This window comes from Heteronotia binoei, chromosome 2 (genome assembly GCF_032191835.1).
Source record: "Heteronotia binoei isolate CCM8104 ecotype False Entrance Well chromosome 2, APGP_CSIRO_Hbin_v1, whole genome shotgun sequence".
Lineage (NCBI taxonomy): Eukaryota > Metazoa > Chordata > Lepidosauria > Squamata > Gekkonidae > Heteronotia > Heteronotia binoei.
Window position 1 is genome coordinate 30,712,224 of NC_083224.1, and position 71,859 is coordinate 30,784,082.

The 71,859-nt window shown below is 45.3% G+C and overlaps 1 protein-coding gene across 1 annotated transcript; it reads left to right on the forward strand.

Moving 5' to 3' along the window:
* Positions 1-19,632: 19,632 nt before the first annotated feature.
* Positions 19,633-58,435, forward strand: CTCFL (CCCTC-binding factor like). Its single transcript, XM_060233231.1, has 8 exons — positions 19,633-19,796; positions 21,411-21,544; positions 23,540-23,660; positions 27,680-27,829; positions 51,352-51,512; positions 54,935-55,117; positions 56,449-56,566; positions 58,229-58,435. Exons 2-8 carry the CDS (start codon positions 21,443-21,445, stop codon positions 58,363-58,365), a joined length of 972 nt encoding a protein of 323 aa, XP_060089214.1. The 5' UTR covers positions 19,633-19,796; positions 21,411-21,442; the 3' UTR covers positions 58,366-58,435.
* The last annotated feature ends 13,424 nt before the right edge of the window (positions 58,436-71,859 follow it).

Consider the following 71,859-nt stretch of genomic DNA (forward strand, 5'->3'; position numbering starts at 1 on the left):
CCCTATAATGTTAAACCACCTCCATCTAGTTGTGTTTTAACATGAAATTGACATGCTTTTGCGTTTAAGAAGAGATTGGTTTTATACCCCACTCTTCAGTACCCAAAGGAGTCTTGGAGCAGCTTACAATCCCCTTCCCTTCCTCTCCCCACAACAGATACACTGTGAAGTAGGTGGGGCAGAGAGAACTTCGACTGACCCAAGGTCACCCAGCTGGCTTCATACGGAGAAGTGGGGAATCAAACCCAGCTCTCCAGATCAGAGTTTGCCGCTCTTTACCACTACACTACAGCTGGCTCTAATCCTCTGGACTTCAGGACCCATACAACTGTGTAACTAATCCGGTAGCAAGAGTCCCTTGCAGGAATCCCCTGCTGGAAAAGAGACAAGGACATATTTAGAATCCAGTGGCACTTTTCAGACTTGACCAACAAAGTTGTATTCAAGGTATGAGCTTTCGTGTGTACAAAAGCACATATCTTGAATAAAACTTTGTTGGTCTTTGGGTGCCAGTGGACTCTAACTTTCTTCTGTTGCTACAGACCAACAAGGCTGCCCACCTGGATCTAAGAACATATTGTACTGATTTTTAGACAGCGGCATGGACTGGCTGGAGGGCTATTTCCTTTCCACGTGGAAGGTTTTTTTGACTGTTCTGTTTCGCACCACCACTCACAGATGCATTAACAACATCTGTGTTAATCTTCCTGCTTTCTGGGAATTCTATTAGCTCCCTGATGCACCGAAGGACACAGAATGATTCTTGAGTTTCTCTCCCTGATTAAAGTTTAAACCCTTTCATAAAAGGCAAAGAGAAGTGGCTATCCTTGACATCGTCTTCTTTGCTGCTCGTTCCCAATTATGTTTATTTTTTCTGCACCGTGTTCGGCAGTCAAGCTGTTCCCGTTTCAGGTGCAGCATCCTCTAACATTTTGCATATGAAAGCGAAGATGTGTATTTGTCATGCTTTTTCCTTGCCTGAAAAGTCACTAAGAGTACCCCCAGTTTTTACTGTATGTTGCCCAGATCTGTTCTCTGCAGGTTGCACCTTGCATTCCTTCACCTTACAATACTTATTGTGTTCTGATTTAAGAATATTATTTCCTTTTACATTCTTTTTATCCCACACTTCCTTAAATATTTTAATCTTTATTTATTTACTTGATTTATGGTTTGCCTTTCTTGCTAAGGCTCAAGGCAGATTGCAAAATTAGCACTAAAAACAGAATCAGAGGTACCATAAAGAATGCCACAACTACGCTATAAAAATCAGAAGATGAATGCAAGTAAAAAGAAGATAACACATAACAGTAAACTTCAATCCTGTTCTCTTTATCAAAGCGCTTTCCTGAACACTTCAAAAAGGGGAGGGCTCTGTTCCTTATACTACCCCATTCTATCCTGCATATGCAGACGATAGAGAAAGTAATTGGCCCAAGGTCAGACAGCAAGCTTCATGGCAGGTGGGGATTTGAACCCAGACCCTAATCCAACATTCTAACCACTACACAACATGGAGTATCAAGTAGGGTTGCCAATTCTGCATCAACAAATCCTAGATTTGGGGGGCGGTGCCCAGGGAGTGTGGAATGTTAGGGGATGTCACATCACATCCTCTGTGATGCTCCAGGAATTTCTCCGAACACTATGGTACAAATCACAGAGTTTGGAGAAATCCCTAGAGTGTCACCATGAATGCTATTTCCTTCCCTTTTTTCACAGGCAGGGGATGAATGGCAGGACCAATGGCATGTCTACTCTCAAAGCAGAGGGGCAGATTATCAGGAGATCTCAAATGATCCTTGCCAGCTACAACATGTAGGAACAGAATGCTGTCCACAACATGGCACTCTTGTTTTTCATGCTTTTATGAGCAAGCATATGAGAGAAAAGATGCATTCAGAGCCATTAAGATATTTAGCAGCTAAAGACCTGGGGGTTACTGGGTGGCCAAAGTCTCAAGAAAGGGAATTTTCATCCCAAAATTCTCTCCCAAAGACAAAAATACAAGAGACTACAGGAGCAGTGATTTACCAGGGACAAACAAGTGGAAGATTATCAGAATCGTCCTTGGTAAATTGGGACCAATGCAGTATATGAGACGTTAGCTCAGTTGGAGCAAAGTTGAGAGAAAAATATGCCTTTTATCTGAGCCTTTGATGCTTTCCATTATTTATTCATTCCTTTTATTTAAACATTTATAACCTGCTTTTCCAAAGCTTGATGTGCAGACAAAATTATTGTGGGGCTTTTTTTAAAGAAAAGAAAAATAAACTATAAAAGGAACCTCCCTTGGTAAGGTCACGGGTAAATAAACATAATCAGCAAATATATTAAAAACTGAACAACCATTATGCAACAAGAGTTTACGAGGACAGAATGAAAGAGGTGGGGATATAAGCACAGGGAGAAGAAGGGGGGGAAAGTAAATACATATAAATTTTACATTTTTGCAAAGAATCTCAAGAAGACGACAGAGAAGGAAGAGCCATCTGAGCTACCCATGTTGTAGTATTAAACAAAGGCTCAGTGGCTCGAGGTTGACTCAGACTTCCATCCTTCTGAGGTCGATAAAATGAGTACCCAGCTTGCTGGGGGGAAAGTGTAGATGACTGGGGAAGGCAATGGCAAACCACCCCGTAAAAAGTCTGCCATGAAAACGTTGTGAAAGCAATGTCACCCCAGAGTCAGAAACGACTGGTGCTTGCACAGGGGACCTTTCCTTTCCTTTTCCAGTCTAGACATAACACAAAACAATTACGTACTATTATCTAGAATGCTAATACTAATATCTGTCTAAAAGACAGGGTCACGTATGCATGCATATCAATTTATTTATTTACTTATTTTATATCCTGCCTTTCTCCCCCATGGAGACCCCAAACAAACCTGTATGATTCTCCTCTCCTCCATTTTATCCTCCCAACAACCCTGTGAGGTAGGTTAGGTTGCGAGAGTGCGACTGGCCCAGCAAACTCCCATGGCACAAGTCAAGATTTAAACATGGGTCCCCCAAATACTAGTCCAGCACTCTTAACCACTACACCACATTGCTTCTCCATTCTTGACTACTGGGATATTTGACAAGTGATGGTTGAATGAGCAAACTGATTGCATTGATTGTGTCTGAGAGCTAGTTTGGTGCTGTGGTTAAGTGCACAGACTCTTATCCAGGAGAACCGAGTTTGAGTCCCCACTCCTCCACATACATCTGCTGATGTGACTTTGGGTCAGCCACAAATTCTCTCAAGGCTGCTCTGCTCAAGAGCTCTCTCAGCCCCATCTACCTCACAGGATGTCTGTTGTGGGGAGGGGAAGGGAAAGGAGATTGCAAGACGCTCTGAGATTCCTTTGGTTAGTGAAGGGTGGGATATAAATCCAACCTCCTCTTCTCTTCTTCTAATTGGATATGAAAGAGCTCTCTGTGTTGGTAGATCTGTGGAGACTCATTCACGTTGTATTCACGTATTGAAGCACACACATACCGTAAGTTAACCAGCCCTAGAATTGTAACTCAGTGTGAAAGTTAATACCTTATAAACGGAGGAACCGAAACATCCTGGTTGCGATTGTGAAAGTTCCTGACGCTCCTCTAGAAGTGGGTGACACTGGCTCGGTTTAAATATAATGTAAACCTGTGAGGGAAGATATAATCCCTGTTTCCTCATGTTCGATAGTCCTGATTGGAACTGGGATCATGTATGACTGGTAGGGTTCCCACCCTTCAGGTGGTGGTTGGAGAAGTTCCAGAATCACAACCGATCTCCCGGCTACAGAGATTAATCCCCCCATGAATATGGCTGCTTTGGAGGGTGGACACTATGGCTAAGGTCCCTCCCTTTCCCAAGCCCCATCTTCCCCAGGCTCCACCCCCCCCCCCCCCTTAAACATCCAGGGATTTCCCAACCTGGAGTTGGCAACTCTAATTCTCAGTAAGTTGTGAACATCAGAATTCACCTTTCCACCTAACCTGGGATAGTTGTGTCTTCAGAGTATTTGGACTCACTGGGGGAAAAAAGACACTGCGTCCTGTCTTTCCCCCACCCCATCCCAAGTAAGCTTTTATTTCTTCCTTTTAAAAAACCAGCAAAACACATTTTCCTGTCATTCTGTAGTTTGTTAGGCAAGCAGCTCAAGCAAAGTCAGAAGGACAAAGGACGGCATGTTGAAAGCATTAAAACGCCACCAGGCCCGCTTCAAGAGAAGGGCAGAACCAATTCCAAACGGAAGCTCTTAAAAAATGCAGGGCAAAGGTTTGTTTTTTGTTTTTTTTTTAATTGTGACACATCAGCAATTGCTGGGGTCTGAAATGTTGACTAATGGAGGACGACTTTGCATTTTCACAAATGATAGGAAAAGGGGATAGATAGCTTATACTTACAACAGAAAGTGGTGGGGGGGGATGGACTCCAAGTCAGGGAATCAGTTGTACCCTGGGAGCCAAACAAAACACAGGATTCAAACTCTAGATATTCATTTGGAGCCTAATAAGGAGCCATGGGGTATGGTTCCCAACCTCCAGGTGTAGCCTGGCAACCTCCCAGAATTACAACTGATCTCCAGTCTACAGCCATCTGTTCTCAGGAAACAGAAGCATTGGAGAGTGGACTTTTGGATCTCAGTGCCTATAATCTTATCAGTGGCCACCAACAAGAATGTTCTGTGGTCCCTGCAGGCCTCTTCAATAACAAATCAGGGCTGATTACAATTTCCCCCCCCCAGCACACACAGTTCTCACCACATTCACAAATTACCCTGTGAGGTTGTGGAAAGGCATGCTGGTCTACAGCAAAATCCAACATAAATACCTTTTATAAAGGCCAACTAAAAATGAGCAGACTTGGTGGTTTCTCAGAATTCATCAGTCAGGATACTTAAGGGGGGGCGGGTGGGGAAGAGATATTTCAACTTCCTATCTCCATGCCGCTTATGTTTCAACACATAACATTGTGCTGCTGAATACTGAGCCCAATAAAGAGCTGTGACTTGGGCTGCCAACCTCCAGGTGGGACCCAGAGGTGTCGCACTTCTACAACTGATTTTGAGTTCAGAAACCAATTCTGCTGGAGAAAATGGCTGCTTCAGAGGGTGGGGCTTGTGACATTATACCCTGCTGAGGTCCCTCTTCTCCCCCAACCCCACCGCCTCCGAGCTCCACCCCCCAAGTCTCCCCGTATTTCCCAACGCAGAGCTGGGAACTCTAAACTAACCTGAAAATCTGCTACACTGTTTTTGTGTTATTTTGGGATCGTAATGAAAGACATTCATTACACAGCTCTGGGGTTTTGGCCCATCAGGTTTGACTGGACAGGGTGGTTGGCCCAAGATCACAAGTCCTCTTCAAAATAAAATGAAGGACACGCACCCACAACACACTTCAAACTCACAAATATGCAGCTTTTGCAGAAAAGCTGGGGCGCCAAGTCCTCTGTGTAGTTACACAGATCAGACCACAGCAAAGGGCTACAATCCCGATACTTGATAAGAGCAGGAGTCATTTTGTAGAAAAAGAGGTGCCGGAGCTCATTGGCACAACTCATTTGCATATACCACACCCGCACCCCCCTGACATCACCAGAAGGTATACTAAATTATATCAGCTCAGCGTCTACCTTAAGACACTTCTTGAATTATAATTGTCATAATATAAAACCTTACTCCCATCATACTTTTCAAGTTACTTTCTCCTATGTGGCTACAGCGGCATGAGGAAGATTTCCATGTCTGCTTTATGTTTTGGTTATTTTCCCATTTTTTTGTGAGGAAAAATATTAGAAAGTTTGTCAAATTCTAGAGTTCAGCAAAATTCTCACAGGGGGTTTGAACAATAGAGCTCAGGAGCAAGTATTGGGGGAGGGGAGAGAGAGAGAGAGAGAGAAAGAGCACAATAAAATGTAGAGGTTCTGGAGCTCTGCTGTGAGCTCCTGCCCAAAATGAGGCCTGGAACCCAGAGGAAATGCAAAAGGACTCCTAGTCCTTGACCCTCAGCCAGTCACACTCTCTCAGACTAACCTACCTGACAGGGTTGTTGGGAGGACAAACTAGAGAATGGCCTAAGCCACTTTGGGGGCCCCTTGGGGAGAAAGGCGGGGTAGAAATGGAGCAAATAAATTAAGATAAAAATAAATTAAGATAAAATAGTAGTGGGCAAAGGAGCAAGTTGGCACTCTGGAAAATCACACCCTCCTCTTCTTTGGCCTTTTGGCACCCCAACTGTGCTAGACGTTGGAAGCCGTCCCGCTAAATTCAGTGTGACTTACTCCCGAGCAAGTCAGCGTAACCTTGCAGCCGTCACTTTCTAACAGCTTTGACTGCCAAGCCTAGGAATGCACTGCAAGCCTCGCCCTATTTACTCGGGATAGATCCAAGCGGGCAGCCGTGTTGGTCTGAAGCAGATGAACAAAGCAGGAGTCAAGTGGCACCTTTAAAGACCAACCAATTTTTATTTAGAACGTAAGCTTTCGTGTGCTCTTAAGCACACTTCATCAGACGAGGAATCCAGCACAGTGAGCAAAGTCGAGAGTAGGCCCCAAGGGGGTTCAGCGGGAGGACTGCGCCTCGACCACCCAGCCTCTATAGTTCTCCCGCTCCCAGGAAAGTCTCAACCGCGCCAAGCGGCGCTTAGTGTCGAGGAAGCGCGCCAAGGGAGATTGCTTGCTTGCGCGCTCGCGATCGCAACGCTTGCAAAGGGAGAGCCGCTTTCGGCCGCGAGCGCTGAGCGAGAGTCGATCCCGCCCTGCCGGCCGAAGGGGAGAAATTCAAGCGCTGCTCGGGGGTGAGCCGGAGCCCCCTGCAGGCCCCAGTGCGACACCGGGAAGAAGGGAAAGAGAGGGAGTGGGGGTGGGCTAGGGATCAATACAATGGGGAGCTTGAGATTTAGCTACACATGCCCGCTGGGCCTTAAGTCCCATTTTATCCAATGCGCCTTACTCCAAGGGGAAATGTGGTTTTTGCGTGTGAGTGTGTGTTTTTTGTTGTTGTTTTAGGATTGTAGGCTTCTAGAAGAAATCTTGGAATGAGGAACGGCATGGGGAATGGGGGTTTAGAAAGATGTAGGGCCTCAGCCTCCAATTCCCGCCAAACACCAATGCATCGATCAGGGAGTAAATCCTTTTTAATACAGTGAGGCGATGATCACACACACCAAATAATGCACTTTCAATCCAATTTCAGTGCACTTTCTAACTGGATTTTGCCAGTTAACGCGGTAAAATCCAGTTGGAAAATGCATTGAAAGTGGATTGAAAATGCATTATCTGGTGTGTGTGATCGCAAACTGGGTTATATTTCCGAGTAAACGTGTAGGGAGCAGGCTCTGTGGGTGCTGCAATCCATATTGGCCAGGTAGATAGATTCAGGTGGGTAGCCATGTTGGGCTGAAGCAAAAGAACAAAGATGTAAGTCCAGTGACACCTCTGAGACCAGCAAAGTTTAATTCTTTGTATAAACTTTCGGGTTGCATGCACACTTCTTCAGGTGACGAGCACAGTGCGACTTCTGTGTAGACATGGCAAGGATTATGCTGACACAGTGCAACCCTAAGCACGTCTGCTCTCAGACTCAAATGCCACTACGTTCAATGGGATTTACTTCCCAATTTGTGTGTTTAGGATTGCAGCCTTTTGGTGCTTTCCTGGGATAAAGCTCCCTTGTGCTTGGTGTGAGAGTTGCTCAGGATCAGCAGTGCTGTCACCATATGGTTTTTTTTACATAGAGTGCATAATGGCACAGAAAGCAGAAGCCCTGTTTAACATGCTGCAGAATGCAAGTTTTATTCCAGCACAAATTTGTATGGTGTGCAGGCTGCTTTTTGCGACGCATTGCTTGCAGGGCAAAGAGCTTGCATTGCATCTGAACTGAGCCAAATTTATGCTAGAAATCAAATTTTGTGCAACTTCAGTATGCCAGAATACACTTATCCCATTTGTTTCTGCTGCTGCAAAGCTAGCCCTCTGGAATCATTCGCAGGGTGTGTGTGCATTACCAAGGCTTTGATGCAGATTATTAGTAAGCATCAGAGCTGTGATATTGGGAAGTTGGGAACATTCTGGGGAAATAAAGCAAGAGTCAAATGGCACCGCAACTTGACTCTTGCTTTGTTCTACTGCTTCAGACCAACATGGCTGCCCACCTGGATCTATCTATTCTGGGGAGATGTGAGAAAGAAGAAGTAAGGAGATGTACATAGGATATCGGGCTTTTCAAAACTTGCTATTGTAATAGGAGATCTGGCACATATTCCTCTTTCCAAACTGAGGTACGGATTCGTGCCTCTAGCAGATGAGTGGAGGACTGCTCCTTCTCTTGTGAATAGTAAGGTTGTCAGCCTCCAAGTGGAGCTTGGAGATCTCTTGTTATTACAATTAATCTCTAGATCAGGGGTGTCAAACATGTGGCCTGGGGGTTGAATCAGGCCCTCGGAGGGCTTCTATCAGGCCCCCGAGCAGCTGGCTCTTGTCTGCTTCCTTCTCCCTCTCTCGCTTCCTTCTGCATCACAGCTGCTTTGCAAGGCTTGCTCAATCGCACAGGAGCTACAGAGCAAAACCTCTATTTTCTCCATTGGTTGAGGCTCCTCCCCCTCCTGGTTCCTTGTGGAGGGAGGGAAAGAGCCAGAGCTTCCTTCGCCCATTTCCCTGGATCCCATGGGAGAAATACAAAGAAAACACCTTTTAAGACCAACAGGTGCTAATGTTTTAAGCATGTTTTATTTTAAGGTCATTGTTGTTGGGTTTAAAAAAAAAAAAATCTTTAGTCGTGTTTGTCTTTGTCCTTTAAAAAGTTTATATCTCTGCTACATAATCTTAAACAGGTACACACATGGCCCGGCCCGACACAGCTCAGCCCAGCCCGACAAGGTCTCATTTAGGTCAAATCCAGCCCTCGTAATGAATGAGTTCGACACCCCTGCTCTAGATGACAAAGATCTATTTCCCTGGAGAAAATGACTGCTTTGCAGGGTGGACAGAGAGTGGTTAAAACATGAAATTCACTGCCAGAGGATGTAGTGATGACTACAGGAATAGACAGCTTTAAAGGGGATCAGGGGGATTCATGGAGGATAAGTCTGTCAGTGGCTACTACTAGCCATGGTGGCTGAGGGGAACCTCCACATTCAGAGGTACTGAATCCCAGAGCCAAGATCAGGGGAAGGCCTCAGCCAACCAGAGGAACTGGTTAGCTACTGTGTGAGACAGGACGCTGGATTTAGATGAACCACTGAACCACTGGTCTGATCCAACAATTTTTCTCTAGACAAGTTTGGCCAGGGTTCCTGGAGGGTTTGGGGTTTTTTTTGCCATCTTCTAGGCTTGGAGCAGGTGTCACTGGTGTGTGGGGGGAGAGGTATTTGTGAATTTCCTGCACTGTGCAAAGGGCTGGACAAGATGACCCTGGAGGTCCCTTCCAACTCTATGATTCTATGAAATATCCAAACTGGATTAGACCAGGATGGGGGTTGGGCTAGAAACTGGGTTTATGTGAAGGGCTGTTTCAGGGGACGGGTGGAAAATGCCAAACTGGAAAGACATCCCTGATCCGTGGCCAAAGGAGCCACAATCTCCATTGCCGTAGTCCCTATTACCACAGTTACTGTTTCTTCTGCCAGGCCTTCTTGCCCCCAATTGGGGGGAGGGGGTAGATTTGGCTTCCATTGCTTTGCAGCCCAGTCTTATGTGTATGCAGGGCTTTTTTTGTAGCAATAACTCATTTGCATATTAGGCCACACCCCTGATATAGTCAGTCCTCCTGAATCTTACAGTAGGCATTGTACAAAGAGCCCCGTAAGCTCTTAGAGGATTGGCTACATCGGAGGAGTGTGGCCTAATATGCAAAGGAGTTCCTGCTACAAAAAAAGTCCTGTGTGTATGATTCCCCTAATCTTGATGCTTTGTTTCCTAGTGTCTCTGTGCTTTGAATGAGACCATCCCAGTCATGGATCCCCAAGAAGTGGGACTGGGTGAGCAATTCACCCTTATCAAAGGTGCTGAAAATGCCTGGAACAAAGCAGGAGAAGATTTTATATCTCAGCAGAATGTGGGCAGTAGTAATGATAGCGACCAGGCCAAGGTTTTGTTTGGCCGAATGCCGGAAAGAGGAGAAGATGATATCCAACCTCCTCAGTGTTCGGAGGAAGGAGAAAAACGCCTTATCTTGCTGAAGACGGTGCAGTTGAAGATGGAAGACTATTTCCAGCGAGATGGTCCTCCCAGTCTACCGGAAGGGCTGCAAGGCCTGCTCTCCCAAGGGGTGAGCCTCTGGCAGCCGGTGGAGACAATGCCGCAGAGCGTAAGCATCCAAGGGAACCCTGAGGAAGGCTTAACAGTAAATTTTCTGGATAGCGTTTATACAATCCATGAAATGGAGGTGATGCCTGTGAACGGCCTGAAAGAAGCATCAGCGTTTAATGAAGATAAAAGGTCTCCCGAAAAGACCCCGGATGTCCTCTGGATTAAGGTAGTCCTAGTCGAGCCTCTTGATTGAGGGAGCTGTGTAATTGACAAGGTGGCTCTGCTTGAAGATTCATTAAGGCAGCAGTCTGAGTGCTTGGATATAAATCGGTTTAGACCTTTGGAAGTGCGTGGGATTACCTCGGCTTCCTTTGGCTTAACTGCACGGGCGGATCAATCTGTCCTTGGGTAGCGGCGGAATATGATAATGTGATTGTCCTTGCTGTGCTGAAAGATCGTTAGGCGCAAAGAATTTGCATAAATAATCTTCATCAGAGATATATCTGGATGAGAATCATGTAGGAGGCTTCTTAATATGAATGCCTTTGAAAATTTCCCCCTTTTCTGATATTGCTTAACATAAAAGATTACTCCAGTAAATCCAAGGACTTTATATTTGCAGCGATGTAGCAGGTGTTAAATATTCCTGCAGGCCACCATCAGAAAAACAAATATTTCATTCTGTGATTCCTTTTGCTAACACTTAGGGTTGAGGGATTATTGCAGATAGTTTGGTTTCCCAATTTATTTTGGGTGGGGAGAAGCTGATATCTCGGCTTGTGAAGGGTTCAAATGGTTTACATTCAGACTTTATTAGGGATCTTCTTGAAAGACAGGTGGCCTCCCTGATTAAAGCAAAAGTCACTTATGTGTGGAAAAAGGACTTGGCAAGTGAAGCAACTATATGGCAAGTGCAGAAAAAGAATTCGGGGGAAGGGAGGAAGAAAAAGCCTTATCCAAAACCCACTATGCCTTATTTTGTACTGAGCCCTATGGTTCCAAGCTCATAGACTTTTAAAAAACACGATATTTCATTTCTAAAGGACATCCGTGCAGTTCAAAAAATCAGGACTTCTGACACATTCTGAGGATTTTCACCACACACACACTTTTTAGGTTTCCACCTTGATCTGGGTAGTTCAGGCTAGCCTGATGTTCGATCTCAGAAGCTAAGCAGGGGTCTGCCCTAGTTAGTATTTGGATGGGAGACCAGCAAGGAATACCAGGGTGGTGACACAGGCAGGCAATGGGAAACTACCTATGAATGGCTCTTGCCTTGAAAACCCTAATGGGTCACCATTTCAGCAGTCGAATCAGCTGCCTGGGGAGGTGGTGATCTCCCTAACACTAGCAGTCTTTCGCACTTATCTTAGGCCAGAGGTGACAAAGTCATTTGGAATGAGGGCTGGATCTGACACAAATATCACTTCGTCAGGCCAGGCCATTGTGCCATAAAATACCAGAGATACTAGAGGAGCCCCGTGGCACAAAGTGGTAAAGCTGTAGTACTGCAGTCCAAGCTCTCTGATCACGACCTGAGTTCAATCCCGGCAGAAGCTAGGTTCAGGTAGCTGGCTCAAGGTTGACTCATCCTTCCGAGGTCGGTAAAACGAGTATCCAGTTAGCTGGTGGGAAAATGTAGATGACTGGGGAAGGCAATGGCAAACTGCCCCATAAAAAGTCTGCCGTGAAAACATACTGATGCGATGTCACCCCAGAGTCGGAAACGACTGGGCTTGCACAGGGGACTACCTTTACCTTTTTACCAGAGATACTTTACCACTTACCGTGACCATACCCCTCCTTAGCAGAACTCAGTGGCCAAACCAACCCTCCTCACCGCTTATGATCGCCATCTCATAGTTGGGCAGTCCCTGGAGTTTTGAGGAAGATCCTGGAGAGAACCTGCATTTGGGGAAGGGAGGGACCCCAGCAGGGGGTATTACACCCTAATATAAGCCTTCCATTCCTCATTTGGACTGGTTCCATCCCTCATTTGGACTGGTTGCTTGTGGACCAGATAAGAGCTCTGATCAGGCCATTCCAGTTCCTGGGCCGTATGTTTGACATGTCTGCCTAAGTTGATCCTGCACAGAGCAGAGTGTTGGACTAGATGGTCTGTATGGAGATGGTTTTCCATTGCCTGCCTCTGTGTCTTGACTCTGGTATTCCTTGGTGGTCTCCCACCCAAATACTAGCCAGGGGTGACCCTGCTTAGCTTCTGAGATTTGGCAAGATCAGGCTAGCCTGGGCCATCCAAGTCCACCAGATAAGGGCAAAAAAAAAAATTCTTTGGTTTGGCATAACTATTAGTGGCCTACCTTTTATTATTAGTTTTGTTGTTGTGTGTTTATGCATGTATGTTTTTATTGAATTAATGTATATGTTACGTGCTGTTTTAATGCTCAAACGTTTGCTTTCTTACTTGGATCAGCAATAACGTAACATTTTCATGTTTACCACCTTAGGGACCCTATTTGAGTTGAAAGGCAGCATAAAAATATTTAAAATAAATAAAAGTATATCAGTATATTTGTGTCGGGAGGGGTGTTTATCTGCAAGACATCCTTTCAAGTTACTTTCCTTTTAAAAAACAGATTGACAGAAGTAAAGATATCATCTCGGATGAAAGCAAGGAGCAACAGCTGCCCACAGCTGAAGAAGAAATAATTAACGACCCCCTTGCAGTTCAAGCGGCGAAATTTCTGGGTGCCCGAATTAAAGCTGGCTCTTTATTGTTGCCCACATCAGAAAATAAAGATCAAGGCGGCAGTGCTGCATCGCAACAGCCAGGTTCAACAGGCACCAGCGTCCCTTCGAAAGCCCGAGGAAGCAGGATCCAAAGGAGAGAAGGTACCAAGTCACTTGTTTTCATTGTACTTTTATGTCCACATACCAGTTATGGTAACAAAGGTCTTGAAGTTCTTGGAGGATAGCTGGCATCTCGCTGGCTGCTGTTGTGCTCATCTTGCGATCTTCTGGGAACATCATCAGCTTGGTGTTTATTCATTTGTGCAAGGCCAGATTATTTATTTAATTATTTCAATTTATAGGAGGCTCAGGGCGGCTTACATATTTGTGTATAGACATGAAACATAGAAATGCAATTAAGGCATAAAAACCATAAAACCATAAAAATATTAAGAGCATTTCAGGTGCTATTGATCTTTAGATGGTCATCAGTTTAATGAAAAGGATGGCTGCCTATTCTGTTTTATATTAAGTTTAACTATTCTGCTGTTCCAGCTGGATGTTCTGTATAAAAACAGATCTTAGGTTCATGCTAGTCCAGATGTTTCAAAGTCTGTTGTGACCTGTAATCTAATTAACATGCCTGGTGGAAGAGCACCGTCTTGCAGGCCCTGCGGAACTGTGCGAGCTCTCGCAGGGCCCTAACCCCCTCAGGGAGCTTGTTCCACCAGCTCGGAGCCACAACAGAGAAGGCCCTGGCTCTGGTCGTCATGAGCCTGGCCTCTTTGAGGTCAGGGATTGAGAGCAGGTTTTCTGACACTGACCAAAGTGCTCTCCAGGGAACATGTGGGGAAAGGTGGTCCCAAAGGTATACAGGTCCCTGGCCACATAGAGCTTTAAATTAGTCCAGTTTGGTGATGAGGAGCCAGTTTGGTGTAGTGGTTAAGTGTGCGGACTTTTATCTGGGAGAACTGGGTTTGATTCCCCGCTCCTCCACTTGCACCTGCTAGCATGGCCTTGGGTCAGCCATAGCTCTGACAGAGGTTGTCCTTGAAAGGGCAGCTGCTGTGAGAGCCCTCTCAGCCCCACCCACCTCACAGGGTGTCTGTTGTGGGGGAGGAAGGGAAAGGAGATTGTAGGCCGCTCTCTGTCCTTGAAAGGGCAGCTGCTGTGAGAGCCCTCTCAGCCCCACCCACCTCACAGGTTGTCTGTTGTGGGGGAGGAAGGAAAAGAAGGTTGTAGGCCGCTCTCTGTCCTTGAAAGGGCAGCTGCTGTGGGAGCCCTCTCCAGCTCCACCCACCTCACAGGGTGTCTGTTGTGGGGGAGGAAGGGAAAGGAGATTGTAGGCCGCTCTCTGTCCTTGAAAGGGCAGCTGCTGTGAGAGCCCTCTCAGTCCCATGCACCTCACAGGGTGTCTGTAGTGGGGGAGGAAGGTAAAGGAGATTGTGAGCCGCTCTGAGACTCTTCGGAGTGGAGGGTGGGATATAAATCCAATATCTTCTTCTTCTTCAGTAATACCTGAAAGACCAACAAGATATTCAAGTTATAAGCTTTCAAGAGTGAAAACTTCCTTCATCAGATACCTTTGACTCTCACTGTCTGAATGTACAACTGGATTCGTATCTAGCTGTTTTTCTGCAGACCAACATGGATACCCTTTGAAATTATCACTTTTGCATAGCGATGCTAGCCTGATCTTGGAAGCTAAGCACGGTGGCAGGCACTGGTTCATAATTGGATGGGAGACCAGCAGGGAATTCCAAGGTCGCTATGCATAGTAAGGCAATAGCAAAACACCTCTAAATGCCTCTCGCCTTGAAAGCCCTTTGGGATAGCCGTAAGTGAGCTGCAACTTGATGGCACCTTACACATACACAAACTCTCTCACACACACATCTATAGCCTAAATACCCTGAGTTATTAGAGCTTTGGCGCTAAGCAGGTTTGGCCATGGTCAGTACTTGGATGGGAAAGCACAAAGGAAGACTAAGGTTGCTATGCAGAGGAGGGCAATGGTAAACCACCTCTTAAGATCTCTTTCATTGAACACCCTGCAGTTGGTGTTGTGACCCATCTGTTGCGATTTGACTGCACATTATTCATACATTTATACAAAATGTGTGTGTCTGATCATTTGTTCAACCATGATCTGTGTCTATTTTAGCTTCTGTAAGGTAAACCCAAAATGGCAGTGTACTGTGTGATTTGTAGTTTGCATGTGGTAATGTTTTGAGGAGAATCTAGAGAAACTTTGGCCTCCATCTTGGTTTATGAGCAATTGGTATTGCTGGCCTTTCAAGAAACCACCACGCCTGATATACTGTTCACCACTGAGTTGTAAATTTTCCACAAGCTTTTGTGCTCCATTCCATTAATATTTAGTCCAGTTGTTATTGTATCACGATTATTAGTGAATGTTCTTGAAGACCAATTGTATCTCTTGAGGAAGGGGGAGTCATCTGAAATGGTAAAGAACAGGGGTCCCCAAACCCCAGGCCGTGGACCAGTACCAGTCTGTGGCCTGTTAGCAACCAGGCCGTGAATTGTATAATTATTTCATTATATATTACAATGAAGTAACAATAATAAGAAAAAGAAGACAACATTGATATCCTGCCCTCCACTCCAAATCTCAGAGTGGATCACAATTTCCTTTGTCTTCCTCCCCCACAACAGACACCCCGTGAGGTGGGTGGGGCTGAGAGAGCTCTCCCCAGAAGCTGCCCTTTCAAAGACAACTCTGCGAGAGCTATGGCTGACCCAAGGCCATTCCAGTAGCTGCAAGTGGAGAAGTGGGAAATCAAACCCTGTTCTCACAGATAAGAGTCTGCATATTAACCACCGCACCAAAATAAAGTGCATAATTGTATCATCCTGAAACCATCCCCCCCCCTCAGTTCGTGGGAAAATGAGGATGAGAAGACTGTTCATTGTTGCTCCCTCATTTGAGATAAGAGGTGCATTCACAGTACACTAAATAATGTGTTTTACATCCGGATTTTTGCTATTCTTACACAGTAAAACCCGAATGTAAAATATATTATTTAGTGTAGTGTGAGGTAGGTGGAGCTGAGAGAGCTGTGACTGATCCAAGGTTACCCCAGCTGGCTGCATGCAGAGGAATGGGGAATCAAACCTGGTTCTCCAGATTAGAGTCTCGCTCTCAACTGCCACACCAAACTGGCTCTTGAGAAAAAGGAGGTTATAAATGTCTAAGTAAATAAATCAATGTACCGTTCGTTTTCCTATTACGGTATTAAGGCAACATCAAGCTAATGGCAGAAGAAAGGTTTGTTGGTGTTCATCCTTTCTGGATTTTATTTGTGTTTACGGCAATTAGAGGAAATGTCGAGCCAAAGCGAGTGAAGGGTTTCTGTGTGTGGGGTATGAATCACTGATGAATAAAATAATACGATGAATTTGCTTGGCTCATCCAGGCTGATGAATATGACAGGAAATATTTTGTAGACTGAGTCGTGAAAGACCATCACAAAAGAGTCAGCTACACCTGGGAAGCATAAATTGCAACTTTGCGGGAGGGGAGACATTTAGAGCTCATTTCTCATTTTGTGTCTCACACCTCCCTCATCATTCAGTGTCACAAAATGCCTTTTCCGTTGTGCGAATTTGCAGGTGTTCTGTAATCAGAACGGAAGGGGGAGGGACTGCTTGTGAACAAAGGAATTGAGTGACATTTGAATCCTGTGTGTGTGTGTTGGATGGGTCAGGTTTGCCAGATCCAGACTTGGAAATTCGTGAAGATTTGGGGATGGAGCCTGGGGAGGACAGAGACTCCAGTCCACACTCCAAAACATCCCTTTTCTCCACCGATCTCTGCAGTCTGTACAGTCTGATCTCTACAGCCTGGAGATGAGCTGTAGTTCCAAGGAATCCCCAGGTGTTATCTGGAGGCTGGCATCCCCTAAATTCAAATTAGGAGTCAAATTGGGTTATTGTGTGCAATGTTCAGTCACCTGTATCAATGTTTTGCAAGCGTTTCCTGCTTCTCCGAGAACACGTTGAGGAATTTTGCAGATGATTGTGTTCGTATTGCTGAACTCAGATGGCAAACTTAAATGCCAGTTAGAATTGTGCCCAGTTCATGGGCATGCCTCAGTCCCTCACATGGGAAGGGCAGAAAGAGGGGCCATGGAGCATGTCATAAGCGTGTACCATCATTTTGCTGGCTCCTTAGATGTTAATTAATCACAAATATCTCATCGCACATACACTCCGGTTTTGTAATAGTCACACATTGCGTGAAGTTTGTGGTGTTTTTCATTGATTTATAATTGGGAAATATAAATGGAAACTACCCGCCAACATCCCTTTCCCTTGAAGTATACCAGCTTGCTCGCAAAAAGTTTATCTCCCTCAGTAAACACAACTTTGCATCTCTAGCTAAATTGAAACCCTCATTTCAATTGTACAACAACCACATGTCACTTAAAACATTTCCTCCAAACAATTGAATCCCACATAGAATACAAAAACTCAACACCAGATGCTGACTTGGGTTACTGTCTACACCAGAAACGACTGATCGGTATTCTGCAGGCTAGATTAGATCCACAAGACAATCTTTGTCTCTGCGTGTGCGCACCTGGAAATCATGGTGACCTCTGGTGACTGACTCCTACTGGGGGCATGGAGGATATTCAGGGAGGTGGCTGAGTAAAGCCTGCCCCACCACCCAACTGCTGGTATTCCAGGAAGGTCTCCCATTCAGGTACTTGTCAGAGCTGACCCTGCTTAGCTCCCCAGATCTGATGAGATCAGGTTTGCCTGGGCTATCCAGGTCAGGGCCACAAGACAATCCTGTGTGACTTCTGTGACCCTCTAGTTTTAGGAGACCTTTGTTTCCGGATCAAAATTCTCTGGTAGGGGGCAAAGAAGTCAATTATTTGTATACCAACTTGCCATTCGTTTTAATAAAAACGTGTTTTAAAAATTGGATGTTATATATGTTTGAAATTCCAGAATTGTTGAAATGTTTCCTGTTGCGTCAAAAGAAGCTGATCCCTGACATTAGTAATACACAGGGGTCATTTTGTAGAAAAATAAGTGGTGGAGCTCATTAGTATAACTCATTAGCATATCCCCCCCCCAGCCAAAAGCAACCTGATACAAGAAAGGAGAGACCCAGGTGAGCAAGGCCTGCTTGGACTCGCTAGAGATCCAGCCAGCCCAAGCAGGCCTCACTCGCCTGGGGCTCTCCTGGGCCGCCCCACCCCCTGCCCAGTCAAAAAGCCAGCAGGCTACCCGCCACCCAAAATCACATAAGAAGTGGAGAAAGGGTGGCATAGAGCTTCTCCAGGGATTAATGAGGGCTGCGGGGGGCGTGGCAAAACCCCTGGCTGGCTGCCCACTCTCCTTATCCAAGGATTTTTGTGCATCTGCACCTAGTATTCAATGGATAGGGTAGGTGGAAAGGAAGAGGAACCGTTGGAAAGATTCAGAAGCTGCGCTCCTGTGAGCTCCTGCTGAATCTGAGGCCTGGTAACACACAGCAATCCCTCAAGTACATATAGTCTTCACTTAGAATGGGCTGGCTTCCCTCTTGTGTGGTCTACTGGAATCACCATGGTGTAGCTGTGTCTTACAGATTTCCAGAGCACACTCAAATCTCAGACACTAAGGCGTAATAAATCTATGTAAAGTGATCTGGGTAATGCATTCTGTATTTTTTTTCCCAGATGGTTTTGATAGAATCATAGAGTTGGCCATCTAGTCCAACTCCCTGCTTGTTCCTTGAGAACAAATCTGCAGGCAATTTTCCTTTTTCTTCATACATAGAAGATGAAATAGAGCAGGGTTCCCCAACACCTTTCATGGTAGCCAGTGCCACCAGTGTTCTCTCTAAGCTGAGTTAGTGTGAACTAGCGCAAAGATTTTTAACCTCCAGCTCATACATTTTTGTCTTAGCTCAGGAAGGATGACACTAGAGCACACTAATTTATGCAGTAGCTTTAGTGCCAGTAGCTCACAACTTTAATGCCAGTATCTCACAAAGTAGCATTTTTGCTCACAAGACTCTGCATCTTAGAGGGAACATTGGTAGCTACCATATATTTTTAGGAATTGGGCAGGGCCTGATGTACGGCTATTGCTCAGCACAGATTCTGATGGGCCACTGGAGATTTGATTGGTTGTGCAGATTTTTTAAAATGTTGCTTTGTCAGAAATCGCCACCATAGCAGGCAGATCTTTGCTGTGTGACTGGTAAGCTGTGGCAGCTGTTTTATGACTGGCTTTGCCTCCTACGGCTGCCATTTTGTAGCTGTGCCAGCTACTGTGTGTAAGAATTCCAGATTTTCCTGCAGGCTCAGAAGGGTTGGAGACCCCTGAAATAGAATCTTCCAGAATCTGGATCTCTGTGGTCAAGACTTCACTATTCGGCTGTGTGACTGAATCATAGCTAGTCTAGACTTTCATAACACATCAATAAAACAACTTTCAATAGAGCCCATTCACACATTCTGAAAAAGGCATAAAATGATTAAAATATTGGTATGTAAGTATATTTCTCTTTGTCTGGAGGTGGCTAGGAAAGCTATAGAATAAAATCATAGACTCATAGAATTGGAAAGGACCTCCAGGGTCATCTAGAATAGAAGTGGGCCATTCTCCTTCTCTTCCCATCCCCATTCCCTCCCCCCCACATGTTTTTTAAATGACTTATTTGACCAGGAAACGATTGTGTCCCTCTAGGAGATGCGCTGCACCGTTGTGATTTCTGCTCATTCACCTCTTTCAGTGTGTCGAGTCTGAACAGTCACGTGAAAAAACACTTGGATGGCAAACCCCACATCTGCCACATCTGCCTCAAGGGCTTCCGTACCATTTCCTTGTTGCGTAACCATGTGAACACACACACAGGTATGGCTAGCACCAGGAAGCCTCTTTGTCTGACCAGGTAGATTCTAGTCTGATAGGACTTCAGACACCAACAAGATTTTCAGGGTATAAGCTATTTATTTATCTATCGTATGACAGAGTCGCACACCGGAAGCATATAATAATATAAAGTACAGAACCCAGTTGATGCAGTGGGTGTGCAGATTGATTGGGAAATCCCATTAAATACTAATATCTAAATTTTCAGTCCATTCAGTCACCATTGGAGAGAGCTCAAGTGCTCGGTCACATCTTCCTGGAAACCATGACACTTGCATTCCTGTGAAAGATGGAAAATAGTTTGGTGGGCTGCACCACAATCACATTCTGGTCCTGGTATTCTGCCCCATTTGAACAACAGGTCTGCATAGATGCCAAAGCCTGTTTGCAGGGGTGGAATTCTAGCAGGAGATCCTTTGCATATTAGGCCACACACCCCTGATGTAGCCAGTCCTCTAAGAGCTTACAAAAAAGTTCTTGGAGGATTGGCTACATTGGGTATGTGGCCTAATATGCAAAGGAGCTCCTGCTAGAATTCCACCCCTGCCTGTTTGTATTCTGTTAGGTGTCTTCCATACTTTATGCAGAAAGTCAAATCCTGTCGGCCTCTCCTTGGGGTTTATCAGGTTATGGATATTGGGTGGAACTGATTGCATCCATGTTTGCAAGCATTCATTCCCTATATCCAGGGCTTTCTTTTTTGTGGCAGGAACTCCTTTGCATATTAGGGCATGCATCCCTGATGTAGCCAGTCCTCCAAAAGCTTACAAGGCTGTTATTAAAGGATCTACTGAAAGCTCTTGGACTGGCTACATCAGGGGTGTGTGTCCTAAGAAGCAAAGGAGTACCTGCTACAAAAAAAGGCCTGCCTGCATCAAAATTTTTGATTGCAGGATTTGTTCAGGTCTTATTGCTGGGTGTTGGGTGTCTCCTATTGCTTGGTGTCAGGATCTTATTCTGGATAGGCCTGCATCAGCCATATCTTTGTGAATGGGCAACTCTGTGTTTTCATGATCTTTCTATATTCTAAGCTTTTGAGAGTCAACATGCTCTTCATCAGATTTGTGTAGGAGTGGAGATCTGAATCTTTTTATCCCAGCCAGCAGGTAGGAGGGGTGTTGTAAAGGATGCAAAGGGGCCCCATGGTACAGAGTGGTAAAGCTGCAGTACTGCAGTCCAAAGCTCTGCTCACAACCTAAGTTCGATCCTGGTGGAAGCTAGGTTTAGGTAGCCAGCTCAGGGTTGACTCAGCCTTCCATTCTTTTGAGGTCGGTAAAATGAGTACCCAGCTTGCTGGGGGTAAAGTGTAGAGGACTGGGGAAGGCAATGGCAAACCACCTCATAAAAAGTCTGCCGCGAAAATATCGTGATGTGACATCACCCTAGAGTCGGAAACGACTGGTGCTTGCACAGGGGACTACCTTTACCTTTAAAGGATGCAAAGATACAATGCATGCTATCATTGCCAAACAGGGTTGCCTTCAACATTTAACCATCACATGTCCTTTTGGGAACTAGAGAAGGTTCTCTTTGGAGCTGCAGAAAATTAAGGCAAGTCTTCCTCGATGCCATTCATTCTGCTTGTCTTCTTCCTAGGGACCAAACCGTACAAGTGCAATGAATGCGAAATGGCCTTTGTCACCAGTGGGGAGCTTTCACGCCACAGGCGTTACAAGCATACTCTCGAGAAGCCCTTTAAATGTTCATACTGTGATTACTGTAGCGTAGAGGTAAGTCCAGCAGTCATATGGAGGACTGGTCTAGGATGGGCTCTGACTGGAGGTAGAAGATTACTCTTTTTTTTCCAAGTGAAGAGGCCAGGGTGGTTTTAGAGCATTGGAATATGACTTTGGAGGCCTGAGTTGAGATCCCTGTTCCAGGAGTACACATGAATTTGCCTTACACTGAATCCAACTATCAGTCCATCAAGGTCAGTATTGTCTACTCAGTCTGGCAGCAGATACAGATACGCCGTGAGTTGGTTGCAACTTAGCATACGTTCTTCTACATTCAGATTAAAGGAACAGCTATGGGTTGCCCTTGCACACCCGAAATTGCCAATTTCTTTATGGAAAACTTTGAGCAGCAGTGGATTATGAATACCAATAACCAGCACTTTTTTTGTAGCAGGAACTCCTTTGCAAATTAGGCCACACCCCTCTAATGTAGCCAATCCTCCTGGAGCTTACAGTAGACTCTGTAAGAAGAGCCCTGTAAGCTCTTAGAGGATTGGCTACATCAGGGTGTGTGTGGCCTAATATGCAAAGGAGTTCCTGCTACAAAAAAAGCCCTGCCAACAACCCTTTATTTGAACACATACTTATGTGTAAGAGATATCTTGGTGATTTGGTATTTATATTTAAGGAGGCCACAAAAATTGGTGCCTTTATGGAGTGGCTTAATAGGACGCATCCATCTATAAAATTTGAGGTTCAGTGGGACTCACAGGCAATCCCTTATTATGTATAAATCTGAGAACAGGCTAGCATTTAAATGATATAGAAAGACCACAGATTGTAATGCATATTTACATTAAGCATCTTTCCATCCAAGGCACATTAAGAACAATCTTCCTTATGGATAATTTTTAAGAATTAAAAGGCACTCAGACTGGCAGCCATTCTCCAGGGTCTGCTGTGGGGGTGGGGTTTTTCACATCACCTACTGCCTGATTCTTTGAACCGGAGATGCTGAAGATTGAACTGGGGATCTTTTGTATGCAAAACAGAGGGCTCTTCCGCTGAGCCACAAGCCTTCTCTATGCAGCCTATAGCTCTAGACCCAAAGATGGAAGGGTAGGTCAGATGCTTAGAATTCCCAATGTGTGAAAGAAACCGCAGGGAAAGATTCTTCTGGGGCTCAAGGGCCTCTTAGAGGTACTTTAACAAAAAAGGGGAATGACAGAGGTGAACAATTGCCAGGGACCCCAAGTGCAAACCAGGCACAGTTTTATGCTAGCGAGATATAGTGGTGAAAACATCACGCTGGGATCTGCAGATAGCCAGGTTCAGAACTCCATTTATTCTATGGAAGCTTGCTGGGTGACCTTGTGCTTTTTCATTTCACTTTGGTCTGCGATAGACAGTTTCTGCAGGATTTTGTATAGGCTGAACATATTTTTGCCACAGCCTGACAAAAAGTGTATGGCAACGCACTCTTGGAAGCGACACCAACTTCTTTCACCTCCCTTTAAAACTCTTGGGTTAGATCTTGTGGATCCATTGTACCTGTGGTGGCTGGGAACTCACAGAGGGATAAAATACAAGAACTCATGGGCACTCAATGAAATTGCTGAGCAGTCAGGTTAGAACAGATAAAAGGAAGTACTTCTTCACCCAAAGGGTGATTAACACATGAAATTCACTGCCACAGGAGGTGGTGGTGGCTACAAGCATAGATGGCTTCAAGAGGGGATAAAGATGCGGAGCGGAGGTCAATCAGTGGCTATTAGCCACAAAGTATATAGATGGAACTCTCTGTCCGGGGCAGTGATGCTCTGTATTTTTGGTGCTTGGGGGGCAACAGTGGGAGGGCTTCTAGTGTCCTGGCCCCACTGGTGGACCTCCTTATGGCACCTGGGTTTTTGTTTTTGGCCTCTGTGTGACAGAGTGTTGAAGTGGATGGACCACTGACCTGATCCAACATGGCTTCTCTTATGTTCTTATGACTCTTTGGGCCATGTTCTGGGTTCTTACGGCATTTTTCCTTTGCGTTTCTAATGCCAGGCAAGCAAGTTGAAGCGTCACATCCGTTCACACACTGGAGAGCGCCCTTTCACCTGCTCTCTATGTGCCTACGCCAGCAGAGACACTTACAAACTGAAAAGGCATATGGTGACACACTCAGGTAAGCAGAAAAAATGCCAACAGCAAAGTGGTCTTTTGACCTAGTGATTTCTCCCCACCCCCAGCCATCTGTTTCCAGTGTTGTCAGCCCTAATAGCCCAGACTAGCCCAAGCTGGTTAGGGCTTTGGAACTAAGCAGGGTTGGCCACGGTCAATACTTGGATGGGAGACCACCAGGGAATCCCAGGGTTGCTACACTGAGGCAAGCAATGGCAAACCACCTCTGAACATCTCTTGCTGTAACATCCCCTCATGACTGGATCCACATGTTTTTTGAGGGGGGGGCAAAATTTAAAAATGGCACCCCCTTATGGGCCTATTCTACCTTATGGGCCCATAGAATAGAATGTACTTGGAACCCAATTTGGTGCCCCTCTTCTGGTGGCGCCCAGGGCAAGTACCCCCCCCTGTTCCCCCCTGGATCCGGCGCTGCATCCCATGATTGCCATCCCTCAAACTCTTAAACATTTACAACAGCAACAAACAACACTCAAAGTCCACCAAATTTTACATAAGCCCTTTCCTGTTACACAATTTACATAGACCCTATCCTTTTTCAGAATTACATTCACAAACAATTCTTCCTTTGCTAAACATATTATCAACACTATAAAATCAAAACAAAATATGTATCTTTTTTCTACAAGCGTTCACGACAAGGTGCACAATCTTGCATTGCTGTATTTGTCCTTTCAGTTTTATGTTATAGGTTGCATGCTCCCATCAACCTCCGCCACCAATAATCCCTACTATATTTAGGTGTCTTTTGTCTATTGTTATGTTGCTAGCTCGTAATTTTCTACAGATGTACATTATTACTCTATTTTCTGAAGTTGCTTCCATGTCATCCACCCCAACACTTGTATAATTATCGTTCACAAGTCTAATGGTTTACTACGGGACTTTCTTTCCACCGCCCTGCCTGCTTCCCTGGTGTTCTTTCATCCCTCTGCTCATCTCTTGCTTTGAAAACCACATGAGGTGGGATTTCATGGGGTAGCCATCAGGGACTTGACGACCTACATCATCTTTCTAAAGGCACTTCTGTTGGGCGGTGGAAGGGGGGGTATGGATTCCTGATGATTTCTTCCCTCTCACAGGAGACTCTGCATTGTCCCCTGCATTGTTCATGTGGAACCCCTGTTCCCCATGAACTGAATAGCCAGGGGCTCAGTAGGTTGCTGTAGAAGGTGATGCGTAAGGTGTAGATTACAAATCATGGTGGTTCAAAATTCAGAATAGATAATCTCTCTCTTTTTTTGCAGCACAATTCACCCAGTTAACCACCTGTTGGACCCTTTTTCATTCATTTATGCTTTCCAACTTGCATGTTAGGGGAGACTGCACTATCCACAATCCTCCTAACACACTTGGCCATTTTGAGAACAGGGCATGCGTAATTTCCCAGCTTCAATACTCATGACTGGAAATCCATATTGTACCAGTATGCTTGCTGGGGTTTATGTACCGAAGCTGGAAAATATGCACACTGTACAAACAATTAACACGCAGTGGGGACCGTGTCTACCAGAAGGCTCATGGGCAATGCTCTCTCCCATTACAGGAGATTGCAGCAGCCAGGGGTCATTTTGTAGAAAAAGAAGCACTGGAGCTCATTAGCACAATTCATTTGCATATCCTGCACACCCCTGACTTCACCAGAAGGTGGACTAAATTCTATCAGCTCAGCATCTACCTTTAAAATGCTTCTTGAATTATAATTGTCATAATAATAATTAGAAGAAGACTGCACATTTATACCCCACACTTCTCTCTGAATCAGAGGCTCAGAGCAACTTACAATCTCCTTTATCTTTTCCCCTCACAACAGACACCCTGTGAGGTGGGTGAGGCTGAGAGGGCTCTCACAGCAGCTGCCCTTTCAAGGACAACTCCTGCAAGAGTTATGGCTAACCCAGGGGTGGGGAACCTCCATCCCGAGGGCCATATACGGCCATCAAGGTCACTTGGTGTGGCTCTTGAGGATTGCTGGGCCGAACCGAGCCATGTGGCAGCCTCTCTGGGGCCTGGCTGGCCAGCAAGGATCGTGGGGCCCAGCCGCGCTGTGCAGCAGCCTCCCCGTGGCCAGGCAGGGATCACAGGGCCCAGCTGTGCTGTGCAGCAGCCTCCCCAGGGCCTGGCAGGAATCACAGGGCCCAGATGTACTGTGCAGCAGCCTCTCTGGGGCCTGGCTAGCTGGCCAGAATTGCTGCAGGGCCTGGAAAAGTTACTGTCACAGTTCAGTTTGCACTTGATTATCCCAGATGGTGTGGCCTAATATGCTAATGAGTGTGTGACCTAATATGCTAATATTAGGGGATGTGGTCTAATATGCTACTGAGTTCCTGCTGGGCCTTTTCTACAAAAAAGCCCTGGACCTATGCATTTGCCTAGGGCGGCGGGCTGTGTGTGTGGGTGCCAGATTAGGCTCTCCCCACATGACTTCAAATAGAAAAACAATTATTTGCATTAATTTTGCTGGCCTGAATCATTCTCCCTTGGTGGAGCACTGTTTTTTAAGTTGATATTTTTTATGGCCCATGAATGGTGTTATAAATATCCATATGGCCCTTGGCAGAAAAAAGGTTCCCCACCCCAGTGCTAACCCAAGGCCACTCCAGCAGCTGTAAGTGGAGGAGTGGGGAATCAAACTCGGTTCTCCCAAATAAGAATCCGCACACTTAACCACTACACCAAACTGGCTCTTTTTATTTTCTAATAAAACCTTACTCCTACCATACTTTGTAAATTACTTTCTCCTTTGTGGCCACAATGGCATGAGGAAGATTTCCATCTGTCTGCTTTATATGTTTTGGTTATTTCCCCATTTTTTGTGGAGAAAAATAGTAGAAAGTTTGTCAAATCTTAGAGCTTAGCAAAATTCTCACAGGAGGTTTGAACAATGGAGCCCAGAAGCAAGTATTTGAAATGGAGGCGGGGGGGGGGAGTGCTGGTTAAGAAAGAAAGAGCACAATAAAACGTAGAGGTTCCGGAGCTCCACTCCTGTGAGCTCCTGCCCAAAATGAGGCCTAGCAGTGACATCATAACAGGTTGTGTAAGTCTATAAAGTTGCAGCTAACTTGTGGTGACCCCGTAAGGTATTCAAGACAAGAGATGAATGGAGGTGGTCTGCCATTCCTGCCTCTATGTAGCAATTCTGGAGGTTCTCCTATTCAAGTAGTAATGAAGACCGACCCTGCTTAGCTTCCAAGATCCAATGATATTGGGATAGCCTGGACCACCCATGTCAAGTCACTTGGATTGTATCAACTTTTCAGCCAGGAAAAGAGGAAGGAGGGGTCCTTTTTGACTTCCAAATCACCTGTGCCATGGAATGTTGAACCCTGTGGACAAAGTCTGCATGAAAAAGGGAACCAAGTAAAACGGAATGGAAAATGAAGCATCACCTCTGTTTGGTGTAGTAGTTAGTGTGCTGACTTTTACCTGTGAGAACCAGGTTTGATTCCCCACTCTTCCACTTGCAGCTGCTGGAATGGCCTTGGGTCAGCCATAGCTCTTGCAAGAGTTGTCCTTGAAAGGGCAGCTTCTGGGAGAGCTCTCTCAGCCCCACCTACCTCACAAGGTGTCTGATGTAGGGGAGGAAGATAAACGAGATTGTGAGCTGCTCCGAGACTTTGAGATTCGGAGTGGAGGGCAGGATATAAATCCAATATCATCATCATCTTCTTCTCTCTTCATATGGCATTGCCAAGGAAAAAGTCATTTTGGGTAGTAGATTTTTGCTCCTGCATCAGTCACTAAATGTCATTTGGCAAAGGCTTCTGAGAGAGCTGCAACACTGACTAATGTAAAAGCACATCACGTAAGCAAACCAGGAGAAACAAAATCCCAATGTGAAGCCAGTAAATCTAATGTTTTGCAGTGGGAGTAAAATCAAGGATAAAAGAAAGTCTACAAAAAAAAGAAAAATTTATATAAACAGAGCAGCAAAATTTTTATCCCTGGTATTTTACTTCCCAATTGACATCTTTGTCTTTTTATTTTCCCTTTTCTTTTTAGGTGAAAAGCCCTTTGAGTGCAGGATTTGTAAGGCCAGGTTCACACAGGCTGGAACTCTGAAGTTCCATGTATTACACAAACACGGGGAAAATGTGCCCAAGTACCAGTGTCCACACTGCAGTACTTGTGTCGCCAGGAAGGGTGATTTAGGTAAGTCTCAGTATTCTGTTATCTGCTTAAAAAAAAAAATTAATGAAGAATTAAAGCCGTACTCATAATGCAATTCTGATTTAAGAAACTGCCATCCCCGGTGTATTCAAATCTGGGGCATTTATTCTGAATCAACAGCTGGAAAGCCCTTACGGCAAATCGTTTCTCAGAAGGCACCCCCAAAGATTGTTACTTTGGCCCTGGTGCCCAGTTCCAACCCAGGGCTTTCAATTCAGTTACATCCCCTGCATTGTCATTCAAAGTGCTTCACACTTTATCTTGTTTAACCCCTTACAACAGTCCCGTAAGACTGGCCAGTATTACGATCACCATACTGCAGAAAGGGAATTGAGACTGAGAGAAAGTGGCGTGTTGAGGGCCGTCTGGTGAGTTTTGGGCAGAGAACAGATTGGAACCCAGGAGCTGCCCGGATCTTGGCTCGGTGGTTTAACCACTGTGTTACTCCAGTTCTCTAGTTTTGGTTAGCTGTGGGCAAGGAGTTTGCCCATGGCACAGAGTGGTAAGCTGCAGTACTGCAGTCCAAGCTCTGCTCATGACCTGAGTTTGATCCCGGTGGAAGCTGGGTTCATGTAGCTGGCTCAAGGTTGACTCAGCCTTCCATCCTTCCGAGGTCGGTAAAATGAGTACGCAGCTTGCTGGGGGGAAAGTGTAGATGACTGGGGAAGGCAATGGCAAACCACCCCATAACAAAAAGTCTGCCAAGAAAACATTGTGGTATGACATCTCACCCCAAGGGTCGGTAATGACTCGGTGGTTGCACAGGGGACTACCCATTGCCTTTTACCTTTTTATGCTCAAGGAGTTTGCCCTATCCATACGTACTGGCAGCCATCTTTAAAGCTGTAAAGAGAGACAAAAGAGAGAGAAGGAATCTGAAAACGGCGGTAAACTATGGATATGTGCCCAGTTCTGAAGTTAATTTTAGATGCTCGTCAAATAAAGGACAGAAATCAATATAAGCTGAGAAGATGCAGGGTACCATTATGGCAGACTGGACTGGGCCAGGTTCAAGTCCATTTGCAGCCCTGACATTTGCTAGCCGTCCAGGGCCTTTCATTCTAACAAACCTCACAGGATTGTTGAGAAGATAAATTGGAGGGGAAGAGAGGGTCCCTCACGTATGGCATTCTCAGTTCCTTGCAGGAAAGGAGGGTATTAAAGCATGGCCGGTAAGAGGATGTGAAAAATTAAAAGCCTTAAGTGGAAGGACAGTTGCTTCCGTCGCCTGCAGGGGTGGAATTCTAGCAAGAGTTCCTTTGCATATTAGGCCACACCCCCATGATATAGCCAATCTTCCTAGAGCTTACAAGGCTCTTTTTTTGTAAGCTCTTGGTGGATTGACTACATCGGGGGGTGTGGCCTATTATGCAAAGGAACTCCTGCTAGAATTCCACCCCTGGTCACGTGTATAAAACAAGGAAAGATAATGGGATCTGGAAAACTGTGTGGTGTAGTGGTTAAGAGTGTCAGACTCTACTCTGGAGAAGTGGGTTTGATTCCCCACTCCTTCCCATGAAGCCAGCTGGGTGATCTTGGGTCAGTCACAGATCTCTCAGAGCTGTTCCCTTAAGAGCAGTTACCTAGGAGCTCTCTTAGCCACACCTACTTCACAGGCATTGTTCCCTCTAAACTGAGTTAGTGTGAGCTAGTTCATAGTTTTATAGCCTCAAGCTCACACATTTTTATCTTAGCTCAGGAAAAATAGTTCCAGAGCAAACTAATTTATGCAGTAGCTCACAGCTTTAATGCCAGTGGCTCACAAAGTACACAGCTTTTTGCTCACAAGGCTCCACAGCTTAGAGGGAGTATTGCTCACAATGTATCTGTTGTGGGGAGAGGAAGGGAAAGGAGATTGTAAGCCACTCTGAGACTCCTTTGGGTAGTAAAGAGCCGGTAGTGAAGAGCTGGAGAGGGTATATTCCCCCTGCTAGCCTGATTGTAACCCTCTTCTCTTGCCTCACACAAATTCAGTTTTTTCATTGTACTTACTTCATTTATATCTGACTTTTCTTGGGGCCTAAAGTAGTGAACAACATTCGCCCTTCTCCATTTCTCAACATTTCTCTTATGAGGTACATTAAGCTGACAGTGTGTGACTGACCCAAGATTGTGCGGCAAGTAAAGATTCAAACAGTGAACATTCAAACCTGGGTCTCCCAGATCCAAGTCCAACACTCCAAAAACTGTGCCTCATTTGGTTCATTGCTTTGCAGAGAAGATGCTGCAGTCAATGAGGGCAGCTTCCCGTCTTCGGCCTTTGTGAACCTCAGGATCTAGTGCCCCTTTGGGGGATTTTTTCTGATTGCAGCCATACAAAAAAAAAAAAAATCTGATTCGTGTCTCTACAGCCAAACCTGCAACCATGACCTAAAGTCATATTATGATGAGCACAGGAGCCATCTGCTTAAACACTGCTTCAAAGCAACCTCTGCTTGTTTCAGAGTAGCTCGACTCTGGTTTTCTGGATTCCATCATGGAGTCTCCATGTAATCCATGAGAATAAGCCAATTTCACAATGTCTGAAACTGGCTAATTATTTTTTCATTCAGGGGAGGTGGCGCCACCATGTGGCCATTCTGAGTTAATGAACATGTCTGCTCAAACATAGCAAATATTTAATAATTTCCTCATGGAACAACCCTGACAAATTTGGTTGGTCATATCAAAATTCCTTTGGCTCAGAAGTCCTTAGATGTTTCAATCAAATATAAATCCATTTCATTTTTTTTTAAGGTGGAATCCTGTTGCGGTCTATGAATGTCTGTATCCCCCCCCCCCCCCCCCAAGTGTTGCTAGTCTGAAAATTGTCTTTCCCTCAAGATCACTCTTAGATGTAATGACTTTCATCAAGAATGAAAGGAAATTTCACCGAGAATTTGGGTGCTGTTATTGGCGTGTCACATCAGGGGAAATATACTCTTATTCTTAGTAGCTCTTTGAACACAGGCCAGAGAGAGACGCAGCTTGTTTGCTTTAAAAAAATTACACTGATTTTTCAGAAGTCTGAGGGAGCAAACTGAAGCAGGTCTACTTAAAAGTCAGTCCATTATATTCAGAGGGGCTTACTCCCAGGAATGTGTTATTGCAGCATAAGGTGCCTTTTTCTTTCTGGATTATCTTCACTGGCCGGCAACAACAAACAGCTCCATTCTCATTTGAGATTCTCAGCTGAGATTCATGTGCTTTGATGCTGAGAAACATTGCAAGCTTTCATCTTTCCCCAAAAGAGACAAGAACTGCAGGTAGAATGCTCATTCCACTTCATTCCAGAGGGGTAGTTGGGGTGCAACAGTTAAACTCCCCAATCAATTTCTGGATTCAGTATGCTGATTGTTATATGTAAAGCCCTCATAGCCTGATGCTATACCAGGGGTGGCCAAACTGTGGCTCACGAGCCACATGTGGCTCTTCCACACACATTGTGCGGCTGGCTTGAAGAAGGCATTTGTCTCTGTAAATCACTTCGCCAAGCCAAGCCAGCTGGCACCTTGGAGAATGCATTTAGTTGCTTTCTTTCCCTCCCTCCTTTCCTGTCTTGCAGTTCAAACATCTGACATTCATGTCTTGCAGCTCTCAAACCTCTAAAGTTTATTCTGTGTGGCTCTACCGTTAAGCAAGTTTGGCCACCCCTGTGCTATACAAACCTGCATGTCTGTATCTGAGGCCTTAGCACCTCCACGAGAGGTCAGATTGATTGTCATCAGAAGCAGAGACTTTTTGCTGGTAGCTTCCTGATCTTCTTCGTGGTCTCTGTGCCTCACACTCATGGGATAGTGCGCCTGCGCCGATCCCCGAATCGGTATCTGAAAAAGCCCGGGATTTTTCCGCGCTCGGCGCCAATGAGCATGCGCAAGCGACCCACTGCGCATGCCCACCAGCGCCCGCGCGGCAATCCCGCCAGTTCCTTTTTGACCGCTGCGCTGAGAGGTTTACCTTTCCGTTTCCCCGGTCGGTGAGAAGATTTTTGGCTTCGCCTTTTCTTCTCGTTCTAGCCCGTTTACCGTTGTTGTTTAGTAGTTAGTTGTAGTTCATAGTTGTTAGTTAGTTAGTTAGAAAAAAAAAAAAAAAGCGCGTTTTGTGTTCGCCCGCCGGACGGCCCTTCGGGGCGCTTCGCCCGCGCTTTTCCCCCACTCCTCTTTTTCTCTCTCAGATTGTTCTGGGGAGTTTTTTTGCGGCTACTTTCTATGGAAAGTCGCTGGGGGTTTTTCAAACGCTGTCGTGCGTGTGGGAAGAAGATCGCCCCTCCAGACGGTCATTCCCTGTGTCTACTGTGCCTGGGAGAGGCCCACCGAGTAGACTCGTGTCCGCATTGTCTCCGCTTTTCGAAGCAGACGAGGAAGAACCGGGCGGCTCGATTATCTGCGGCACTGATCGAATCGGCGCTTACACCCCATCGACCGATGGAGGTATCGGCACCGAAGTCGTCCGAAACCCCGGCCCTGGAGCTCGCATCGGCCGATGCGGCTCCGATACGGACTTTGGACTTGCCGGAAGAGCGTGGCTCCACGAAACGTTCCCTTGAGGGCTCGGTGGATACGCCCGCTAAAAAGCGCCAGGAGGACTCGGGGACCCGACCTCCGAAAAAGGCGAAGTCGAAGGAGAAGCGAAAGCGACCCCGCACTCCTTCCCCATCGGGCGGTGCGTCGACATCGACGTCGACAAAACCTCCGAAAAAACCTCGGACGCCTCCGCGCCGTAGCCCAGCCCAGCAGCGCCTGTCGGCGTCGGAACAAGAGCCGGAAATCGACTTAACCCAACGGTCTTCGTCTTCGGGCTCCCGTCGTCGCTCTGAAAGCGAATCGACCTCGGAGGTTGATGCGTCGGCACCGGTGATCGACCCACCATTCAAGCCCCGAGTCAGGCGAGACACATTCTATCCTCCTCAACGCTTCCCGATACCACCGTGGGAGCAACACAGGTGGCAGCCTCCCTACTCCCGGTACGAGACCTGTCGTTGGTACCCGGACGACTACCACGATTGGGAGCAAGCATCCCAATTTTCATCGGTGTCGAGGGTATCCCATCGGTCTCGGAAGGCCTCTGCGTCGGCGTCGGTTCCCCCGGATCGACAGTTGGTTCCGGTAGATGTGGATCGAAGACCACCGATCCTTCCACCGCGAGAATCGACCCCGATGCTCTCGGAGCACTCCACACACAAGGACTCCTCGTCGTCGGAGTCGGAGAGTGAAGTTCAGGGATTGGAGCCTTCACCGGGTTCCCAGACGGCCGAGGATCTCCCGATCTCGCCGTCGGAGGATCTGAAGTCCTATGGGGACCTTGTGAAGCGGATTGCCGCCACCCTCAAGCTGCCTGTGATGCAACCGGAGCCAGTAGTGGACGACAATGTGTTCGATATAATGCAAAGGAACACATCCACTGCGGTTGCCCTGCCAGTGACCAAGGTGATCCTCCAGGTGGTCAAAGAGCCTTGGGCGCGACCCTCCTCGACGCCAGTCTCATCGAAACGGCTGGACCATATGTATAGGGTCCAAGAGACTGGGGCTGAGTTCTTGTTCACCCATCCGCGCCCGAACTCGGTGGTCGTCTCCTCCTCTTCGAAGGCAAGGAAGGTCCACTCCTCCCCACCGGACAAAGAAGGGAGGAAGATTGATGGAATGGGCCGCAAGGTCTACTCCGCGGGGGCACTCGGCATAAAGGTGTCTAACTATGCCGCCTGCATGGCTAGATATCAGTATGCCGTGTGGGAACAACTTTCCCCCTTCCTTTCCTCGTTAACTGAGGAAAAGAGGGCTGCTGCAACCAGGCTACAAAAAGAAGGTCTCGCTGTGGCCAGACAACAACTGGCCGCAGCAAAACATATGGTTGAAGCTTCGGCCAAACAGATTACGTCTGCAGTCTGTATTCGACGGCACTCCTGGCTCAGGTCTACCACGCTCCACCAGGACACTAAGACCTTCATCGAAGATCTGCCGTTTGAGGGTGACGGGCTCTTCAGCACCACAACTGACTCGGCGCTGCAAGAGTTCGACAAGAGTGTCAAAACCTCTAAGAACTTGGGTGTCCAATCTGCTCCTAAGGCTTCCAAATCCAAGCAATGGTCCAAACCCTGGACCAAGAAGCCTTATCAGAAGTTCTCTCCGGAGCAATGGCGTCCTCGCCCTGCCCAGTCCGAGCGATCACCCTACTCGGGTAACGGCAGGAACCGTTATGGATCACAACCGCCCAGCAAGTCGAAGGGGGTTCGCTCCCAGAAGCAGGGGGTTTGACTTCTTCCAAGCACGCGTCGTCGTCCCCGTTGGGAATTCATCCATCCGCCTACGCCCTTTCCTGCCTGCCTGGGAGTTGATCTCCACAGACAGGTGGGCTCTGTCCATCATAGAAGAGGGCTACAAAATAGAGTTTGTTCAGACTCCAAACCAGCCCGTGGTAGTCACCACTCCCCCTTCCCCACCTCTGCTGGCGGAGGTGAACAACCTCCTACAGAAACAAGCCATAGAGGTAGTTCCACCGGAGGCCAGGACGGGAGGCTTCTACTCCCGGTACTTTCTGGTTCCCAAAAGGGACGGGGGCCTAAGGCCTATCATGGACCTTCGGAGTCTGAACAAATTTATTCTGTACCAGAAGTTCAGAATGGCTACGCTGCAAACAATCCTGCCCCTCATCAATCAGGGAGACTGGATGGCGACCCTGGACCTCAAGGATGCTTATTTTCATGTCAGCATCCATCCCGCGTTCAGGCGTTTCCTACGGTTTGCAGTGGGTGCTCGTCACTTCCAATTCAGGGCCCTGCCGTTTGGACTGTCTACTGCTCCTCGGGTGTTCACGAAGCTGATGAGTGTGGTGGCTGCCCATCTTCGTCTGCAGGGAGTCGTTGTCTTCCCATACATCGACGACTGGCTTCTTGTGGCGAAGTCGAGGGAGAGTCTAACAACCCACATCGCTACCACTCTGCGTCTTCTTGGCACCCTGGGGCTGCAAGTCAACCTGGAGAAATCCCATCTCACTCCCTCAAAGACAGTTCAATTCATAGGGGCTCTGTTGGACACTCAACAACATCGAGCGTTCCTCCCTTCGCAGAGAGCGAAGGACATCATCAATCTGGTGCAGCTACTTCAAAGGCGGCGGTGGGGCACGGCTCAGCAGCTCCAGCGGATGCTGGGGCTGATGGCCGCGACGACAAGCGTGCTACGTTTCGCAAGACTGCACATGAGGGGCCTACAGATTTGGTTCTTGCGCCACTTTCGGCCTCTCAGAGACTCACCTCGAAAGAGGTTCACCATTCCACCCGGGACTCTCCGCTCCCTGCAATGGTGGGGAACAGAGAGCAACATCCGTCAAGGGGCCCCTTTTCATCTGCCGACCCCTACAGTAACCATCGCTACCGATGCCTCCATGTGGGGGTGGGGAGCCCACCTGGAGGAGCTGTGTGTGGGAGGCAAGTGGCCACCGAAACTGAGCCGGTGCCATATAAACTACCTAGAACTGCTAGCAGTTCACTTTGCCCTTCGATCGTTCCGTCCACTGCTGGTGGGACAGACTGTGGCATTGCTTACGGACAATACCACTGCCCTGTGCTATATAAACAGACAGGGGGGGACAGTGTCTCGCAGGCTATGCTCACTGGCGATGGATCTCTGGGAGGAGTGTCTCCAGTGGGACATTTTTGTAAAAGCTACACATCTGCCGGGGGTCCTCAACATACAGGCGGACTCTCTCAGCAGGGGTGGAGCCTCCCCACACGAATGGGAACTGCAATGGAGGTTCCTAGAGCCGGTGTTCCAACTCTGGGGCTACCCACAGCTGGATGCTTTCGCCACAGCGCAGAACAAGAAGTGCCCATTGTTCTGTGCCAGGGGAAGTGCGGATCCGGCTTCCTTGGGAGACGGACTTCTACTTCGGTGGGAGGGCTGGTTCCTGTACATGTTCCCGCCCTTACCTTTGCTAACGAGGGTGGTCCACAAGTTAGTGCAGGAGAAGCCACGTTGCATTCTGGTGACCCCGTGGTGGCCCCGTCAGGGCTGGTTCTCGATCCTGCTCCAGCAGTCGAGGGGGACCTTTTACCAGTTCCCGGCAGAACCGGACCTGTTGTCGGCCCAGGGAGGGCACGTGCTCCATCACAACGTGCCGCACCTGAAGCTGACAGCGTGGTTCATCGACCACTAGACTTCTCCACCAGGGTTCAACAAGTGCTCCAGAGTAGCAGGAAACCTTCCACCCGTGCCTCTTACGAGAGGAAGTGGAAAAAGTTCAGTGACTTTGTGGTTGACTCTCCAATGTCACCTGACACTGTTGGGCTGCCCACAGTTTTTGAGTTTCTTTTGTCCTTGGTGGATGAGGGGCTGGTATTCTCATCCATTAAGGTCTATTTAGCAGCTATTTCTGCTTTTCATGATTCAGTTGAGGGTTACTCTGTCTTTGCTCACCCGCAGTCCAAGAGATTTATGAAGGGATTGTTCCGCCTTCATCCCCCGTCTAGATCCCCTCCACAGCTGTGGGATTTGACTTTGGTCCTGGACAAGTTGACTCGTCGCCCCTTTGAGCCTATGGCGACATGTTCCCTGCAACTTTTGTCTTGGAAGACTGCATTTTTAGTTGCCATCACTTCGGCACGTCGTGCAGGGGAGCTCACAGCGATGCGGTGTGACTACCCATACCTTGCCTTTAGAGAGGCTGGGGTCTCTCTGGCCCCAGACATTACTTTTCTCCCGAAAGTGGTTTCCCAGTTTCACCTTAACTTAGAGGTTTGGTTGCCCACCTTTTACCCTAGCCCTTCCTCGGATGAGGAACGCAGACTGCACGCGTTAGATGTTAAGCGTGCCCTCCTGTTTTATCTAAACCGTTCACGGGGTTTTCGTAAGGACAATCAACTTTTTGTTTCCTACTCTGCCCCAAAGTTAGGGTCCAAAATTTCTTCTCAGAGACTGTCCAAATGGCTCACTGAGACGATCAGACTTTGTTATTTGTTGGCTAAGAAGCCTCTACCTGGACCTGTTCGTGGACACTCCACAAGGGCGATGGCCACGTCGGTGGCATTCCTGAAGGGTGTGTCCCTTTCCGATGTCTGCAAGGCGGCTACCTGGTCTTCTCCGCATGCCTTCATGAAGCACTACGCGCTGGACGTGCATGCTCAGCAGAGGACTCGGTTGGGAGCTGCGGTGTTGCAAGCTGTTTCTTCAGGCTGACCGTCTTCCCGCCTCCAGGTATGCTTTGCTTGCTAATCTCCCATGAGTGTGAGGCACAGAGACCACGAAGAAGATAGACAGGTTGCTTACCTGTAACTGTAGATCTTCGAGTGGTCATCTGTGCATTCACACTACCCGCCCTCCTTCCCCGCTGCTGACGGTCTCTCTTCAGTAAAGGGGCTTTCAGCGGTCAGGGAGGAACTGGCGGGATTGCCGCGCGGGCGCTGGTGGGCATGCGCAGTGGGTCGCTTGCGCATGCTCATTGGCGCCGAGCGCGGAAAAATCCCGGGCTTTTTCAGATACCGATTCGGGGATCGGCGCAGGCGCACTATCCCATGAGTGTGAATGCACAGATGACCACTCGAAGATCTACAGTTACAGGTAAGCAACCTGTCTTTTTTGGAATTCTCACCATTCCGTTAGGAAACCAACCAAAACTATGGTCGTTTTCCCACTGAGCTTACCTCGGAGCGACGTCCCTCTTCACCGCGCAGCGTCTGTGCGGATTTCCCACCAACTGCTCCGAGGCTGCTCCGAGTAACCAAATAGAGTCGCGGCTTTTGCGTCGCTAACGTAAACTGGGTTTTAGCGGTTTCCATTTGCGATGCAAAAGGTCGGGAACTTCCTGGTTCCTCGGAGCAGTTGGTGGGAAATCCGCACAGACGCTGCCGCAGTGAAGAGGGACGTCGTTCCGAGGTAAGCTCAGTGGGAAAACGGCCTATGACTTTTTCAGAAGACCTCTGAGGGTGGGAGCTTAAAGTGGCTCTCGTGTATAAACAATTTTTATTAGTAACATATGGTAGTAGAACTATATCTACAACTTATAAAAAGCCTAAAGTGAAAAAAAACAAACAAACATCATTCTACCCCACATCTTACTTTTCTCCCACCCCTCTCCCCAATAATTGACCCCCGCCAGTGTTATTTTTTTTTTTTTAAAAAAACATATTAAAGGTACCTTTAACTATCAAGAAAAAACAAAAATTGATTAAGAAAAAGATCCCCCCTTCGAAAGTTATATTCTTGTCTTAAAGGTCTTAATCTTCAAAAATTGTCCAATGTCCTTTTATTTTCCACTCTTTTTCTACATATCTTCTGAATTTCTTCCACTCCCGATTAAAAAGTTCTAAATCGCAGTCTCTTAGTTTTCTTGTTAGCTTGTCCATTTCACTCCATGACATAACTTTTATAGTCCAGTCCCATTTTTCTGGTATTTTTTCTTGCTTCCACAGCTGCGCATATAATGTCCTAGCAGCTGAGAGCAAGTACCATATTAAAGTTCTATCTTCTTTTGGAAATTTTTCCATTTGTAATCCCAGCAGAAAAGTCTCTGCTTCTTTGTTAAATTCATATCCTAGGATCTTAGATATCTCTTGTTGAATCATCTGCCAAAACATTTTAGCTCTTTCACAAGTCCACCACATATGGTAGAAAGAACCTTCATGCTTTTTACATTTCCAACATCTATCTGGCATCTTATTGTTCATCTTTGCTAATTTTTTTGGAGTCATATACCATCTATACATCATCTTAAAACAGTTCTCTTTAATACTATGACATGTTGCGAGTTTCATAGAGTTTTTCCACAGATATTCCCAAGATTCCATCTTTATTTCTTTATTTACATTAATTGCCCATTTTATCATTTGAGATTTCACTACTTCATCTTCTGTAGTCCATTGTAAAAGTAATTTGTACACTTTTGAAATTAATTTCTCATTATCTCCAAGCAGAACTCTTTCCATTTCTGTTTGCTCTTTCCTTATTCCTTCAGCTTTGATATCATTCTCCATCAAGCTTTTTATTTGTTGCATTTGAAACCAATCATATTTATAATTCAATTCTTCTGCAGTTTTCATTTCTATTTTCCCACTTTGTATTTTTAGTAGTTGGTTGTATGATAGTTGTTTTTCCTTAACTGTTTTGGCCTTTAACTTTATCACTTCAGCCGGCACTATCCACAGAGGTCTTCTCTCATCGCCATATTTCTTGTACTTTATCCACACATTTAGTAAGTTGCTCCTTATATAATGGTGAGAGAAAAGACCGTCCATCTTCTTTTTCCCATAATACAAGTAGGCATGCCAGCCGAATTTTTTCCCATGGCCTTCTAACACTAAAAGTTTTTTATTTAATAACGTTATCCATTCTTTCAACCATACTAAACAAATTGCTTCATGATACAGTTTCAAATCTGGTAATTGAAACCCACCTCTCTCTTTTGCATCTATCAGGACTTTCATTTTAATTCTAGGTTTCCTCCCGGCCCACACAAATTCCGAGATTTTTCTTCTCCATTTATCAAATTGCTTAGCATCTTTCACAATGGGGATAGTTTGAAACAAATACATAATCCTTGGTAAGATATTCATTTTTACTGCAGCTATTCTGCCCAACAATGACAAATTGAGCTTGTTCCACTTTAGCATATCTTCTTCTATTTTGCGCCAGAGCTTTTCATAGTTGTTCCTAAACAGATCAATATTTTTCATTGTTATCTCTACCCCTAGATATTTTACCTTAGAGGTAGCTTCACAACCCGTTAGTCTTTGTAGTTCTTGTTGTCTATTTTTCTGCATATTCTTACATAAAATTTTTGATTTTTCTTTGTTTATGTAAAGTCCCGCCAACTCCCCAAACTCTTGTATTCTCGTTAACAACAACGGTGTAGCTTGTAAGGGATTTTCATTTATAAACATTATATCATCCGCAAATGCTCTATATTTATAGGTATACCCTTTTATTTGTAGTCCTTCTAAATCTTTTTCATCTTGGATCTGCATCAGTAAAATTTCAAGAGTCATTATGAACAACAATGGCGAAAGCGGGCAGCCTTGTCTAGTACCTTTACTAATTTTCATTTCGTCTGTAAGATCTGCATTGATGCACAACCTTGCCCTTTGTTCAAAATATATTGCCTTTATCATTCTTATAAAACTTTCTCCAAGCTCCATTTTTTCCATCACTGCAAACATGAAGTCCCAATTTAAATTGTCAAATGCTTTTTCTGCATCCGCAAAGAATAGTGCTACTTCCTTTTCTGGATGTCTTTCATAGTATTCTACAATATTTACAACAGTTCTAATATTGTCTCTTATTTGTCTTTTGGGGAGAAAACCAGCTTGGTCCTCCTTTATAAAATTTATCAGATATTGCTTAAGTCGTTCCGCCAGAATTCTTGTAAATATTTTATAATCATTGTTCAAAAGTGAAATTGGTCTATAATTTTTCACATTTGTGACGTCTCTTTCTTCTTTAGGTATCAAAGAAATAACAGCTTCCTTCCATGTATTTGGTACCTTCCCTTTAGCTCTTATTACATTCATCAGCTTCTGTAATTTTGGTATTAATTCATCTTTAAAAATTTTAAAATATTTAGCTGTATAACCGTCTGGCCCGGGAGCTTTATCATTCTTCATCACATTAATTGCTGCTTCAATTTCTATTTTTTCGATTGGGTCATTCAAAATTTTTCTCATATTTTCAGTTAAAGGCTCAATTTTTATTTTCTGTAAGTATTCATCTATCTTTTTTCTCTTTACTTCAGCACCTTTAAACAGCTTGGCATAATACTTAAAAAATTCTCTTTTTATTCCCTCTTGAGTAACTACATCTCTTCCATCTATCACAATTCTACTAATTATTTTATTTTCCCTCTTTTTTTTCAGCTGCCATGCCAAGTATTTCCCCGTCTTATTTGCTCCTTCGAACGATTTCTGCTGAAGCCTTTTCAAATTCCATTGCACTTCTTTGTTTAGTAAATGTCTTAATTGAGTTTGCAATATTGAGATTTCCCTTAGAATCTTCTTTTTCCCTGGTCTTTTCCTCAGCTCCCTTCTTTTTTCTTTATTTCATTTTGAATGTCCAATAATTGTTTTTCTTTTTCCCTTTTATCTTTGTTGTTCAAAGTAATCAACAATCCTCTCATTACTGCTTTATAGGTATCCCAGACCGTCTGGAAGTCAATATCTTCTTTATCATTCACTTGGAAAAATTCCTTAGTTTCTTTTCCTAGGAAAGTCACTGTTTCTTTGTTCTGTAGCAAATCTTCATTCAGTCTCCATCTTCTCAGTCTTTTGGACAATTTTGTAATCCACATTATTGGGTTATGGTCAGCACCAATTTTAGGCAAAATATCTATCTTCCTTGTTGTAAGGCCTAAGTTTCTGGTTCCCCACAGCATGTCAATTCTAGAAAAGGTCTTATGTCTTGCAGAAAAAAAAGTATAATCCCGCACTTCAGGATTAAACTTTCTCCATATGTCTTCCAAATTTTCCTGTTTGACTAGTTCAAAAAAAGACTTTGGCAATTTCCCTTCTTTCCCACTATTTTTTTTCCCTCCGGATCTATCCAATGAGTTCTCAACTGTTCCATTAAAATCTCCCATTAAGAGTATTTGATCGTAGGTCAACTCATCTAGTTGTTGTATAATGTCTTTTAAAAAAGCATCTTTTGCACCATTAGGTGCATATAGTCCCAATAACAGCGTTTTTTTCCCATTTGATGTTATTTCCACTGCTACAAATCTTCCATCTTTATCTTTAAACACCAGTTTTGGCTCCAAGTCCTGTTTAATATAAAAAACTACTCCCCTTTTTTTCTGTTCAGCTAATGAAAAAAATTCCCTTCCCAATTGTTTGTTCCATAAAAATTTATAATCCTTTTGTTTGATGTGGACTTCTTGCAAACAAATTATATTACAATTTTGCTTCTTAATCCAATGAAAAGTTGCCCTTCTTTTTTGTGGTGAATTTAGTCCATTAACATTCCAAGACAATAATTTGTAATCCATCATGGTGCAAATTCTTTATTTTCTTCAAAAAATCTCCTCAACTCTCTGGCATTTGTAATTGTTACCCTCTTCCCCTGAAGTTCAAAGCTCAAACCCTCGCGGATTATCCATCTGTACCTTGTGCCATTGTCTTTCAGTTTTTCTGTCAACTTTTTATATGTTCTCCTGTCATTTATCACTTCTTTAGGTAGCTCCTTCATAATTCTCACTCTGCTACCTCTTACTATCAATGACTGTTCAAAGTTTTTCTTCATAATCCTTCCCACCATTTCCTTTGTCATAAATCTTACAACAACATCTCTTGGTAAGTTGTTTTTTTTGGCATATAACGAATTGACTCTATACATATGATCATACATGTTCTTAGTCTTGTCAGGGTCTTCTTCTAAGAATTCTGTGATTATGTTTATTATATATCCTCTCAGATCATCATTCTCTTCCTCAGGTACTCCTCTCAAGCGTATCTGATTTTCCATTAATTTGCATTCGTGGATCGTCACTTTTTCTTGGACTTTCAGCAAGGTGGTATCATGTATTTTAACTTTCTCCTCCACTTCCTGTACTTTCTTGTCTATTTTCCCAATTTGATCTTTAAGGTCATCCACTTCTTTTTTAATTACTGTGACAAGTTCTTCCTTCATTTCTTCCATCATTTTCTTAACTCCTTTCATAATCCTGGCTTCCATAGCCTCCATTTGGTCCTGCAGTTTTTCTAATGAGAGGGCTCTTGTTCGGGGCTGCCTGGGCTCTGACATTTAGGCAAGGAGCAGGGAGATAAAATAAAAAATACCAAAAATTTCCGTCTCACAATTTACAAATTTGGCTGCCAAGTTCAAAAGGTCTAAATTTTCTCTCTTATTTAGTCTTTATTCTGTTCTCTTCTGAGCTTCCCAGGCCCAGATATAGATTTTTAAAGAAATTTTTCCCCTTTAAAAAATGACGAAATTTTTAACTTCACCAATTTGAAATCTGACAGTCAGGTTCAATAGAGCAGAGCTTGCCCTTTCCAGCAAGCCTAATTTCGCTGGTTTCTGAGCCTCCAAAGCCAAGATATTTATCAAAAAAGTCTTCAAAAATTCCAAAATGGCGGCCGCGATTTTTTCCCCTTTAAAATTTTTTTTTCCCCTTTTAAAGTCACCCCAGGAGCCCACCAGTAATGTAGTCAATAGTTCTTGTCCTCTTACCCTTTTTCCCGTGGATTCTGTCAATTTTTAAAGTCCCAAATCTTTTTAAAACAATGTTTAAAATTGGACCTCCCGGCAATGGCTGCCGATGTTTCTCTATGATGTAGAGTAGGCTTTTTCCTTTACTGCTTCCTGTCTCTGTCAGCTTCAACTCTCATGGAAATCCCACGATACTTGACGCACTTCCTGTCTTGCTCAGAAGAGTTGCAAAACTGTTCCAGTATATTCCAATGCAACATGGCTGTTTACATTTCACAAACCGCAAACCGCAAGTATTCAAAACTATGTTCTCTTTTCAAATTTTAGCAGTTTTTAACACTGTCATTTATATTAAAACAGTCCAAACTTCTCCATTTCTTTCTTCTAATTGCAAGCTTTATATTTTCCCCTTCTTCCCACCTTTAATATGTCCCTTTAATCTGTAAATAGCTCCGGAGTGAAAAAAGAGCTTCTGTACCTTTTTTTCTTCACTTATCCAAGTTCCACTGGTCTTCCAAAACTTTAGTTGTTTAGAATTGTCCCAGAAGGTTAGAATCCTGACGAGCTTATGCCAAATCAATGGCTCTGAAAAGATCTTGCAGACGATAACTATGCCAACTTCTGAGACCCCTCAAAGCCTCAAAGGAACCCCCTACAGAGCTCCTTTTCAGCCAAGGTAAATCTCTTCCAAAGTTTTAAGTGCAAGTCTTGGACCTTTCTCTCACTGAGAAAGGTAGGCAGTGGGCTTTGATTTGCCCTCCACTACCCTGAACAAGACCTTCAGCTTGCTCCCGATGTGAGAGACAACTCAGCTCGCCATTTTCCTCCCCGGAAGCTTAAAGTGGCTCTCAACCAGAAGCAGTCATGTTTTTTTTTTAAATTGCACCATCTTTATTTTTAAAGGTTATGATGTATTTTTATTATATCATCAGAGACTATGGAACTTCTTTAGGCACATATCACAGGATAATAAAATTTTTAAACTGATAATCCCTTCATTTCTGTACATACATTGGGATGCTGCAGGAATTGAAGCATGTGATGTTTAAAAACCCAAATGTTTGAGCTGTGTGAGTTATCAGTTCTGGACATAAACAAGATTTCAGTTTGGTATAAAAGAATGAGGAGGGGGGGCTTCTAAGAAATGGGGGGGGAGGGTGGATTTATCTGCATTCCACAATTTCGTGCCCCTAAAGTTGTCGATTCCTCTGAGAGTGAGATGCTGAGAATGTGTTGAAAAGGACTTGACGTACTCAGAGGCGCATCATACAAAATTCATTTTCAACTTCTACTATGAATTTGTCATTGGAAGTTTTTTTTTCTTCTTCTTGTGTGTGTGTGTGTGTAATTTATTAATGCTTCCTTGTGAACTGCCTAGCAGAGGTCCGAAGGGAGTTCAAAGATGACTTGGAATTGCAATGAAGATTGGTTTAGAGGAGACGCAGCACGGCTCCCTTCAAAGTCCTTGGAAGCGTTTCTTTCCATCCCTTTTTTTACTGCCACACGTACTGCCACACATTAACATCTGAACTTTTATATCTGTTTAGCAAACAGTAATTGATTATGCAGCTCTCAAAACCCTTGCTGCTTTTAAATTTTATTAAGTAAGGAGAGCGTAATTATTTTTCGAGGCCAGGAGGATCAGAACACATGTTTTGGGGGAAAGATCTGAGACTTGTTTTGGCGTTATTGCTGTAGCCAGGAATGAATAGAGAACAAAACAATGCATTTAAGATTCCTTTTGTTTAAAAGGTGAAAGACCTTCAAACCACCGGCTTTGTTGATGTTGATGCTGCCATCATAAGAACGTTTCCCTGGGAGGAAGCCCCACTGAATAGGGCATTAGATTCACTGGTATGGTATTGCCAGGAATCTCTGTTGTGTAGCAAAGCTTACATGCAGCAGCAGTTCGATACTGTGTGTGTGGCTAGCAAAGGTGCAAAGTTACACTGAGCCATTTGTCAGTTTCAATCTAAGAGTACTTTATTAGGGAACTCCATTCTAAGATAGTATAGGTTGAGAGATAGGGATAGAACAGGCGTGGCCAAACTGCAGCTCAGGACTCTTTCTCACATATTGTGTGGCTCTCAAAGCCCCCATCGCCCTGTCAGCCAGCTTGGAGAAGGCATTTAAAGTCTCTTTAAATCACTTCTCCAAGCCATGCCAGCCAGCAGCATTTAAAGTTAGCTTTCTTTCTGCCTCCCACCCCCCACCCCCCATCTATTTTCTTTGCTTACTCCCTTCCCAAACATCTGATGTTCATGTCTGGTAGCTCTCAAACATCTCACATTTATTCTATGCAGCTCTTGATGTTAGCAAGCTTGGCATCCCTGGGATAAAATCTATCTAAATAGCTGGGTGGATGCAGATGAAGATCCATGTCCTGCATCCGTGATTCTTCAGAAGGGTGGTGGGTGCAACAAAAATGGAGAGTGTGTTCCTTCTTGGTGTGTGTGTGTGTGTGAGAGAGAGAGAGAGGGATGGATGGAAGGAAGGAAGGAAGTCTTGTCCCCAAAATTAGCATTCTACTTCATAAGAATAGCATCATATAACAGGAAGGAAAGGACGCCCTGTTTGTCCTGACCCCTTCTATCTATCTAAATCTATGGTGCTGTCTCTGGTCTGAGACGGAAGGATTCCGCCACTTCCAACATAGAGTAGACCCAAACAGGGGTTGTTTTGTAGAAAAATAGGTGGTGGAGCTCATCCAGGGATTGTTATTCAATGGGCAAGGAGGTGGAACTCTCAGAAAGTTTCAGGAGCTGTGCTCCTGTGAGTTCCCACTGAATCTGAGGCCTGGACCCAAGTAAGATTCTGAGTAGACCTGTTGAGCACGGCTCTCCTTTTCTCTGCAATACAACTGTTTATTTAGTTTTAGTTATTATATTTGACTTCTAGCCCTCCTTCCCCTGCGCAGCAAGGCTCAGGGCAGGTTACAACGATACAATAACGCTAATATAAATACAGCAATTAGACATAGGTATGACTAATAATTAAAAACCCTATCAATACATATCCTCAGTTAAAACAATCCAGTGGCAGACAGTAACATAGTTTAATACCTCCTCTCTCAGCAAGGCTCGGCCTATGTATGTCAGTCACTGTTGCCGAGCACCGAGGCAAGTGAGTGGATGGAAAAGCAAAGTAAGGCAAGATGGCAGCAGAACTGGACGGGGGAGGCCAAATCAGATGGACTTCCACTGCCTCAGCCGCAGACCTGGTGGAACGGCTCTGTTTTACAGGCCCTGTGGAACTGCATTAGGTCCCACAGGGCCTGAATCTCACTTGCTGTTCCACCAGGCCAGAGCAATATGAGAAGACCCGGGCTCTGGTTGAGGCTAGGCAGCTACACTTCAGGCCTGGGATCATCGGAATATGTTTTCAATTTACACCTTGAGATGTAATGTGTCATGTAACAAATGAATCTCTAGATCAGGGGTCCCCAAACTTTTTGAGCCTGTGAGCACCTTCTGAATTCTTCAGAAGGGTGGTGGGTGCAACCACAAAATGGCTGTCGCAGGTGGTGGCCCCACACAGACAAAGGAAGCCCGAGTACAGAGGAGAAGAGAGGTAGTTAAGAAGATACATTGGGAAAGTCAAGATGAGAGAGAATAAAACAAACACTGCCACGACAGCTGCCACTTTAACAAAGTTATTGTAATCTGCATGTTCCATCAAACCTTCACTGTCAAATCAAAAGCCCTACTGAGCAAGAGCCCCACCTGGTCTCACTCACTTTCTAAAAACACTCGATGGGCAGTGTCCCCTCTAAATGAATTAGTGTGAGCTAGCTCACCACTTTTGAGCCTCTGGCTCATGTTTTTGTCTTCACTCAGGAAGGATGGCCCCAGAGCAAACTAATGTATGCAGCAGCCAAATTGCTTACTCATGACTTTAATGCGAGTAGCTCATAATGTAGAATTTTTGTTCACAAGACTCCACAGCTTAGAGGGAGCATTGTTGGTGGGCACCCGTGGCACCTTGGTCACCTTGGTTGGGGGCCTCTGCTCTAGATAAACATGTCAGAACTGGTGCTGCATGTATGTTCAGTGGCAAGCCAAAGTTTTGCCTCTGAGCAATTACTCATTGCGGCTGTCCCTGTTTTTATGTTGCTGTATAGAAATGGGAAGCAGAAACAAATGCTGCTTTCGGAAGCCTTCCTTGTCTTTCCGTCTCGCTTCACCTACATCCCAGATTCTGTAAAATGAGACTTCTTCAGGGAAATCCAGGGAATGATGAACAGTCTTCTGTATGGACTAGATTCAAGTCCAAGAACAGCAACAACATTTTTCAGGGTATGAAGACCAACAAGGATTTTTCAGAGCCTAAGCTTTCAAGAGCTTAATAGAAAACCCACGCAAACCCCCACTTTAGCTTGGCGCGCTTTGGCTTGAATTATAAAGGTCAGGGCAAAGGTTTATAAGCACTAGGAACTGGCGGGAAGGCCAGTTCCAACAACGCGTGTGTATGCCCATGATGCTGGAATAAAGATCTTGAACTCTACTTATCCTTGTCAGTGGATCTGACATTTTGTTGGAACTCCCATTACCCTGAATTGGCTTAAACTCAGACCCGCGATGGCTGGTGAACAGGACCAAGCTATGGGGACGACCAAAACCACTGAGGAGGAGGAACCAAAGCCCGAAGAGCTGCGGGTTACTCCTGCCACCGTGACAGGAGAGTGGTTCGCAGCCACACACACACACCCTTCAGCCAGTTCCCGTGAGGGGCAAACAATCATTCATCCCCAAAGGGGGAGAGCCCCCAGTGGGAGGAGACCCGCCAGCTGGGGGCAAACCGGGCCCCCAACCACAACCTCAACCCAGACCGGAGGAACCGGTGCCAGTGCTGGGGGGGCCCCCAAGTCAGTGAGGTAAGGTTCGATGGGGACCCGGCAGAGCTGGACTATTTCATGGTGTCTGTGCAGGGTCACCTCAGCTTCTGGGCCCGCAACTTTCCGACGGAAGCCGCGAGTGGTATACATCTGGAGCTTTCTTCAAGGGACGGCCGCCCGGTGGTATGTCACCCTGTTCGAAAGGCGATCCCCTGCCCTGAACTCGGCCACAGAACTCCTGAGGGCCCTGTGGCGTCACTTTGAGGACCCATTACAGGAGACCAACGCCATAGCGGCCCTGCAAGACCTGAAGCAGGGTGCCAGGTTGGTGGCCAGGGGAATACACAGCGGGATGCCCCACCTGCAGGACATTTACAACCCCTTCCCCCGCTTCACGCCCCTGGAAGTGTATATCCATGGACTTTATAACTGATCTGCCCCCCTCGACGGGGAAAACTGTGATTTGGGTCATTGTGGACACTTTTTCCAAACATGCTCACTTCATGCCTTGCAAACAACTCCCCACGGCTAAGCAGTTAGCCCAATTATTTATCCAGCACATCTTTTGGCTACACGCTTTTTCTGCCAAAGTGGTTTCCAACCGTGGATCACAATTTGTTGCCAAGTTCTGGTTGCACCTGTGTGAATTGGCAGGGATAGAACATGGGCTCAGTTCCGTCTACCACCCACAAACGAATGGACAGATGGAACGCACCAACATGGTGCTTGAGCAATTTCTACGTTGTTATACGTCTTTCCAGCAGGACAACTGGGTAGCTCTACTGCCCTTTGCAGAGTATGCTTATAATAACAGCGTGCATAGCGCCACCAAAGTAAGCCCCTTCCAAGCGGTGTATGGATATGAAAGCAAGCCATTCCCGGAGCTCGCCCCCCCTCATCAGCTTAACAGAATGGTGGAAAGGGATAGCAGGGGGCTGGGCAGTTATTAGCCAACAACTGCAGAGGGCACAAGAAGCCTACAAGACTCAATACGATAAAAATCACTCTGAACTTTGGGACTTAGCAGTGGAAGACAAGGTGTATATTTCAACCAAGCACATACCCAATGCACAGAACTGCAAAAAATTGGGGATGAAGTATTTGGGCCTTTCCCGATCAAACGGATTATAAATAAGGTGACTGTTGAATTGGAATTGCCAAAGAACCTTAAACATGTCCACCCTTGTTTCCATGCCAGTTATCTGAAGAAGGACCCTGGGCCCTCATCATGGCACCCCCAGACGGAACCGCCACCCCGGACTCTGGTTCATGGTCAGATTCATCATGAAGTGCAGGAAATTCTTGATGCAAAGATCAAACGTGGTGAACTGTTTTACATTATCAAATGGACTCACTTCCCCTTAAGTCAAGCTGAATGGGTCAGCTCCAAAAATACGAACTGCAAAGCCCTGATTAAAGATTTTTACAACGAACATCTTGATAAGCCCGGGGAAAGGGGGCCTTAGGGGAGGCAGAATGTCAAGAGTCACTCCATCTTGTTTCTCTTGCCCTATGTATCCAATTTATCCAATGCTATGCTTGTGCTTTGCTATGTTGCCTTTGAAGCATCCCGTTGCAGCTTATCTGGAGGGAGGGTGGCATGTCTGGGAACTGGCTAGTTACTATGCAACCAAGGTCGGAAGCTGGAGGAGATGTAACCCAAGAACTGATAACACCACCTGGGGTGATGAGAGCTTTATAGAAAACCCACGCCAACCCCTGCTTTAGCTTGGCACGCTTTGGCTTGAATTATAACGGTCAGGGCAAAGGTTTATAAGCACTAGGAACTGGCAGGAAGGTTGGAATAAAGATCTTGACCTCTACTTGTCTTATCCTTGTCTCTGAGTCTGACAAAAGCTCCCTTTGCCATATCTGATGGATCTGGTGAAGCTCCCTTTGACTCTGGAAAGCTCATACTCTGAAAAATCTAATTGGTCTCTAAGGTGTTCGTAGACTTGAATCTAGCTCTTCTACTTTAGACTTGCATGGCTACCATCCCAAAACTATTTGTGTTACACCTCAACTAACTTTTTTTTGGGGGGGGGGGGAATATTAATATTTCTTAGCTCAAAATGGTGAGTCTATGAGAGGTGAGGTGAGCAAGGATCTCTGTCAATGTTTACGGAGATAGACCACTGAAAATCCTTTGATTAATAATGGATTTTATTATAGGTATAGGTTTTCAAATAGTTACATCCCAATCAAACAATTTCAAGAGGAATACAGTGGTTAGCTGAACAAGTATGGCTGGGGTAGGTGATATAATACCTAGATCTTGCAGAGTAGGCTCAGTCAGAGGAAACACAAGGCCTCTGGAGGGAGATTTCTCTTGAGAAGAAGGGGTGAGGGTAGGAAGGGATGGAGGGAGGGAGGAGAGGATGGAGGAATGCCCTATCTCTTTCTTTCCTTTTATCTCTCTCCTAATTCTGACTGGTGGGATTGCCTGTTTTCTAGGGTAAATTATGTCACATCAAGCGATTCAATTACCCAATGAGGAAGCAGAATGTCACACCAATGGAAAATCAGAGTGTCATATGTGAAATATCCAATCAGAGATCATTGTGTCATAGATCCATGCCCCAATAGAGGAATTTTAATTACACTGGCCAAATGACTTTTTATGGCCCTGTTTTTCCAAACTGATTCCTTTGAAGCTCCCGAAAAGTTATAGATTTCTCCCTTAGTGTCAAACATGGATAGGCATCCATCAAGTGTTGAGGAGATTGGTTGACTTTGATAGCCTTAGCAATAATTAAAGAAAAATAGAAACTTTGTTCCCTGGCAGAAATGTGAGACCAGTTTACAGGTATACCACACATTCACAACAAGATGACCACTTAACCTTTAGCCTTTGTGTTTCTGCTGTCTTGCCCTGAAGAATAACAACATATATATACAAGCCATTTATCTGTGTTCCAGGAGTCCTGGTAACCCTTATTTTTTATGGTTTGATAACAAGACTTAAAAGGTTGCCAAAAGAAGTGAAGGAACTTTTACAGCTCTGCCCACCACGTGTCCCTCTCTGGGCCTGGAATTCTTCGTTTCCAGGAGCAGAAAGATGGATGCTTCTTAGCCGTTCAGCATTGGCCACTATGTCTGTCCAGCCTGTGAACCAGACTTGTCATCATTCCAGCCTGCCTGGGGCCTAGAAGGAACTGGATTTTTCTCCCTTATGCACAAGAAAGACCATTCCAATTCAAATGGGCATTGCTGTGCCATATTAATATTCTAGGGTTACATTGCAATATCACATTCCAGGGGTGCATGGCTTGGGAATCAGTACAGGGGTGTCTTTCTGGATATCATTTGCCTGGAGTAGTCTGTTGGAACTCTCTGTCTGGGACAAAGTGATGCTATGTATTCTTGGTGCTTGTGGGTGGGGGGGAGCAGAGTGGGAAGGCTTCTGGTGTCCTGGCCCCACTGGTGGACCTCCTGATGGCACTTGGGTATTTTTGGCCACTGTGTGACACAAGAGTGTTGGACTGAATGGGCCAATGATCTGATCCAACATGGCTTCTCTTATGTTATGCTGAAAGGGAGAAATAATATCCCATCAAACCCCGTTTCAGGGATCCACCTACGAAATCTCCACTCCTACGTTGAAGTCCCACTGAAGTGTGGTTACTGCAACAGTGCCTTCCACGAGCGCTATGCCTTCAGACAGCACAGGAAGATACACAGAGATGAGAAGAGATTCAAATGCGATCAGTGTAATTACGCATGCAAACAGGTATTTAAAGCAGTCAGGGGTTTGATTGCTGGTTTGGTGGGATTAGTTTGGGCAGATATCCTGGCTTTGATCACTGTGCAGATGTCTATTGCTGCCATCAGTCGCTACATAGAGAGCATTGAGGTTTTGCTGGTACGGTTGGCAGAACGGGAAAATTACTTATGGTAAGCTGTGTGGAGTGTGGCTTACTCAAAACTAAGAGCAATGATATTCACCGCTGTTATGATCAGAGGAGGAATTCTGTAACTAATGTATTTCTCTTTAGCACATGTGTCAGAGCTAATAGTTGATGTGCAAGAATGAAAATGAGCAAAATTATAGTGTTAGGAAATCATTTGGTACATTTCCTTGAGTTTAAAATAGCCAGATCATCCGCATAAGTTAGGTGGTACCTCAGCAGTTGGGCAGAAAGTAGGTCCTGTTTACCCTTAAACTTGAGAGGGTTTAAAAATCTTGGGAAAGGAACTTCCGTGATTTGAAATAGAATCAGAGAATTGGAGGGGGCCATCTAGTCCAACACCCTGCTAAAACAAGTGTTTTTGTGGGTTTTTATAGGCCTGCTGGTCCCTGATTTCCTCCTCTGATTACGGGTAGAACTCCTGTTGTGCTTTTCAGTCATATCTTCATAAGCTTCAATCTAATCATTTAATTTTTAAACAAAAGCTGTTTTTTTTCCTTCGCAGGAGATACACTTTCCCCCTTTTCCTGGTTTTGGCCTGGGTAGAAATGATTACCCTTCATCCCCTCAGTATGGGTTTTCAAAAGAGTCTGATTTGAATATTTAAATTTTGTTGGCTGGTTCTCAGCGGTAACGTTTATTTGTTTGCCTTGCTGTATAGCCAATTTCTGCATAAGGCTCACTCCATTAAAAAGCGGATGTTTGAACTTGATCCAGCGTGCTCTAATAATGAAAGTGTGTTTTTAAAGGGGATAATTTATTTTTTGAAATGAGCTTGACATATTAAAGCAGGATTCTTTCATGAATGCTTTTTTCTACTTAGAATAGGCCAAAAACAGCATTCGAGTCAGGATAAGAAACTTGGCAGCTTGGGGCGGGGGGGCTAATTTCAATCAGTAACTTCTCATCTGGACCCTACCATACCAGCAAACATTCCCCTCCCTGCCAGCTCCAGGTGGGGAAACACCAGGAGATTTTGGAAGTGGAGCCTCAGGAGAGTAGGGTTTGGAGAGGGGAGGGACTTTGAGAGCCAGTTTGGTGTAGTGGTTAAGTGTGCGGACTCTTATCTGGGAGAACTGGGTTTGATTCCCCACTCCTCCACTTGCACATGGTGGAATGGCCTTGGGTCAGCCATAGCTCTTGCAGAGTTGTCCTTGAAAGGGCAGCTTCTGGGAGAGCTCTCCCAGCCCCACCCACCTCACAAGTTGTCTGTTGTAGGGGAAGAAGATAAAGGAGATTGTAAACGCTCTGAGACTCTGATTCAGAGAGAAGGACGGGGCATAAATCTACCACCACCACCTCTTATTCCTCCTCCTCCTTCTTGTTGGAATTATGTATGTGTTCTGCATTACCACTTCTGCAATAGAGCCTGCCTTCCAAAGCAGCCATTTTCTCCAAGTGAGCTGATCTCTGTCACCTGGAAATCTCCAGTCCCCAGAGATCTCCAGCCACCACTTGGAGGCTAAGCAATAACTGTAAGGGGAAACAATAATATAGCAAAACAAACACTGTGTTCAGTTCTTCAAACAAACATATAACAACTTCTAAAGCTTATTACAATAATTCCGCAAGATGTACAAGCATTTATATAGACAACACACAGTATATAACCACAAGCTGAATAAATACACTCTTTCAATAAAGCGTCTGTTGAAAACTTTCACAAAGTGCTGTTTCAAATATTCCATGACCCTTTCGAGCCTGCAAACAAAAGTATAAAAATTCCTTATTGCTGATATTCAAACATTTCAAGAAGGTTCCAAGCACTATGCTAGAGTAACAAAGGTTTCCACAGTCTTCATCAGGACTGAGAAATAAATGGAACCAAAGCCTTCAATAAATCAGAATAGCAGTGCACAAACACTTCTTCCCAAGTCTGACCACTGTCTAGAGACTTTCTGATCAGCCTATGGCCTGTACGTAAGGCCTGAAGGTGTCTACTAATGCTCCCTCTAAGCTGGGGAGTCTTTTGAGTAAAAATTCTACTTCATGAGCTACCTCATGAGACTTCCTTGCTGAGGAAGACTGTTTCAGTGTATCTGCATGCACCCAAAAGCTTATACCAAGAATTAAACTTTGGTCTTAAAGGTGCCGCTAGACTCAAAGTTTGTTCTGTTGCTTCAGACCAACACGGCTACCTCACCTTAATCTATCTGATTTTTGTAATCATCCTTGAGTCTCTGGAAGATAGGTGGACTACAGATGATATGAATAAATAAGAGCCAATTTGGTATAGTGGTTAAGTGCACGGACTCTTATCTGAGAGATCCAGGTTTGATTCCCCACCCCTCCACTTACAGCTGCTAGAATGGCCTTGAGTCAGCCATAGCTCTTGCAGAGTTGTCCTTGAAAGGGCAGCTTCTGGGAGAGCTCTCTCAGCCCCACCTACCTCACAGGGTGTCTGTTGTGGGGGGAGAAAATATAGGAGATTGTGAGTCACTCTGAGATTCGGAGTGGAGGGGGGGGGACATAAATCCAGCATCATCATCTTCTAAATACTTTTCTTTTGACTATTTTCTTTTATTCATTTCCACTTTAAAAAAGCAATGTGCCATAGCAATTTAAAGTAATCTCTTGAGATATTTTAAATTAATCAGAAATATGTTTGTTCTTTAGTCTTCCATTTCCCTCCCTCCCTCTCGTTACAGAAAATTTTGGTGTGGTAGACACCAGTGTTCCATCTAAACTGAGTTAATGTGAGCTAGCTCACAGTTTTTTAGGCCCCTTCTCTCACATTTTTGTCTATGCTCAGGAAAAATACCCCAGAGCATATTAATTGATGCAGTAGCTCACAACTATAATGCCAGTAGCTCACGAGGTAGAATTTTTGCTCAAAAGACTCCCCAGCTTCGAGGGAGCATTAGTAGACACCTTTATTTTGGTTTACAAGTTAAGGCTCTGTATGTAAATCCAGAACCAAAGTTGAGTGCTAATTAGCTTCACTGTTATGTGTGAGGCCTGGAAATCTCCCGGAATTACAACTGCTCTCCATGCAGCAGAGATCAGTTCCCCTGGGAAAAATAGCTGCTTGGGAGGGTTGGCTCCATGGTGATCACATCCTTGCTGAGGTCCTCCCCAGACTCCACCCGCAAATCTCCACAAACTCCCATCCTGGAGTTGGCAACCTTGTTTGGTGTAAGCTAGAAAAAGAGTTCTATATTAGAAGGAAATCTTCAGGATGGGCAAAGGCTGCCATTCTCCTTAGCTTCACACGAGAGTTTCTAGCACCTTCTGTACGTTTTAGGAGCGCCACCTGGTTATGCACAAGCGGACGCACACCGGGGAGAAACCCTTCGTTTGCCCGGCTTGCAGCAAATGCTTTCGGCAGAAGCAACTGCTCACCGTTCACTTCAAGAAACACCACGACTCTACTTTTCAGCCAAAAGTCTACAACTGCCCCAAATGCGGCAAGGGCTATTCACGCTGGGTAAGTGCGGCTTCTTTAAGCATCCTGATTGGACGTGCCGTAGTCCGCTAAACATCCAGGACTGCCTGTATCTATCCATCCCATTACATGCAGCAGTAAAAAAACAAACTCTGCTGTAGAATTTAACACCCAGTGAAGACAGCTGCTGGAGAGAGACGGTAGGTCAGCAGTAAAGCCTATGCGTGGCATGCAGAAGGTCCGTGTTTCAGCCCTCGGTATGACTGGTTTAAATGATCTCTGCTAAGGAGGCTTTGAAAAGACCATACTGAGATCTTGGGAAGCTGCTGCCAGTCAGAGAAGACAATACTGAGGGAGAAAGATCAGCAGCGAGGGGCCACGGCTCAGTGGAAGGCCTTCTGCTTTGCATTCAGAAGGTCCTGAGTTGAATTCCCAAGAACTGCAGTGTGTTTGTTTTTTTTTAATTAAGATGCTAGATAATGTGAAAGGCTTCCTGGAAACACTTTCTATAGGAGATTTTTGGAAACACTTGGCAGGTGCTGTGGTGCCCATGGAGACTTCAGCAGCACCTAAAAAAAGGATAAAATAGGAATGAGGAAAATGATGGGACCATTGGGGAGAAAGGCAGAGTGTAAATAAACTAAATAAACAGATTCAAGTGGGTAGCCCTATTGGTCTGAAGAAGTGTGCATGCCAGTTTAGTGTAGTGGTTAAGTGCGCGGACTCTTACCTGGGAGAACCGGGTTTGATTCCCTACTCCTCCACTTGCACCTGCTAGCATGGCCTTGGGTCAGCCATGGCTCTCACAAGAGTTGTCCTTGAAAGGGCAGCTGCTGTGAGTGTCCTCTCAGCCCCACCCACCTCACAGGGTGTCTGTTGTGGGGGAAGGAGATTGTAAGCCGCTCTGAGACTCTTGATTCAGAGAGAAGGGCAGGGTATAAATCTGCGGTATTATTATTATACCCAGAATTAAATGTGTTGGTCTTAAAGGTGCCACTGGACTCAAACTTTGTTCTAAATAAATAGTTGTTAGCCAAATAACTTCCTTTTTTGATTTTTTTTTTCAGAAAAAAGATGCAGTACAGAAGGGGGAAAAGGGAAAGGGAAAATATAAATTCATCATTGATTTTCAAATATTATGAGAAGTTAACATACCACAAGTAAAATCAACTGTTTTAGTAAAAAATATATATTTTAATGTGAGCTCAGATAGCAAAAAATCATTATTACAGTATTTTGAGGTGATTTCTCTCTAAAAGAATAAGCAAGGACTTTCTTAATAGCAGTATTCTATTAACAATAAAAAGACTGCATCTTTTAACAGTTAGACAGCTTTGCCAAATAACTTGCTTTTGATCCTTTATGCTGGATAGAATAACATGCGTAAGCACACTGAAAACTGTGGGGAAGCAAGAGCAGTTGGACCCAGCAAAAGAAGCAAGTGTCCAAGGAAAGACAGCAAGAGATCTGCCCATGATGCTGAACAACAAGGTAATAACAGAGTTGATCTGGATAGGACTGAAGATGGAAAGGGCTGTTTGCATGCATAGCTATGGCCTCCCTACCAAATTGGATGTACCCAGGTCAGAACTGAGCCCTAGTATTTTTATTGAAAAGTAGTGGGTCAGATGCGATAGTAATTCCAGTATAGCTCTTTTATTAGCAAAAACCCAACTGAAAACACAGCTAGCTGTAACTATATACACAGAAACTTCATCCAGAACACACCTCCAGCAATAAACAGCCCAATAGAAAAACAGGCGCCCTGAACCTTCATTTGCATGAGCTTCATTCAAATGGATATTACCTAATTGGCTGGCTCAGCAAGGGCGACCAAACTGAACTCAGCAGCTGCAAGGAGCCTTTCAAACAAAGGGTCTTCATTTGAAGCTCCCAGTACACTACATTTATCCTGCATTCTGTCCTGTGAGATAGGTTAAGCTGAGAGAGGATGAGCTTGGGGGGGGGGGGGCACAGTGGGAGGGCTTCTGGAGTCCTGGCCCCACTGGTGGTCCTCCTGATAGCACCTGCCTTTTGGCCACTGTGTGACACAGTGTGTTGGGCTGGATGGGCCATTTGCTAAATCCAACATGACTTCTCTTGAGTTCTTATGTCCCAAGGATACCCGATATACCAGATGACAGAATAGGGATTTGAACCTGGGTATCATCTGACATAGAGTTGCCAGCTCTGGGTTGGGGATTTCCTGGAGATTTGGGGGGTGGAGCCTGGGGATGGTGGGGTTTGGGGACAGGAGGGACTTCAGTGGGGCATAATGCCACTGAACCCACCTTGCATAGCAGCCACTTTCTCTAGGGGGACCGTTCTCTGTAGCCTGGAAATCAGTTATAATTCCAGGAAGATCTCCATCCACCACCTGGAGGCTGGCAACCTGACAGTCTAATGCAGGGGTGTCAAACTCACTTATTATGGGGGCCAGATCTGACATAAATGAGACCTTGCCGGGCCGAGCCATGTTATGATCATACACACTAAATAATGGACTTCCAATCCACTTTCAATGCACTTTCCAACTGGATTTTGCCAGTTCACACAGTAAAATCCAGTTGGAAAGTGCACTATTTAGTGTGTGTGATTGGAGCCAAAATGTAATGCCAGGTAGCAGAGATACAAACTTTATAAAGGACACAGGCAGACACAATTAAAGATTCTGTATCTCTCCCGTGTGATCAAGGGAACTAGGCAAAGGAAGCTCTGGCTCTTTCCCTCCCTCTGCAGGGGATGAGGAGTGGGCGGAGCCTCAGCCAATAGAAAGAAAAGAAGCTTGGCTCAGTAGCTCTGCTGTGCAATTGAGAGAACCTGGCAAAACAAGCTCCCCTTCCTTCCCCAGGGTGGAGCCTCAGCCAATGGAAAAAATAGAGGCTTTCCTCTGTAGCTCCTGTGCAATTGGGCAAGTCTGGCAAAGCAAGCTGTGACGCAGAAGGAAGCAAGAGAGAGGGAGCAGAAAGCAGACTTGCTCATAGGCCGCCCGAAAGGAACCCTCTGAGGGCCTGAACTGGCCCCTGGGCCTCACATTTGACACCCCTGGTCTAATGATTCACCCTGATGGCTTGCTGTTGAGTTCATGCCAATTTATTCTTGGGAATAAATAGTGTTCGCTTCCCCACCTCCAATGTCTCTTTCTTCTTGAAGCGGCTACTTGTGTGAACTCTCAACACTACACCATGTATAGCATTCCTGTTGCAACCTGTGAGAAAGAAGAGGTTCTGCTGGAGGATGAGAAAGCAGGGCTTACTTGTGAGATGATCTTCAATGTGATGGATAAGTAATGCAGAAGGCAGTTCTTTCTTTTGCTTGCTGGGGCTTAGATCCAGGAAGCTGTTCAACCTGGTTTGTGTTTCTGATACATTTCTGTGAAATGAGTATGTTGACATTTGCTAAAGGTATACACATTTTGCATGTTCCTAATAGGGCCATGAAAGTTAACCATTGCCTTTTCAAAGGAGAGTCACACTTAGAAATCATCTGGTTCTCTTGCCACATGCAATTCCATATAAATGACTGGATTCTGAATTGCTTCCATTATATTCAGATTTGAAACTTTACTTTAAAAAAAAACTGAGGTTAAAACATAATTGGAATGTATGACCATTGCCCAAATTGGAAACAGTTATCTTTTTCAGAGACCTGTGAAGTATGCATTTGTCTCACAATTGCTTCCAATCAAACAGGTAATGCAGGTTTTGGTGGCGTTTCAAAAACCTGCAAGACCTGTTTTGCCCAAAGAAGTTAGCCGGACAAGAAGGAAACAGGTCTGTACATCACAGGAGACTGCCGCTATACATGAGCAAACTTGGACCACAATTTGTTGTTATGCCCAAACGTGGATGCTTCAACACAATGGAAGTTGCACCTTGCCCACAAAGCAGGGTCCGTAGTTTAAAGTTCACTGATTTTGTTCATGACCTTTGAATACACACACGCCTAGAATTCATATTATGTATTTGCTGGCAAAAAGTTCCTGTTGAATAAGTTCATGCGTTAAGTTTTAACATGAAAGTGTCACCACAACATGTTTCCACTAAGTCTTTGAGGATCATACAACTCCATTTCCTTCCCCCTTGGGGAAAGACCATTGCTTAAAATATGAGTGAGCCCATCTGACTTTCACACAAGGAGCAGCGAGAACAAATTCTAGAGATTCACTTTGGTTCCATGGGTAATCAGTACTATTTATACTGCGGCCTCAGTAACCTGTGGAAATTCCTGCATTTAATTACCTCACGAGTAGTCCCTCTGGCTTGGGACTCCAGTGTTTGTACAAAAATGGATGATTATTTCAAAAAGCATTAAGAAATTTCCAGAAATTATAAGAACTGTTTATATCACATGAAATACATGGTATCGTACTATCTGCATTTTGTGGTGGTTTCTGTATTTGAATGTTTCCTGATTTTGAAGGCAAGACGCTGTTGCAGTTGAAGCTGGCGGGCGTTGATTTGCATATATTACAAGAGAATTTAATAGCAAAGCTGACTCCAGGATACCTTATCAGCACGTTACTCTTTGTTATGTATGGAACGGGAGAGCGAATCCTTTGTTTAATAAAGGTTCTGTGCAAAAAGGTTGTCTTCCTCCTGATCTCTGCACTGATGGTTCATATTCTGCCCCTCTGCTTATCTCAGTGAGGAGTATCCGCCTTCCCAAGGAGTCGTTTCCTCAAGATTAGAGTCCAGTGGCCTTTTAGAGACCAAGAAGATTTGGGGGTGGGTTGTATAAGGGCTTTTTTTGTAGCAGGAACTCCTTTGCCTATTAGGCCACACCTCCCTAATATAGTCAGTCCTCCCAAGAGCTTACAGGGCTCTTCGTACAGGGCCTACTGTAAGGTACAGGAGAACTGGCTACATCAAGGGGGTGTGGCCTAATAGGCAAAGGAGTTCCTGCTATTAAAAAAAAAGCCTTCTGTATAATCATTCGAGAGTCAATACCAGGTAAAGGATAGCTGACAAAGGGATCTTTGGCTCTCAAAAGCTTAAACCCTCCTCCCTCTCCTCCCCAAAAATCTTGTTGGTTTCTAAGGAGCCTAATGGACTCAGATCTATCTATTCTATTACAGATTGACATGACTGCCTTCGGAAACTACCAGAGAGCCATTTTGGTGTGGTTAAGAGCGGTGGACTCTAACCTGGAGAACCAAGTTTGATTCCCCACTCCTCTTCCGCATGCAACAAGTTGGGTGACCTTGGGTCAGTCACACTTCTCTCAAGAGCAGTTCTCTCAAGGCTCTCTCAACCCCAACTGCCTCACAGGGTGTCTGTTGCAGGGTGAGGAATGGAAAGGAGATTGTAAACCACTCTGAGCCTCCGAGTGAAGAGTGGCATATAAATCCAATCCTCTTCTTCATGCTTAACTGACCACAGAATAGTCAGAAACAACCCCATTATGACTAGCTTTCACAAATCAGATTATCAGAAGTACAATTAAAGCATAAGTTGCCTTACAGTATGGACATTCTAGTGTTGCCAGCCTCCAGGTAGGAACTGGAGGTCTCCTGGAATTACGAACAATCTTCAAGCTATAGAGACCAGTTCCCCTAGAGAAAATGGCTACCTTGGAGGGTGGACTCTCTAGCACTACACTCCACTGAGGTCCCTCCCAGTTTGGTGAGCCAGTTTGGTATAGTGATTAAGTGCACAGACTCTTATCTGTGAGAACTGAGTTTGATTCCCCACTCCTCCACTTGCAGCTGCTGGAATGGCCTTGGGTCAGCCATAGCTATCACAGAGTTGTCCTTGAAAGGACAGATTCTGGGAGAGCTCTCTCAGCCCCACCTACCTCACAGGGTGTCTGTTGTGGGGGAAAACAAAGGAGTTTGTAAGCTGCTCTGGGACTCTGATTCAGAGAGAAGGGTGGGATATAAATCCAATATCATCATCTTCCACCCTCATCAAGCGCCACCTCCCAAATAACCAGAAATTTCCCAGCTTGCTGCTGGCAACCCTGAGAATCACAGCCTTTTGGGAACAGAATTAGATACGCCAAGGGACATGGACAGTCCAAGCCAGTCCAGTCTCGTCCGATCTCAAAGCTAAGCAGGGTTGGATGGGAGACTACCATGGAAGTTGCTGCACAGAGGCAGGCGATGGCAAAGCGCCTCTGATCATCTTGAAAATATGGTGTTCTCATAAGTCTGAGGTGAATTGACAGCATGTTTCGCCACCAAGAGATATGGAGCTGCTCCTCCCTGGTTTGTTGCTTTACCTGCTTCCAGGTAATGCCTACTAGTAAGACCTGAACTACGTACAGAGCAGATAGATTCAGGTGGGTAGCCTTGTTGGTCTGGAGCAATAAAAAGTTTTAAGAGTCCAGTGGCACTTTTCAGACCAACAAGGAATGGTCTGTATCTGTTCTGCCCTCAGGTGAGGATTCATGTGTTGAAAAGCTGACTGGAAGTAGACAACGAGCTCACCAGGGAATGCATTGGACTTTTCCCCCTGCTGGGCTAGTTGGGGGGGGGGGGGGGGGGTTACGTAATTTGCAGGGATTTTTTGTTTGCTTGCTTTCAAGTATTTAATCTGCTGTTTGAAACGATGCAGCCTGCTCTGCTGTCTCAAAATCCCATCCTTTCATTCAGCTGCAGGTGTGGAGCAGGCCCAATAATGCCTGATGTGATTGGCTCAAATTCCTTGTTGGTTGAGTTGCCAACCTTCAGGTGGGAACTGGAGATCTGGAATGACATCCAGACTACAGAGATCACTCTCATATACAAAATGGCTGCTGCGGGGGGTGGATTCTATGGCATTATGGCCTGTTGAGGTCCCTCCCCTTCCTTAGACTCCTGCCTTCAGTCTCACGGAATATCCCAACCCCAGAACTGACAAGCACACTGACTGGGGGGGGCAAGAAAATTGACTGCAAGATGACATTCAGTCTGTTTTTGCTAGACATTACCAGGAAGGATAATGACACAGTGTATGGTAGCGCCAGGTCTTTTTTTGTAGCAGGAACTCCTTTGCATATTAAGCCACACCCCTCTTAGATAGCCTTTCCTCCAAGAGCTTACAGGGCCTGCTGTAAGCTCTTGGGGGATTGGCTACATCAGGGATGTGTGGCCTAATATGCAAAGGAGTTCCTTCTACTAAAAAAGACCTGGGCAACTCTGTCTTTCGTGGTGTCTAGACCCTTTCCTAATGCTCAGAGAGAGAGAGAGTAATTCTTGATTAAGGAGCAAAGACCTGAATTCCTTTTTTAAAAAACATATAAACCATGCCATTATTTGCAGTTGGTATGAAGCAAAAATGGCTTTTCCATTTTCCTCCTTCAGGGGCCAAAAAACCACACCCCAGTTTTTCAGTCTAGGGCATATCCAGAATAGTAATCCTTCAGCGATACAAAATGGTTCTCATAGCCCCAAAGCTATCAGTGTTTGATTTTTAACACCTCCACTATGTATTGATGCTAGAGTGGGTGTAATGGCTAGGGTTTGCCTCAAGATGGTGATACAGTTTCACTTGTGTATTAGTTTACCAGGTTAAGGAGTTTGGCAAAGACATTTGTTGCCAGGCTAAACCCAGAAAAGTGAAGGTACAGAATAAGTGAGGTGATAACTATCTGTACGAACTGTGTGTCTGTGTTCACTCCTGTTGGCCTAAACCTGGGATGAAATGGGAGCGCTAGTACAGTTTGCCACAGAAAAAGTAGTTTTTTTTCTACTCTTCTCTACCTGAAGGAGTCTCAAAGCAGCCTACATTTTCCTCCCCTTAGTCTCATCACGACAGGCACCTTGTGAGGTAGGTGGAGCTGAGGGAGTTCTGACAGAACGGTGACTGGCCCATGGTCACCCAGCTGGCTGCATGTGGAGGAGGAGTGGGGAAGCAAACCTGGTTCTCCAGATTAGAGTCTGCCACTCTTAACCACTACACCGTGTTGGCTCTGGTGGTCCACACTGCAAGCCCACACCCTTTTTTAGTTTGTTGTTGTTCAATCATACAGTCGATTCCTACTCTTTGTGAACCCATGAACCAAGTTATGCCAGGCCCTCCTGCCTTCCACCATCCTCCAAAGTCTGCTCAAATTTGGATTAGTTATATCAGTAATGTTGTCCAGCCATCTCATCTTTTGCTGTCTCCTTCTTTTCAGTCACAGTTTCTTTCCAGTCACACAATCCAGCACAAATAATGGGGTTTTTTTTCCATTTAGACACTCCCAGTAGATTAAAGAGAACTGCTGTTTCTCTGAAAAAAAGAGCAAAAGAATGTTCACAGGAGCCAGTTTGGTGTAGTGCAGGGTTTCCCAAACTTCTTTCCCATGGCCCGGTTATTTTTACACTTCTTCATGAACCACTAAAATTTGGGGGTGGAACCGGGAGACAGGAATTAAGTCATTTTCTGTGGTGTCAAGGGCCAAGTGATGTCACTTCTGGGGTACACTGAACCAAAACCACCTTTTCCTGTGATGTCACTTCCAGAATGTCCACCAGTGGGGCCAGGGCACTAGAAGCCCTCCCACTTGCTTCCCCCCCTCCCAGAACCAAGAATACAGACAGAGCATCATTTGTAGGGGAAGAAAGAAAGAAGGGGGGCAAAGAAAAAAAAAGCCTTCCTCACCATCAGATGACCTCAGCCAGCAACAATTCTGCCCAGGGGTCATTTGGTAAAAATGGGGGGGGGGGAGAGAAGGAAGGAGAGGCAGCCCAGCTCCTTTCTGCACAACACAGAGACGGGGGAAGGAAGGAAGCCAAATAGACCTCAGACTTTGCAGCCTGTGTCAGTCTTCAAGGCTAGCTTTTCTCTGCTTTTCTTTTCTCCTGTGACCTGGTAGTGAGGTTTCCGTGGCCCGGTACCGGGTCACGACCCTGCAAATGGGAAACACTGGTGTAATGGTTAAGTGTGTGGACTCTTATCCTGGAGAATTGGGTTTGATTCCCCACTCTTGTACCTGCTGGAATGGCCTTCAGTTAGCCATAGCTATCACAGAGGTTGTCCTTGAAAGGGCAGCTGCTGTGAGAGCCCTCTCAGCCCCACCCACCTCACAGGGCGTCTGTTGTGGGGGGAGAAGATAAAGGTGATTTTAAGTCATTCTGAGTCTCTGATTCAGAGAGAAGGGCGGGATATAAATCTGCAATTCTTTTTCTTTTGCCTTCTGTCATTCCCAGCATCACGATCTTTTCCAGTTAGCTTCTGACATTTCAAAAATAGCATAGCGATTTGTGAGATTCAAGAGAGATTGTATGTATGTGTTGGTTCTGGGGATGGGGAACTTATATTACAAGTTTATTCTTGGGTTCTATTAATATCCTAGAATACACCCAGAATCCTCTGCAATGTACAGATAGATGCAAAAAACGGTGCCCTAAGGGTAGAAGAGAGAGAGCCAGAGTGGGGTAGTGGTTAAGAGTGGCAGACTCTAATCAGAAAGAAGTGGGTTTGATTCCCCACTACTCCACACAAAACTTGCTGGGTGACTTTGGGCCAACCACAGTTCTCTTAGAAGTCTCTCAGCCTCACGACCTCACAAGGTGCCTGTGATGGGAAGAAGAAAGGAAAGGAGATTATAAGCCACTTTGAGACTCCCTAGACCTAGGGTATAGAAAAACATGGTATAAAAACAAACCCTTCTTCTAGCAAGTTTGAACACTAGTTAGAAATTCTAATGTTCCCTTTGTAGATGAGACCCAGGTTAAATTTGGGCTGTCAGATCCGATGGAGGTTAGGGTTGCCAGATCCACGTTGGGAAACTACTTGAGATTTGGGGGTCGAGCCTGAGGAGAACAGGGCCCTGAGTGGGGCACAATGTCATAGAGCCCACCCTCCAAAGCAGTCCTTTTCTTTTGGGGAACTGATCTCTGTAATCTGAAGATGAGCTGTAATTTATTTATAGAATCATGGAAGGGATCTCCAGGGTCATCTAGTCCAATCCCCTGCACAATGCAGGAAATTCCAAAATATCTCACCCTATATTCACAGGATCCATATTGCTGTCAGATGGCCATCTAGCCTCTGTTTAAAAACCTCCAAGGAAGGAGAGCCCACCACCTCTCAAGGAAGCCTGTTCCAATGAAGAACCACTCTAACGGTCTGGAAGTTCTTCCTAATGTTGAGCCGGAAACTCTTCTGATTTAATTTCAACTCATTGGCTCTGGTCCTACCTTCTGGGGTCACAGAAAACAATTCCACACCATCCTCAATATGGCAGCCCTTCAAGTACTTGGAGATGGTGATCATATCACTTCTCAGCTGTCTCCTCTCCCGGCTAAACATTCCCAGCTCCTTCAGCCTTTCTTCATAGGACTTGGTCTCCAGACCCCTCACCATCTTCGTCACCCTCCTCTGAACCCGTTCCAGCTTCTCTATATCCTTCTTAAAATGTGGTGCCCAAAACTGAACACTACTCCAGGTGAGCAGAGTAAAGCGATACCATCACTTCTCAATGAACTGGACACTATACTTCTGTTAAGACAGCCCAAAATTGCATTTGCCTTTTTAGCCACCACATCACACTGTTGTTTTATTTATTTATTTATTAAATTTCTATACCACCCTACTCCGATTTAGGGCTCAAGCCAGTTAACAACACTTTGGGGGAATCCCCAAGGCCCACATGGAGGCTGACATCCTTACTTAAACTCCATACCACAAAAGCTAGCTGGAGGAATTTAGCACTGAATAAACGGATAAAAGGAAGTACTTCTTCACCCAAAGGTGATTAACATGTGGAATTCACTGCCACAGGAGGTGGTGGCGGCCACAAGTATAGCCACCTTCAAGAAGGGTTTAGATAAAAATATGGAGCACAGGTCCATCAGTGGCTATTAGCCACAGTGTATGTGTGTATATAAATTTTTTTGCCACTGTGTGACACAGAGTGTTGGACTTGATGGGCCATTGGCCTGATCCAACATGGCTTCTCTTATGTTCTTATGAGTTTCATTTGGGCTCTAGCAGACTCCTTGATAGATGGCATTTTCAATGGTTTCTATCATCGTGCCCAATACCACCTCTACATCCATCTATGCTTAACTGGTAGGACATTGTTTGGGAGGCACTGAGGTAGTGTACCAGGTAGGGTTGCCAGCCTCCAGGTGGGGCCTGGAAATCTCCCGCTTTGACAATTGATCTCCAGCTGGCAGAGATCAGCACCCCTGGAGAAAATGGCTGCTTTGAAGGGTAGACTCTATGGCATTGCACCATGCTGAGGCCCCTCCCTCTCCAAACTCTCCCCTCTCCTGGCTCCACCCCCAAAGTCTTCAGGTATTTTCCCACACAGACGTGGCAACCAAGCAATCAAACCGACATTGGGAAGCAGTTTAACGAAGCAGCGATTCCCAGCAAATGCCAAAGGCCCTTTCTGACTTTAATTCTCTTTTTCTAATAGACCACTATTGTTTGAAATCAGCCACTGAAACAGTTGAACTCTGGGTAGCACGAGGCTGCGCAGCTGTAATAAAACACTAGAGAATGCTGTGACCATTTCTGATCCCTTTTTTTTTTTTGCCTTAATTAGGAAGTGACTCTTCAGATGTACAACCAAATTCCTAGTTACTTGTTTGTTATCAAACGCTTGTTATTCCTTTGAATGGCCTTTTAGGTTTTCCGCCCCATCCTCTGCTCCTTCGCTGCTTCCCTCCTTTGATTTCAGGCCATGTTCAGCAGAGATGAAAGTGCCGCAAAAAAACGTCCTTGACCTTGCATTTCTGGCCTGACATGCAAAACATTAGACACTGACGTCCCAGTTCAGCTTTGGCTCCACACAGGCAGAAGTCCCGTATGTGTGAAGTTTCCGAACTGTACTGTGGAGCCCATATAAGCAGATACAGGCACAAGGCCAAACCAGATTGTTAGTGAGAACACCAATTGGTTGTCAGTGAGAATGAGAACTCACTTGTTGGAGGGAAGGGGGAAGCCAAGGAGGGTGAACTCAGTCCTCTGGCTCTGTCTGCAACCAATTTCCCACTCGCCTTACACTGCTCTCAAGCTCTGCTTCTCTGTGGGGCTTCTGCCGGATTTCACTCTATCTGTCCCGGGGCTGCAGCTAGCTTCGCCTTTTTCGCACAGCAAACAGAAACTGGTTTTTAGAGGATCTTGTTTACTGCATGAAAAAGGCGGAGCTAGTTGCAGTGCCGGGGCAGATAGTGTGAAATCCGACGGAAGCCCTGCAGAGAAGAGAGTGAGAACGAGGTAAAGCTAGTGCGAAATCGGTCTTCCTCTTTTGCTCTTCTGGACAGGTTATTTATTAGTTCTATAATTGACAATAGGGTTTATTCATTTGGATAAATGTTAGAAATGCCAGACTCCTGTTGGGACCTCAGATCCCCCCCCTCCCTACAATTACAGCTGATCTCCAGACTATAGGAATCAGTTCCCCTGGAGAAAATGGCTGCTTTGGAGGGTGGTGACTGTGGCATTAGACCCCACTGAGGTCCTTGTCCTCCCCAGGCTCCCTCCCCAAATCTCCAGGAGTTTCCCAGCCTGGATCTGGCAACTCTACACACACCCCATCGGTAGCCAGGAGGACCTGACAACCCTAAATTTATGGTGGGTCTCACCTACAAAGGGGGTACCCAGCAATCCTAATAATTGTAGAATGATGCTGGTGGTGGTGGTGGTGAAGAAAGATGATGGATAGTGTTATGTATGTGGACTCAAGGAAAGACTTTGGATGTTCCCGCCAGGCTCATTGGAGCCAGGCGGACTGAGCTTGGAGTCTTGGGAATAAAGGGCTGCAAGATTCAAACCCCTGCAGCCCTAGACCAATCATAAGCCCCCACCAGTTTGAGCTACCCAATGATGTGCTAGTGCGGGAATCCAGAGATATATATAAGTTGGGCCGGCAGGCCCCATCCCCAGTCTTGTACTGTAACCTTTTACTATGTGATTCCTATTAAAGAGCTTATTATCACTTACTCCGAGACTCTGCCATGCATAGAACCCACTATATGATAGATAGATAGACAGACACACACACACACACACACACACAGACAGGGACGGACGGACGGACGGATGTGACTTGGCATGAGCATTTGTGGAACCTGGTTTTTCACTTGTGTTTTCTGTTTCTTGTACAAAGTTCAGCATAATCAAGAACTGCAGATTAATGTGTCTGAGATAATCGATCAATTCAAAAAGCGACTAGCTTCACTTTGACAGGAATGTCAGGTCTGCAAAAGGATGCATTTCGTCTCCAGCGCCTTGGGGCCTCCTGCATGCAAAACAAGCTCTTCCACTGAGCCACAGCTCCTCCCTGAGCATTTGCCTAGTTCCTTTTCATTGCAGCACCAACTGTGTTGCTTTTTGTCCACGAAGACCATGCAACCTCCAACATATGCATTTGGGGGAGGGGGGATTCTAATGACTGTGATGGGAAGGGGGCCAGGCTGCCAGAAAATATAGTCTAGACACATGATAAGCTGCTCTACCATGTGAATACTCAGTCATCTACATTGCTACAAATGTGCGACCTCCCTCCCAAATGGGATTGTAGTCCACATCCATGGAAAGCACCTATATTTCTATAACATGACACATTGGTTGCCTATGTTGGATGGTTACCCTTATCCAAATAAATGACTCCTTTGTGCAAGGTAAGAATAGAGGGCTGCCAGCTCCCCCTGGCCACCAGCGGGGGATGGGAGGATAGGGTTGCCAGATGCAGGCTGGGAAACATCTGGAGATTTGGGGATGAAGCCTGGGGAGGACAGAGACCTTGGGGGAGGGGGGGGGGGCAGAAGGCCATAGAGTCCACCCTCCAAAGCATCCATTTTTCTCCAGGGGAACTGATCTCTGTAGTCTGGAGGTAATCTGGAATTCTGTTATCTATCCCTGGACCAAGGGAGGCCAGACTGTGCTCTATAAGGGCTAGGGCCTTCTCAGTGGCAGCACCAATGATGTGGAATGCCCTCCCAGAAGCCATAAGGGCCCCGCAGGATCTCTCCCATTTCCGCAGGGCCTGTAAAACTGAATTATTTTGACAGGCCTTTAATACCTAAATGGGAGAGGACCGCCACTCTACACTGCTGAGCAGCATCACTTATGAGGAACTGTGATCACCATAGGGTCACTGTCAGAAGAAAGTTATGATCCCGCCTATACTGGAAATTTTTAAGTAGCACCATGAATGTATTTTAATTGTTAATTCTATTGGTTTTTTTAAAAAAATTGTGCCTCAAATTGTATTTTTAATTGATTGTTAGCCACCCTGAGCCTGCTTACGGAGAGGGCGGGATAGAAAACTAAAATAACAATAATAGTTGTTGTTTTGTTGTTGTTTTTGTTGTTGTTTTTGTTGTTGGTGTTGGTGTCGTTGTTGTTGTTGTTATTATTATTATTATTATTATTATTATTATTATTATTATTATTATTATTATTATTATTATTATTATTCCAGGGAACGTGGAGGCTGGCATCCCTATCAAAGGCAAATTTGTTTTGGAGCTGGTCCATTTTTTTAAAAAAAAAATTGTTGTAGCGTTGTCCCTTGTGTTCTTGTCAGGAGGAGCGGGGCCTTTCCTCAGCAGCAAGTGGCTGAGCGCTCAGTGCTTTGCTGTTCCATCTGGCAGATGGCTGCTAGCTCCAGGAGGTCGTGAGCGCAACTGGGCTGACCTTCGGTGCTGCTGAAGCTTTCTCCCTCTCAGCAGCAGGCGAGCGATTCAGAACAATACGTTGGCCCTCTCAGGCCGATGATGAGGGATGACAGGTTGCGGGGGACGAGGCAAAGGTTATTGATGAGAAGATCCGTCCGGATAATTGCTATAATTATATCCTGGGGATTCTACGCCTTTCAGAGGCATTTGTGCTGGAGTTCTGAGGAGAAATATAGGCCTGACAGTGGACTTCCATACTTGGCCTTTGCAACTACCGTGTTGTCTTTTTGTGCAAACAAAGGGAAAGACTTTTTTGGCATTTCCTTGTTGTGAAGCCAAGCGCCTTCTCCCCCCAGCAAATCCAAAGGAGCTGTCATGGTCCCCTCCTCCTAGAAAAAGGGTTGCCTGAGAATGGATGGAAGCCAGTGAGGGAAAGAAAATACATTTGGATCCAGTGGGTTACGATGACACCCCTGGAATGAATCGTAAGAAGATGATCAGCAGTGCAAGACTAATTATAAAGTCGATGAAGGAAGTGGTCTCTGCTCCCTCTTAGCTTTATTAGAAGTACGGTAAATCTGAAACACAAGTGAGAGACGCCAGATTCTCACAGCAGGTTGACAAGCTGTTGGCATCACTCTGAATTCTCAAAGACATGCAGGTTTTTGATGGCAGGGTGCGTTTCTTTCAGCTGAAGTGTGGGAGGTAGGGTTGCCAAGCTCAACTCAAGAAATATCTGGGGACTTTGGGGGTGAAGCCAGGAGCAAGGGTGCGACAAGCACAATAGAACTCTGAATGGAGTTCTGGATTTCTCCCAGAATTATAACAGATTTCCAGACTACAGAGATCAGCTTCAGAGAGTTGTAGCAGTTAAGAGTGGTGGACTCTAATCTTGAGAACTGGGTTTGATTTCCTACTCCTACTCGACATGCAGCCACCTGGATGATCTTGGGTCAGCCACAGTTCTCTCAGAGCTGTTCTCTCAAGAGCAGTTCTCAAAAGAGTTTTCTCAGCCCCATCTACCTCACAGGGTGTCTGTTGTGGGGAGGGGAAGAGAAAGGAGATAGTGATACTCTGAGACTCTGAGTAAAGGACTGGGTATAAATCCAATCGCCTCCCTCAACATAATATTGAATCTATCACCAGGGGGAGCAAAACATGTCATTAATAGAACCTCCCTTCCCACCCCCCACCCCAAAAACCCTGGAACTTACAAATAAGGAAAAAAAGAATGCAGAAAGTCCACAGGATTGGGAGACCCAGGTTCAAGCTCTACTCAGCAATAAAATATACAGGGACAGTATCTCATAGCTGAATCCACCTCACTAGGTTGTTGTGAAGGAGAGGAAAACCATGTATGCTGCCCTATGCCTCTGGGAGGTTGGGCAGGGCTTCCCCCCCCCAAAGCAGGAACGCACAGGAACGCAGTTCCGGCTGGCTTAATGTCAGTGGGTGTGGCCTAATATGCAAATTAATTCCTGATGGGCTTTTTCTACAAAAAGCCTTATGTTAAACAATGGTAGCATCAGGAGGTGTGGCCTAATATGCAAATGAGTTCCTGCTGGGCTTTTTCTACCAAAAAAACCCTGAGGAAGGGTATGATGTGACAGATGTCTTGAATATTGCACTTCCATTCAATGATCCCTCTAAGCTATAGAGTCTTGTGAGCAAAAATTCTACTTTGTGAACTACTGGCATTAAAGTGAGCAAGTGATTTGGCTACTGCATAAATTAATTTGCTTTGGGGGCATTTTTTCCTGAGATAAGACAAAAATGTGTGAGCCGGAGACTAAAACAGCTTAGAGGAAACACTGCTTCCATTGGACATCTTATTTTCTCAGCACAGAGCTTTTTTTGTAGCAGGAACTCCTTTGCATATTAGGCTATATCCCCCTGATGTAGCCAATCCTCCAAGAGCTTACAGTAGGCCCTGTAAGAAGAGCCCTTTAAGTTCTTGGAGGATTGGCTACGTCAGGAGGGTGTAGCCTAATATGCAAAGGAGTTCCTGCTACAAAAAATGCACTGCAGCACACCAATTGCAATATTGGCTCTCTGGAAACATGAAATCCAGCCAAGGGTAGGGTGTAGTTTAGCCCTTTGATCTCTCAAGTGCTCGAACATGAAGAAGAAGACTTTCAGGTGGAGAAATGCATAAGCAAAATGGCTTCCTTTGCTCACCAAAGGGCACCAGATGAAATGGCTACCTGGCACTGGATTAAAGAAGAATTTGTTCTGCTGTGAT

What these genes read in the sequence shown, in the direction of transcription:
- CTCFL (XM_060233231.1), top strand. Translation starts at nt 21,443, where the DNA reads ATGGCCTTTGTCACCAGTGGGGAGCTTTCACGCCACAGGCGTTACAAG. An exon ending in CGCCAGGAAGGGTGATTTAG is followed by an intron (nt 27,830 to 51,351) that starts GTAAGTCTCAGT and finishes ACCCCGTTTCAG; the next exon opens with GGATCCACCTACGAAATCTC. An exon ending in GTAATTACGCATGCAAACAG is followed by an intron (nt 51,513 to 54,934) that starts GTATTTAAAGCA and finishes TGTACGTTTTAG; the next exon opens with GAGCGCCACCTGGTTATGCA.